The sequence below is a fragment of the Staurois parvus genome, unplaced genomic scaffold, assembly GCF_062004578.1.
Source record: "Staurois parvus isolate SC_StPar_1 unplaced genomic scaffold, SC_StPar_1.0 ptg001417l, whole genome shotgun sequence".
NCBI lineage: Eukaryota > Metazoa > Chordata > Amphibia > Anura > Ranidae > Staurois > Staurois parvus.
In genome coordinates, this window is record NW_028319213.1 from 152,826 (window position 1) to 224,914 (window position 72,089).

General features: G+C 45.3%; 3 protein-coding genes across 3 annotated transcripts; all 3 read left to right on the forward strand.

Annotated features, from left to right (window-relative positions):
* The first annotated feature begins 998 nt into the window (after positions 1 to 998).
* On the forward strand, positions 999 to 3,661 carry LOC149436150 (E3 ubiquitin-protein ligase TRIM39-like). Its single transcript, XM_089661959.1, has one exon. It carries the CDS (start codon positions 1,004 to 1,006, stop codon positions 2,429 to 2,431), a length of 1,428 nt encoding a protein of 475 aa, XP_089518085.1. The 5' UTR covers positions 999 to 1,003; the 3' UTR covers positions 2,432 to 3,661.
* Positions 3,662 to 19,999: 16,338 nt separating this feature from the next.
* LOC149436151 (E3 ubiquitin/ISG15 ligase TRIM25-like) lies at positions 20,000 to 22,956 on the forward strand. The gene has a single exon (XM_089661958.1). It carries the CDS (start codon positions 20,080 to 20,082, stop codon positions 21,658 to 21,660), a length of 1,581 nt encoding a protein of 526 aa, XP_089518084.1. The 5' UTR covers positions 20,000 to 20,079; the 3' UTR covers positions 21,661 to 22,956.
* On the forward strand, positions 22,236 to 46,767 carry LOC149436152 (uncharacterized). The gene is made up of 3 exons (XM_089661961.1): positions 22,236 to 22,303; positions 45,459 to 45,564; positions 46,029 to 46,767. Exons 1-3 carry the CDS (start codon positions 22,283 to 22,285, stop codon positions 46,496 to 46,498), a joined length of 597 nt encoding a protein of 198 aa, XP_089518087.1. The 5' UTR covers positions 22,236 to 22,282; the 3' UTR covers positions 46,499 to 46,767.
* Positions 46,768 to 72,089: the final 25,322 nt, after the last annotated feature.

Genomic DNA, 72,089 nt, shown 5'->3' on the forward strand with positions numbered 1-72,089 from the left:
TCATTAAAGGGGGTACATTTTCCGGAGGGCAAGTGGGTAATTTTAGTTCATACAAACGCAATATATTAGCCAGTTTTTTAGTAGCATATAAGTTGTGTTGAGTACATAGATACCAAACATACCAAGCCTTAAAACTGTGTGTGCTTGTGAAACAGGACAAACTTCGGTACCCAAAATTGTCCATAGGCAATGCTTTAAAGCCCTTAAATGTCATCACTTTCGAGTTAACCATGAATGATGGCCATGGAATTATTGTTCTCACTCCAGTGTGCACAGCGATACCTAATATGTGTAACTCCATTGTAGTTTTCATACATAGATGTATCCTACACTTGCGTTTATGTTTAGATGTACTGTAAGTGTACGTAGGAGGTATCACATATGTGACACAGATTCCTGGTGGCATGTCCTCTTTAATGAGACATTGGGGACTATTAGCCCCTTAATTTGTCCCCTGCTCTCCACTACAGTGATTAAATCACAGATTATGAATGTTGGCTGGTCTCTCCCTCTCTACCTCTGACAAACATCATGCCTGTCCTGGGCCTGCAGTTGTTACATCAGAGCCTGGAATAAATGTCAGAGGGGAAATCACATGGAGGAGGGGAGTGGCTGCGCTTTCTTATGCCTGAGGAAATGATTAGGTGGCTTTGCAGCAGCTCAAATTAATTCCATCAAAATGCTGATAGTCGACTTGAGAGGTGTACACACGCTCCTAGCTGCAACAGCTGATTGGTGTGTGTAAATACCCCTGCTGCAGCCCATGTATTCCTGTCAGTGAAAAGGTTAAACATGCTTGGGACCAACAGATCTATTTTTGATGGACCACTTGGTCTTTTTCTGCCGTTACTCTTCTGTGTTCTGTTTCTATGTAACAAATATCATGAGTCACACAGCCTAAGCCTCTCCCTCAGGAGGAATTTGTAAACTAAACCATGGTCTATGAACTATGATCTACGTCATCATGGACTTTCCCTCTTCTTCCTTTCTTCCTAAGTTAGTGATGGCGTCTTCTGATCTGAGAGAGGAGCTGAAATGTCCCATTTGTTGGGAAATTTATATAGACCCTGTAAGCCTGAAATGCGGACACAGCTTCTGCCAGGATTGTATCATTCGTCAGCTGATCACACAGAAGGGATTGGGGTTTTATTCCTGTCCTCAATGCAAAGACGAGTCTCAGGAGTGGCCAACACTACACAGGAATATTGCTCTACGGAACATATCGGAACACTTCTTATCTAAACCCTTCTTGGAGAGACAACAATGCTCTGTCCACAAACTAGACCTGAAGTATTACTGTGCTCAAGATGCTGCCTGTATTTGTGAAAAGTGCTCAGAAGATGAACATCAGGAGCACCAAGTGGAGTCACTGGATGAAGCCTCCGAGAAGAAGAAAGTAAGACTAAAAAATGCTCACCAGAATATGATGACAGACAGAGAGGAGATGGAGAATAGAATTCAAAGTCTGCAGGAACGCAGGAAGAAAGTAGATGAAAAAGCAGCTGGTGAAACAGACAAAGTCACTACCTTGTTCAGAGATCTCAGGACACAGCTGGAGGACCTGGAAAAGAGGGTCCTGAAAGAGATCTCCATAAATCAAGAGCAAGTCTCAGTTTTGGTCTCCGATATGATCGATCAGCTGATGATAAAAAAGGGGGAGCTGTCCAGGAAGATGCGTGATATTGACTGGGAGCTGTGTAACATGACTGATCCAGTGACTGTCCTACAGGAATCAAACATGGGTGACTTGTGTGACACCAATCATAGAGGTAACGAGGACAACGGGAGACAAGCGGAACTCTCCAATGATGCAGTGGATCTGGATACTACTTGGATCGCACATGTGATACAAACAGGTGTATCCCATCTAACAGAAATAACAGTATGTTTCCATCTACAGGAACCTGCAGACATATTACTGGATGTCAACACGGCTCATAACGATCTACATATATCAGATGACATGAAAGCTGCATCCTATTCACCAAACCAGAATCGCCCCAAAACACTGCAGAGGTTTCAAGATTATACTCAGGTGTTAAGCAGTCGGAGTTTCTCCTCAGGGCGCCATTACTGGGAAGTGGATGTCGGAGGGTCGGAATATTGGAGTATCGGGATGTGCTACCCCAGTATAGACCGAGGAGGATACCAAGCACAGACTGAATGTAATAACAAGTCCTGGTGTTTGCGTAGAAGTGGCGATTGGTATTCAGTTATACACAACAGCAAATGGATCGAATTACCTGGCAGTATCTCCAGTGATAAACTGAGGATATATTTGGATTACGAGTCTGGTCAGATCTCCTTTTATGAATTTTGTAACCCAATTAAACACATTTACACCTTCACTTCCACCTTCACAGAGTCCCTCCACGCTGCGTTACGTATTTGGAATGGTTGCATCAAGATATCTGGAGGGAATCGGGGTTAGTGAGAAGTTATTGGGTTGTAATGAACCTAGAAATCTTTCTTTTTTTGACTTTCATGAAAACAATATTAACTATAAAATGTATTTTAAAGGGTATCTAAGCCCAAGAACAGAATTGTAATATATTGTGAGTTACCAGTTGTTAGATGTGGTGGCTGCATTAGTTTTCTTTGTTTTTCAGGCTTTCTTCCTGTATGTTCACCAGATGATCCGGTCAGTAACACTTCCTATCCGGGGGAGACAACTCTTACGCAATGTACTATATCCATGAAGGAGCAGCTTTGACACCCTTGGACAGGACCACAGTACACTTCCCCCTCTCCACTTCTTCTAACTTGAGAGGGAAAGGTTCTGTAATCCAGAGGAGAGCTGAGATTTCAGTTCAGTGCAAAGGAAATGACAACACTGAATTTCTGGCAGGAACAACAGGAATATTTCTTTACTTTCAGAAAATGCACTGAGCCTTAAAACAGAAAACAAATGCAGCCATCGCATACAAGGAGTGCTGAGCTGCAATATCAGTATGTACTATGTCATGTTTACCATTATATAGAAGTACCAAATAGAAGTAGCTGACATCAAAGTAGGTATTAGTACAGACATAAGTCTTCATGCAAACGGGGTGTTTTGATAACGTTGGTAACGTTAGCTGTGTAAAGTCATGTAAAAAATTTGAGTTTTTCAGATTTTTTTAGCATTTCTACATTAGCCTTTAGTGATGTTTTGCCGCGTTTAGCGGCATTTTCTCGTGGTATTTAAATTTTTTTAGTCAGAAAAAACCTCCAAAAATGCCAGTTTGCGGCGGTTTACCGCGTTTTTCCAGCGTTAGAGCGTTTTTACAGCTAAAAAACTCCTCTAGAAACCCACTAGTCCTGGGTTTTTTTTCCAGCCAAAAAAATGCTAAAAAACGTTGATTACAGTCCGTGTGCATGGACTCATAGGATAACATGCTGGGGGGTTCATTAGCTGTAGAAAAAAAGTCAAAAGCCAAAAACAGCAGCTGTAAAAATGTCCAGTGTGCATGAGGACTTAAAATCACTGAGCAGCTGTGTAAAAACCTATGAGATTTGCTTGAAAGGAAAAATGTAAGGTAATATAATATTGTTATTATGCAATCGCAATGTTTCTCCTATATACTATATTGTATCTTCAATATCTTATCTCTTGATTTATCATTGTAATGCAACAAATTGCTGTGCCATAACCAATAAAAATGACCACATCATTCACCCACCACCTACACTTCAATTAGCATAACCTCCTAAAAACTGTACATTTGAAAGCTAAATGCCAGGTATACAGGTAAATATAAAACATACATACACAGGAGCAATTCTGCCTAACAAGAGATTTGCATTTCCTGTCTATCCAGTCCTGAGATTTACACAGCTCTGTAATACAGCAAAGCCTTGTCTGGCAGGGAAGGAGACCTGATTTTTTCCTGCCACAGTTATTAACACAGGTTTTGTCCTTCCCCCAGCCTTGGACTGGACAGTGAAAGGAGAAGCAGCAAACTGACGAGCTTATCCATCTGTCACTCTGCTCCCTCCTCTTATCAGCATGTTCCTTCTTAGCACAAAACACATAAAGCACATCTGTTTGGCCCCTTGTGCTGCTTCTCTCTCTCATAGTTTGAGCTCTGGTGTACAGGGATTGCAAGAGGTTGATACCAGTCAAATGCAGGTACTTACACTGCGTGTAGTTGATGAAATACATTTAAAGAATATGTAAACCCAACATTTCATATTCCTGATATGCACCTGCTGTACCATGTACTTATATGAAAAAGTATCCTGTTGTATTGCTTCATTTGTGTTAAATCCCTGGTGTTCCTGCCAGTCCCTCTGCTTTCCTAATTAAAAATGACCACACTAAGCATAAGAGCAGTGTGGTTAGTGCTGGTAACTCAGCCTGTTCTCCTCTGATGTTAAACCTTGTGCTAACACACCAAGCCTGCACATTCTTTCACTGGAAAGCTCAGTGTACTGCTGTTTTTCCTCCCATAGCTCTTCTGCTGCTAGGAACAGAGGGTATGTGATCACTTTTAAGGCTGCTTTCACACTTGAGCGATTTGTAGCTTGAAGCTCCAAAAATGCTGAAACTTAAAAAATCAATTGTTCTCTATGGTGTCTGATCGTGCAATCAGGTGTGAACAGGCACCATAGAAAACAATTAATGTTTTTACATTTGAGTGTGAATGCAACCTTAAAAAGGGGGGAAAAGTGTTTATAATGTTTTTTTCATATCTATACACAAATGTTTTGCCTTTCATTTCTGTTTGAAACTGGATGGTTTGTTTTACAAGTTGAGGGATTACATATACTTTAATGAATACAGAGGGCCCATTCATACCATTGTGATGTGCATGCTGTTCTTCAATGTACTTTGATGTCAGGCAGCCCATTCAAGCTTAATATGCTGTTAACACACAATAACACGTGGAAAATAGTGCATGCACCATTTCCAGGAGCACACTGCAATGCATGTCCATCATCAGGGTGCATTGGGGTACCAATCAAGATGAACTGCCCCGCATCACACCAATGCATGTAATGTGTGTGGGCCTATTTTTGCTTTTTTCAGTGCCCTGATGATCAGTGCAGCCCCATCAGTACTCATCAGTGCAGCATATCAGTGCCCATCAGTGCCTCTTCATCAGTGCCTATCAATGCAGCTTATGAGTGTCCATCAGTGCTGCCTCAACAGTGGCCATCAGTGCTGCCTCAACAGTGGCCATCAGTGCTGCCTCAACAGTGGCCATCAGTGCTGCCTCATCAGTAAAGAAGAAAAATTACTTTATTTGCTAAATTTTATAACAGAAACAAAGAAATCGTTTATTTTCCCCCCAAAAAATATTTGTTTAGCAAAAAATAAAAAACCCAGTGGTTATTAAATACCACCAAAAAGAAAGCTATACCTGTCTCAAAAAATTATTAAAATCTAATTTGGGAAAAAGTGTTGTATGACTGTGATATTATCATTCAAAGTGCGACAATGCTGAAAGCTGAAAATTGTCTTGTGCAGGAAGCGGGTAAAAGTGCTCGGTAGGCAAGTGGTTAAAATAAAAAGGAGTTATTGGCAGCATAAAGCACCTACGCACAGCAACACATAAGGAACCTAAGAGGAAATACCTTACTGCTGAGATGCCTTATTCAAAGATTAAAGTTGACTTCTGTCACTCTCTCAAAAAGTGCTAACCTGCTAGTGATACATACCACACATTACAGAAGGAACCAGCGTTACTATAACTGAGCAACCAGCCTGCAAACAAACCAAATTAACCTGTCTAACAGTATGCGTTAAAAACAGGGGTTTAGTTAGCACACATTTGCAAATACATGCGTAAGCTACAGAGCCTCATCACGGCACCCCGATATTCTGTAGTTCCTAATTCTACAAATTTTGAGAGCCCCCATAGTAGAGGCACATGTATTTAATGGATAGACCAAGGGCAGGCGGACCTGAGGGAGCCGACCCCTCCTTAACAGGTACAGGAGTGCAATGGACACCCAGCATGTAGCACAATGGCAGCTAAGGTGTCCAGTGCGCCCCCTCACCAACAATTCAACAGTACAAGAAATGGCCGCTGAGCCAGTCTATAACTGGCCTTTACAGCAAGGAGCACATGGAAGGGCGACGCATGTCAAACAACTGTCTAGCATACTGTTAGACAGGTTAATTTGGTTTGTTTGCAGGCTGGTTGGCTAGTTGAGCTGGAAATTTTTCTCTTTTCTTGTTTGATATGCATCCCTTATATGTGCTCCTTGCTGTGAAGGCCAGTTATAGACTGCAGCAGCGGCCATTTTTTGTATTACTATAACTGACAACAGAAGAAATACCTGCCCGCCTAGCTGTGTTTCCTTTTGTCACTTGCCCTCCACCCTATAGCAGAAGTACTGCTAAAGGGCGGCGGGGCTGCACAAAATCACGCATATATGCGTGGTTTGCATTTCCGGGTGCAAGTGTCGCGTGCTGCCCTACCTGCGCCCTTATTGGCAGATAGAGATGTCAAACCTGGGGTCCCAGCTGGCGATTCCCGTCCGGCACTTGGCGACTGTCGGGCAAAGCTGACAGGGGAGAGACCTGTGTGCAAACAACACAGGTCTCTCTCCTGTCAGCATGGACATGCTGCTGTGTATTTCTCTGCACAGCAAAGAGATATAAAACAGCATGTCTCCCTAGTAAACCACAACACAGTGCACACCGTAAAACACATACAGCACACTGTTAACAGTGGTGTATTTAGGTTTTGTGCTGCCCTAGGAAACACAAAAATCGGACACCCCCTCCTCGGCAGAGAGAGAGCCTCACACTGACCAACACCAAACCCACCCCCGCCCCTGCGGAGAGAGCCTGACAGTGACCAACACCCCTGCCCCATTCCCCCTCCACCCGAGAGAGCCTTCCGCTAACACCCGCCCCACTCCCCCCACGGTGACAGAGAGAAAGACAGCCCACAGCCTCTCTGAGATCTCACCTGGTTCCCATGCCACATATGTCCCTTCTTCCAGGGGGCAGTGTTGCCCCCCTAAAAAGTGCCACCCTAGGTAAATGCCTTGTTTGCCTTGTGGTAAATACGCCCCTGACTGTTAACCCTTTGATCACCCCAGATGTTAACTCCTTCCTGCTCAGTGTCATTAGTACAGTGTCTGTGCTTTTTATTAGCACTGATCACTGTATTAGTGTCACTGGAGATGTCAGTGGCAGTTAGTCAGTTCCCACCCAGTGTCAGAATGCCCACCGCTGTCCCATTATAGGATGCTGATCACCGCCATTACTAGTATAAAAAAAATTTAAATAAAAATTACAGAATATATATCGCCATTTGTAGATGCTATAACTTTCACGTAAACCAATTAATTTACACGAATTGGGATTTTTTTTTTAGCAAAGACATGTAGCAGAATAGATTTTGGCCTAAATTTATAAAGAAATTTTATTTTTAAAATTTTTTTATTGGATACGTTTTACAGCAAAAAGTCAAAAATATTGTTTTTTTTCCAAAATTGTCAGTCTCTTTTTGTTTATAGTGCAAAAAATAAAAACCGCAGAGGTGATCAAATACCACCAAAAGAAAGCTCCATTTGTGGGGGAAAAAATGACATAAATTTAATTTGTACAGCGTTGCATGACCACGCAATTTTCAGTTAAAGTAATGTAGTGCCGTATCGCAAAAAACGGCCTGGTCAGGAAGGGAGGTAAATCCTCTGGAGGGTAAATGGTTAGTAAGTTGGCAAAAGCCCCCATGACCATGACTGCTGTAACAATTTATTTGTCAAAACTTTGTACATGCTCATCTTTGCATCTTTCATGGAGAAAGTTCTTATATCTTGTAACCAAATAAATGTTGTTTCAATTTTAAAGATACGTTTATAGAAATCTTCTATGATTTTAATATTTTTCTAAGGATGTGTAGCACCCTCAAAATCCCTTAACCGCTCTACATGTTTAGCCAGTGATGTATTTAGGTTTTGTGCTGCCCTAGGCAACACAAAAATTGGTTCGCCCCCCCCCCCCCCCCCACGGAGAGACCCTGACACCAACCAACACCCCACAGAGAGAGTCTGACATTGACCAACAACACCCCAGCACCCATCCTCACCCGAGAGAGCCTTCCACTACCACTGCCCCCCATACACTGTCAACCGCCCCACCTTGGCAAGAGATAAGACACTCACCTTCACAGCTCCGGACTTCCCTGGGAACAAGAGTTGGGCATACACCATCAAGCAGCCCGCAGCCTCTCTCAGATCCCACCTGGTCCCAACGCTGCCTGTGTCCCTTATTCCTTTCCTTCTTTTGGAGGACAGCACTGCCCCCCTGAAAAATGCTGCTGCCCCCCTGAAAAATGCCGCCCTAGGCAAATGCCTTGTTTGCCTTGTGGTAAATACACCCCTGTGTTTAGCCCCATGACCATATGCAACAGAGATACTTTCAGCTTAGAGGGTTGTGCTTCTGATTTATTACAAGTCATCTTCAGAATGATAATGTGGGTGACATTGTAAAGCAAAGCCAAAGGTCATTGCTAGGAGTAACTAGAGCTGAGTATCAAAGCCAGTAAAAAGTCAGTAAAACAAGCAAAGTCAGGACAGACATAGTTTAAGCAGGTTAGGTTTAACAAGGTTAGCAACAAAAGTCAGCCTTGCAAAACATCAATCAGCTGGACAAACCATTGACCTGTTGAGTGCCACACTGTGCTGCTGGGCAGTGAACTGCTAATGGTCCTTCGGATCACTGCCAGAACATTATTATATATGGCAAAGCAGGTTTTCCTTTATTTACTATGAATTCTCTGCATTCTTTGACTACAAACAATAAACATATTCTCCCTGGAGAAGAGATGCCTAAGAGGGGATATGATTGCAATATATAAATCTTTAAATGATGACTCTAGTATTGGGAGTAAACAATTTGAAGTACAGCCCTGGACAAACGTTTTGAGAATGACACAAATATTAATTTTCACAAAGTCTGCTGCTTCAGTGTTTTTAGTTCTTCTGGTCAGATGTTACTAAGGTATACTGAAGTATAATTACAAGCATTTCATAAGTGTCAAAGGCTTCTACTTTTATGCAGAGTCAACAATTTAAGTGTTGACCCTTCTTTTTCAAGACCTCTGCAATTCGCCTTGGCGTGCTGTCAATCAACTTCTGGGCCACATCCTGACTGATGGCAGCCCATTCTTCCATAATCAATGCTTGGAGTTTGTCAGAATTTTTGGGGGGTTTTTTGTTTACCTGCCTCTTGAGGATTGACCACATGTTCTCAATGAGATTAAGGTATGGGGAGTTTCCTGGCCATGGGCCCAAAATTTCAAGGTTTTGTTCCCCAAGCCACTTAGTTATTACTAATCACAAACAGGAAGTGAGAGAAAATCCCTGCAAATGAAAGGAATTCCTTAGGGACCCCCATGTCACCATAACTATTATCACCATTGGAATATTTCCCCACTATTACTTTTCTGGGGACAACCCAAAATATGGGAGTTTTATTTACTTTCATTTTTAATAATGGTAAACAATATAAAATAGAGGGGGTGAATCTCCATAACAGGGGGACAGACAGCAATAAAAACTGACAAGAGTTCTAATACCCCTGCACTCTATCCAAAACTAAAAGAAAGTTTTGCCTTTAGTTATACTTTACCCCAAGATCTCTATAGAAGATATGCAGCCACATAATGAAGTTGGACAAGAGGCGGTTCCATCCTTAACTGCATAGGGAGTCTTTACTGTTAGAGTGGAAAAGATGTGGGACTCCCTTCCATAGTTGGTGGTTTCAGCGGGAAGTTTGGATAAATTAAAAACATTTTAGATGTTTTTTAGTGAACACAAGGTGCAGGAATATGGAAAATGGTATTGACATAAACACGCAGGTTGAACTTGACGGACCAGTGTCTTTATTGAACCTTGTCAACTATAAAACTATGTAACTAAACTTGAGAATGGATGCTGCACTGAAAAATAAGCTTGGCCAATCAGGGTCAAGACTAAAGTCTGCTGGCAAGAGGGCATGCTCAGCCACAAACTCCAAGTGGACAGAACACCTTAGTGCTAGGGCCATCTTAATAGCATCATAGGCCTCTGGGCAAATTAATGCACTGGGGTCCCTACCAGCCTGCATTAGGTTCCCCTGTCACAGTGCCCATATACATTAGCTTCCCCTTCACAGTGCCCATACACTGTACATCAAGTGTCCCCTCTCCCCATCACCATGCCCCCTTACATCATGCTCCTTTATCACAGTACCCGTATACATCAGGTGTTTTATACCAGGTTCCCCCATCACAGTGCCTCTTATAATTGGTGTCAGCATCCCAGTGCTCACGTACTGTACATCAGGTTTCCCTGTCACAGTGTCCCCTTACATCACGTGCCCCCATATATCAGATTTCCCCATCTCAATGTCCCCTTATATCAGGAGTCCCCATCACAGTGCCCATATACTGTATATCAAGTTCCCCCATCACAGTGCACCCATATATCAAATGTCTTCATCACAATGCCCATATACCAGCAATGGGCAAACTACGGCCCGCGGGCCGTATAGGGCCCGGCGGACCTTTTAATCAGGCCCGCGGAGCGTGATACTGTCAGGATGGCTGTCAGGATGTGTGTAGGCGGGGCAGCGTGACGATTGCGAGGGGAGCTAGGCTCCTCTCACAGTCCGCCCTGAAGACCGGTGTAGCATGAAAATCTGTCTCCTATGAGGATCTGTCCCCCTAGACGTGTCTGCGCATGTGCCGGAGATCGCCGATCGGCTGCTAATGCCTGAAACTGGCACATGCGCAGATACGTCGAGGGGGACAGATCCTCATAGGAGACAGATTTTCATGCTACACCGGAACGGTGCGGGAACATGGCGAGAGGAACGCACGGAGCAAAGGTAAGTGAATTGACACAGGGGGGACTTAATATGGGGGATGAATTAATATGGGGAATTAATTACTATAGGGGGGATGAATTACTATGGGGGATGAATTACTATATGGGGGATGAATTACTATATGGGGGATGAATTACTATGGGGGATGAATTACTATATGGGGGATGAATTACTATAGGGGGGATGAATTACTATAGGGGGGATGAATTACTATGGGGGATGAATTACTATGGGGGATGAATTACTATGGGGGATGAATTACTATGGGGGATGAATTACTATGGGGGATGAATTACTATGGGGGATGAATTACTATGGGGGATGAATTACTATGGGGGATGAATTACTATATGGGGGATGAATTACTATATGGGGGATGAATTACTATATGGGGGATGAATTACTATATAGGGGATGAATTACTATATGGGGGATGAATTACTATATGGGGGATGAATTACTATAGGGGATGAATTACTATATGGGGGATTAATTACTATGCTTACTATGGGGGAATATTACTATACTTACTATGGATGACACATACACATCATTCATCTACTCTTGGTCTGGCCCCCGGGTCCAATATATGAACCCATTGTGGCCCTCAAGTCAAAAAGTTTGCCCACCCCTGCCATATACTGTACATCAGGTTCCCCCATCACAGTGTCCCCATACATCAGGTTCCCCCATCACAGTGTCCCCATATACCAGGTTCCCCTGTCACAGTGTCCCCTTATATCCGGTGTCCCCATCACAGTGCCTATATACCGTACATCAGGTTCCCCCATAACAGTGTCCCCATACCAGTGCTAATTTCATTGATGAAAATTTTTTCATCATAGTTTTCAACAGCAGGATGTTTCCAGTAATGAAAACTAAAGCAAACTTGCTCCAAATGTTTGTCAATTGACAAAAATCAATTCTAATTTTCATCAGCGAATGAAAACGAAATGAAAACATGAGAGAGGGACAGTTTGCTTATAAAGATGTTATATAATGGCTAAATCTGTGTCTGTGTAGTTTGTTCAAACCTTAATAACATAAATAATTACGTTATTAGATTTTTTTTTTACACTAGGAGTATAAAATTAGTTTGAAAATTCTATTGAAATGCTTAACCAGTTCCCGCCTATAGCAAAATGACTACCAGGCGGGACTTTCATCGATCCCGGTGGACATCATATGACTTCGACCCTGCGGGACTGCGCGATCTGTCACTGGCTGTGTCCATCGGACACAGCGGATGACTGATCAGTGTACTGGTCCGCTGCTGGTACCATGTGACCACTGTGACCAATCACAGCAGGTCACATGACAATCACACCCCATCTGTGCCATGTGATTAGCTGTGGCCAATCACAGCAAAAAAAAACGGAATGAAGCAATTTCATTCAGTAAAATGCTTGCTTATAGTAATGAAATTCATTGCTATAAGCAATCATAATGTGTAAAAACAAATACTGATCACTTCCCCAGAGTAGTACAATATTACTATGGTAACACTATATTGCTCTGGCCACAGTGTGTAAAAAAATAAAAGAAAAAAAATGTAATAAATAATTTTAAAAAATTATAATTCTTTTTTTTCGTACTGTCTCCAGACAATGACTCTGATCACCGCCACACCAGTTATATCATGATGCTATACTGTACTGGTGACAGAATGTAAAAAAGAAATTGTAAAAATATTTTTTTTTAATTTCTTCATATTCCAAAAACATTATGACAAAAAAATTACAACTTCAAAATACTTGCCATGCCTCTTAATAACACCTTGGACTGTCTACTTTCCAAAAAGGAGTAATTTGGGGGATATCTGTATTGTCCTGACATTGTTGGGCCTCAAGAAATGAGGCTGTCACAGCAGGATTGGTTGATATATACCATGGTTTGTTGACTCTATAACTTTCCTACAGATTAAATAATATGATTTGGGTTAGAAGAAATATAGCAGAACACATTTGGCCTAAATTTATGAAGAGCAATTATTTATTTATTTGTAATATTTTATAACAGAAACAAAGAAAAAATAAAAAATTCCTATAAAATACTTACCGTAATTTTCCTTTACTGATGGACTCCATGGCAGCGCATACATACAGGTTTAGCCCCGCCTCCTCTCCTACCCTATGACATGGACACACTCCTGGTTGAGTGTCAGTAGTATCACTACGATTGGTGTCACCTTATGCGATAAAACATGATGTCACCCCCACCACCTTAGTACAGACTCAACTTCCTTCCAGACCCCCTTACCCAGCATAAACCAGTACAGATCTCCAGAATGAGGCCCTGAGGGCCAGAGGCAGAGCTGCAGTGGACATCAAATCACACAAAATACATTGTAGGGCAGTCGCTGAATAATCACCATTCATTTCCTCTTCAGTCTTAAGGCAGCTCACCTTTTGCAGACTCTCAGCTCCACTGAACGCTATAGAAGTCTCCCTCTCTACTGCCCACACCTCTGCCCACTTCCTGAACTCCGGATGTTGCTCTCCACTCAACCTGGCCTGTCACACTGTGTCACTGAGAAAAAGGAAACTCAAAGGGCCTGGACCAGTTGGGCCCCTTGCACTGCATCACATGGCTTTACAGCGATACACAGTTTCATGTGAATTGTAGTCCATCCCTCGCCTCAGCTCCTGTCTTGTCCCCCAGCCCTCCCCTCTTAACCCAAGTTACATCACCCACCTGGGTCCTGGCACAAATTTCCACCCCCCAATCCCCCTCTAAGCCCAAATTCCCACCCCCAATCCTGCCTTCTAGCACATATCCCCTCAATCTATACTCTTAGCACTCACCCCCCCCCAATCTATAATCTTAGCACTCACGCCCCCCAATCCCCCCTCCTTAGCACATATCCCTCCCAATCCCAGCTTCCAGCGCATATTCCCCCCCAATCTATATTCTTGGCACTCCCCCCAATTCCCCGTCCTAGCACATATCCCCCCAATCTATACTCTTAGCACTCACCCCCCCCCAATCCCCCCTTTTAGCACATATCCCCCCCAATCTATACTCTTATCACTCACCCCCCCCCCTCCAATCCCCCCTCTGAAGCACATATTCCCCCCAATCCCAGCTTCTAGCACATATTCCCTCCCAATCTATACTCTTAGCACTCTCCCCCCAATTCCCCCTCCTAGCACATATCCCCCCAATCTATACTCTTAGCACTCACCCCCCCCAATCCCCACTCCTAGCACATATCCCCCCAATCTATACTCTTAGCACTCATCTCTCCAATCCCAGCTTCTAGCACATATCCCCCCCCCAATCCTTGCTACTAGCACATATCAGCCCTTCCAATCCCTGCTCCTGGCACATATCCCATCTCCACTCTCTGCTCCTGGCACATATCCCCCTACACCCTCTGCTCCTGACACATATTCCTCCCCCCAATCCCCGCTCCTAGCACATATCCCCCCACCAATCCCTCCTCCTAGCACATATCCCCCCACCAATCCCTCCTCCTAGCACATATCCCCCCACCAATCCCTCCTCCTAGAACATATCCCCCCACCAATTCCTCCTCCTAGCACATATCCCCCACAATCCCGGATCCTAAAACATATCCCCCTTAATACCCCCTCCTAGCACATATCCAACCCAATCTCCGCTCCTAGAACATATCCACCCCACCAATCCCCCCACCTAGCACATGTAGCCCCCCCCCCCCCAGTTGGGTGCTAGGATGTGTATAGTTAGGATAAGCATAGCTGTGTTTCTCTGCTTACCAGAGAGGCTGTCAGGTAAATTCAGTGTGGTATTCTGCTTAACAAAGTGCTGTGATTGATTAGACAGGTCTGCGCATGCTGCTCTGATGCTGTTGGAGTTCTGCCCGTCTTCAGGAAGCTATAAGAGCTCCATGGGTATGGGCTAGGCCAGTGGTGGGCAACCTTTTTTTTCAACTGAGCCAAATCTCGCCAAAACTACGATTGAAATTTATTTTGAGAGCCACATTTTTAAAACTGAAAATACATCCCCCATATAGTAATTCATCCCCCATAGTAATTCATCCAGCATATAGTAATTCATCCCCCATATAGTAATTCATCCCCCATATAGTAATTCATCCCCCATATAGTGTCAAGGTCCTACCTTTTCCCTGAGGTTATGTTACTCCATGTGCTGGCGTCCATCTTGGATTCTGCTGTGCATGATGGGAATCCTTTTATGCCTTCAGGTTTCTGTGGTCCATCCCCCAGAGGGGTGTGGCTGATGACATATAAGCCTGTGGCCCGCACATGCTCTTTGCACTTGTGTCTTGTGTCTTGGTGTTGCTATTACTCTGTTCTGACTCTCGTGACTCTCCTGGTATCTGATTCGGCTTGTGACTAGACTATTCTTTGTATTCTCCTTTGATCTGACCCTCTGTTGCTGAACCCGGCTCGTGACCTGTGATTCTCGTCTGCTGTCCTGTACTGTTTTGTCCTGTTGTTGTTGACCCCGGCTTGTCTGACTACTCTTTTGTCTCTTGCACCAGCTACACGCCATTGGCGGCGGCCATTACCGCAGCTGAGGTGTCTCGGGGGCCGCGACCTGGTTCCTGGCTGCGTCAAGTCCATCCCCACCATCAGGGGCCCTGGTGAAGGGCAGCCTGGGACTTAGACTCCGCGTCCTGAGGGACTTCGGTCTGAGGGTGGTGGTTGTCGTCAGCCAGTGCGTTACATTGTTAGGCCTGCCTGTCCGTTCCTCAGCTCCTGCCCTGACATATAGTAATTCATCCCCCATATAGTAATTCATCCCCCATAGTAATTAATCCCCCATATAGTAATTAATCCCCCATATAGTAATTCATCCCCCATATAGTAATTCATCCCCCCTATAGTAATTCATCCCCCATATAGTAATTCATCCCCCATAATAATTCATCCCCCATAGTAATTCATCCCCCATAGTAATTCATCCCCCATAGTAATTCATCCCCCATATAGTAATTCATCCCCCATAGTAATTCATCCCCCATATAGTAATTCATCCCCCATAGTAATTAATCCCCCATATAGTAATTCATCCCCCATAGTAATTCATCCCCCATAGTAATTCATCCCCCATAGTAATTCATCCCCCATATAGTAATTCATCCCCCCATAGTAATTCATCCCCCATATAGTAATTCATCCCCCCTATAGTAATTCATCCCCCATAGTAATTCATCCCCCATATAGTAATTCATCCCCCATAGTAATTCATCCCCCATAGTAATTCATCCCCCATATAGTAATTCATCCCCCATATAGTAATTCATCCCCCATATAGTAATTCATCCCCCATATAGTAATTCATCCCCCATAGTAATTCATCCCGCATATAGTAATTCATCCCCCATAGTAATTCATTCCCCATATAGTAATTCATCCCCCATATAGTAATTCATCCCCCATATAGTAATTCATCCCCCCTATAGTAATTCATCCCCCATATAGTAATTCATCCCCCATAGTAATTCATCCCCCATATAGTAATTCATTCCCCATATTAATTCATCCCCCATATTAAGTCCCCAAGTCCCCCCTGTGTCAATTCACTTACCTTTGCTCCGCGCGTTCCTCTCGCCGTGTTCCCGCGCCATTCTGGTCTTCAGGGCGGACTGTGAGAGGAGAGGAGTTCGTCACGCTGCCCCGCCTACATCCTGGCTGCCCCGCCTACATCCTGACAGCTGCAGAGTCCTGACTTTTGGGGCGGCCGCCCGAGAGGAGGGAGGGGAGCGGGCGCCCGGCACACAGAAGAGCCGCATTTAAGTTTGTAAAGAGCCGCATGTGGCTCTCGAGCCGCGGCTTGCCGACCACTGGGCTAGGCAAATGCACAGCATGAATATGGATACAGCCCTGGCCAATTTCAGAGGGCCCACTGAATGCTGTGAGTGGCATTTATATTCTGTGAGTTCAGTGTCTTTCCTGGGAGTGGATTACACCAGCCAGGCTGGAGGCAGGCTGCCTCACCTGGCAACGGGCTGTCATATGACCTCAGGTGGGTCAACCTGAGGGCCTGAAGTTAGAGAGAGAGACCCTGGTTCTTCAGTGAGCTGGCTGAGGGGAGCTGTCTGCCAAAGCTATGTGTGGTATCACTGGAGGGTTTTGCTTGGAAGATTGGAAGGAGGCAACCATTCTGTCCTTGGGCCTTGTGAGTACTGACACTGAGAAATTTGGGGACACCCTGTGCTTGCTACCTTCCCTGGTGTTTGATAGTCAGTGTGGGTCTGGAAAAAGGAAACACTGGCTAGTGTTCTAAAGAGCTTGTCCAAGTGTTGCTACTGCAAAGGACTTTGCTTAGCTACGTTACCTTTGGGCTGTTGCGGTCTGTTGTAACTGGCTTATTAAAAATTTTTTGCAAGGAACTACTGTTTTTTGTGCACAATTGCAGCATATTTGTCGTGTGAAAAATCGCATGGCAATCACGCCAAAAATGCCCCGCAATTTCATGTGGCATTGCCTTAAATTTCACCTGAAAACAATTATGTGCAATTTCACATTTTAACAGTGCATTTTGAAATTGCGGGCAGAATCGCAGCTTTTCCACCTGCGATTTAAAACACCTATATGTGAACAGAGACTAAATGGCAATGCATAAATAATAATGAACAGGTAAAAGAATCTCCTTGCATGCAGTAAATTAACTGACATAGTTACTAGGTTATAGGTTAGCAGATCGTTTAAATCAGTGCGGCACTAAGCAAGATTAACCTAGTAACAGCAACACCAGTAATGAGCTGTATAAGCAGTGAACAGTATAAGCAATGCTCAGCATAAACAATTAACAGGATCAACAGTAATTAAAAGTTTTACAGTAAGTCCTCTGCAACAGATGATCATGATCAACAGGTGTCTGTGAGTGCACCATCTGTATATCCCCCTAAGTGTAGGTATGAATATATGTATGAGAGTATGAGAGGGGTACCCCTGGAAGGCCGTTGTTCAGTATCTGGTGCCTGAACTGCAAATTGCAGCTGGATAAATGGTGGGGCCCAGTCTGTATAGTGGTGCACTCATTTACCGTACCTTTAAGCCTGTATGCAGTGAATTGTTCTTAGAACTACTAGGAAAATAAGCAGTTTCCTCTTTTCTTGATCTGCTAAACAGTGATAAAGTCAGCACATCTGCAGCAGCTCACCAGTCCTGGCACCCAGTGAATATTGTCCTGGACACTTGTCTGTCTCTGATCTTCAGGATCCCAGTCCACAGTAATAAAGAAATTAATCAGATTATCAAACAAAAATAAATACATAACTACAATGTAACTGCTGCTTTAAACATTATGGTTAAAACCTGAGTCGCGAACTACTCAGAACCTTTTTAAGTAGCTAAAACAAGCAAGGAAAGAATGTTATATGACATGACAATTTGGGAACATATGTCAAAGGTTGCCCTGCACTTTGTAGTCTAGTTATAATGTGAAATTCCACACTTGGTCATTTATTCCAAATTAGATATGGTGACAAGCTGCTAGCATCTAACAATGTTGATCAACCACATTTGTGCCTCTTACACAATATAAATAACCGTTGTAAAAGAGCAACTGTTGACCAGTACTACAGGTGTATGATGTGAATAAACATTTCCTTTGTTCACCTTAAGAGTGGGTCTGACTGAATTCCACAACAACAGTGGCTCAATTCCCAGCACTCTGGCCCTCAGTATCTCTCTCTATCTATCTCTCTCTATCTCTGGTCTCTGCACACCAAGCACACAGGTATGTACAGCTCTGGTTCTCACACAGAAAGGGGAAGCCTTTTTCTGTATCACTCAGGAAAACTGCTCACTCTCTCCTCCTCTTAAGGGGCTCTGTCTGGGAATTGTAGTCCATTGCCCCATTCACACTCATGACAAGGTCCTTTCCTAGCCTACATCTCCCACAGTTCAGTGTGGCCTGCATAAGTCTTTTCAGTTTCTCAAGTCCCAATGGCTCTCCCTAGTGAGAGGAGGCTGAACAGCGCTGAATCCAGGAAAAGAATCCTGTTTGGGTGGCTGAAGCACTGTGCCCTTATAGCTTCTCTCTCTCACCCCCCTCTCTCTCTTTCTCTCTCCCCTTTCCCCCTCTGTCTCTCTCCCCCCTCTCCCTCTATCTCTCTCCCCCTCTCTTCCCCTCTCTCTCTCTCCCCCCTCTCTCCCCTCCCCACCTCTCCCTCTCTCCCCCCTCTCTCCTCCCCTCTCTCCCCCCTCTCTCTCTCTCTCTCTCTTTCTCTCTTCCCTCTCCCCCTCTGTCTCTCTCCCCTCTCTCCCCCCCTCCCTCTATCTCTCCCCCTCTGTCCCCCCCTCTCTCTCCCTCTCTCTCCCCCTCTCTCTCTCCCTTTTTTTCTTAACTGAGTCATATTTTTCTTATTACTTGCTTATTTTTAAGCTGTATGCATCCAAAAGCAATGGATGTTAATCATTCCACAGACTAAATTCCATTCATGTAGAACTATCATACGCATGGCAAATTTCTGGCAATTCAACCACTTTCTCAAGAATGGCCAACAGATCAAGGCCAGGGCTGGGATGCGGAGGAAGGAGAGGCTCAATAACTTTGAGACACTCTCACTGGCCCCCACTCCCAGCTGCAGAAGACCATTGGACATATTACCTTATGCTACAGACTGAAATTAACTCTTTATATCTAAACCAGTCAACACGCTCTGCTAAAACCTTATAGGACAGCAGAGTACAGAATCACACAACTTCTCGCACTGTACAAAAACGTGCTGCCTTGTGCACCCCCATGCATCTAGCAAATGTGCGTGTTCACACCTACCAAAACGTAGGGTACCACAGTACCATGCTTTTTGGTATGGCACAATTTTATAAATCATGCCTGCACCTTTTTTGCACATTTCACAGGCATTACACATCCTATTGAAATAAATAGTCTGCCATAAAACGCAATGCATGGGAACATAATTGTAATTGTGTGTAACAGCATTAATCATTTTGTAATAATATACATTATCCTTATGATTGTTGTTATTATTATTATTATTATTATTGTTGTTGTTTCTACTATATGGTTGTAGTAGCAATATTAATATGAACAACAATAATTTTTATCCAAAGCATTGCTCCTTAGCAGTGCACTGACTATGCTTACAACTCTCCTGCTGCCTCTTCTTCATTTAGGCATGTTAAGATCAAACTTTTTCCCATGATTCGTAGTTACGCCCCAGTACACATATAAAACACGCCCATGTGTGTTTACACCAGCTGACTCAACAGACGTTTGTTGTAGGACTGCGACAGATGACTGTACTTTGCTTTTTGCTGAACTCATAAGCTTGGGAAAAGACGATGGCTTCTGCTAAAATAAGAAGGGAGCTGGAGTGCTCCATCTGTATGGAGATTTACACCGATCCCGTAAACCTGGCATGTGGACACAATTTCTGCAGGGACTGTATTGATCGTGTGCTGGAAACACAGACAAGGTCTGGACTTCATTCCTGCCCTGAATGCCGAACACAATACACAACACGTCCCACACTGCAGAGGAACATTACGCTGTGTAACATAGTGGAGAATTTCCTGCCTACACAGCCAGATCAAGAGAAGACAGGGGTCTTCTGTACATTCTGTGTGGATTTTCCTGAACCTGCTGTTAAATTCTGTTTGCATTGTGAAGCTTATTTGTGTGATAAACACTTGATAGTCCACAAAACCTCAGCAGAACACGTCTTAACCAATCCTACAACTTCCCTTGAAGAGAGAAAATGCTCTATTCATAAGGAACTTTTGAGGTATTTCTGCATTGAGGACTCAGTCTGCATATGTGTGTCCTGTTGTCTGATTGGGGAACACAAAGGTCACCATATGGAGTCACTGTTTAAGGCCTCTGAAATGAAAAAGAAAAAACTTAGAAATTCTCTTCAAAAACTGATGATAAAGAAAGAGGAGATAGAGCAAAGCATTCAGAGTCTTCATGAAAGCAGTGGTAAACTAGTACAAAATGCAACTAGTAACACAGAGAGAGTCTCTTCCCTGTTTAGAGACCTCAAGAGACAACTGGAGGACCTAGAGAAGAGAGTCCCGAATATGATGTCCAGGGTTGCAGAGCAGCTTTCCCTCGTAGCTCTTGATCTGATCCAACAACTAGAAATAAAGAAGGATGAGTTGTCCAGGAAAATGCATCACATTGAGGATTTGTGTGGCATGACGGATCCTTTGACTGTTTTACAGGAGTTTAACGAAGGTGACTTGTGTGATACTGAGGATGGAGATAATAAAGACACAGAAGATCAACTCCTTCATGATGGAACTGACCTTGAGATGGCTGGCATCTCACACACATTATACACAGATTTATTTGATATTGGGGTAAATGAAGAGATTTGTATAGATGAACCTGAAGATATTTTACTGGATGTAAACACAGCTGGTAATAATCTACATATTTCAGATGACAGAAAAACAGCATCCTGGTCTTCAAATCAGAATTGCCCAGAAACACCAGAGAGATTTCAGTATGATCCTCAGGTGTTAAGCTGCCAGAGTTTTTTGTCAGGGCAACATTACTGGGAAGTGGATGTTGGGGGATCGCAATGGTGGAGTATCGGGATGTGTTACCCCAGTATAGACAGGAGAGGAGACCAGTCATGGATTGGCTATAATAAGAAGTCCTGGGTTTTGGAAAGCCAGAGAAATCAGTGTTCTGTGATACATGACAGTACCAAGATCCCATTACCTACTAATATCTCCAGTGACAGGGTCAGGATATATCTGGATTATGAGGCTGGGCAGATTTCCTTTTATAACCTGTGTGACCCAATCCAACACCTTCACACTTTCACAACCACATTCACTGAGCCCCTCCATGCTGTGTTGAGTGTAGGACTATATGGTTGTCTAAAGATAATTGGAGGGAATTGGCAAAGATAAAATACTGTAAACTCAGAGACTGGTAACATCACAAAACAAAATTATGTTCATTTACTGACATACACCATCTCTAGCATGGGGCAATGAGAGTGGCTCCAGTCAGTGGGTTGCAGGATTTACGCATGCTCCTTAGGCACAGGACAGAGTAGGCATTGTACAGAAACAGGAGAACCACCGATGTGTGAAAGCTGACCTTTTCTGAGTGTAAAAAAATAAAAATATTGGTACATGTTAAAAAAAATATTCTGGTAAGAAAAAAAGGAAAGGGAGTAAGTTAAATTTGTTTCATTTGTGCGTTATTGAAAGGGTGCATTTTGTTGGTGTGCATAGTGTGAATCATTGTTTGAGTATTTATTATATTAGTATATTAGGGTAGGGCCATCTGCCTGTAAAGTGGCTTGAGGGACTTGGTCATCAGTTGCAGAGAAGTGCAATGTTCTTATAAATACAGTATCTGTTTATGTGATCAGGTGGAGGGGGTGGACCTTTCAGTTATTTGCTCATCCTCCATTCATAGATCACATTTCATTCATATAAGCTATATGACTTCTATGTATATAGCAGCTGGATGGAGAGGGGGACATAGTTGGACACTCTTGATGAGAATTTGTGGCATCAGCACATGGGAAACATCCTACTGACTGTAAGTTACAGTATGTCCCTTGTGCTGATTTGTGTGGTTTTTTAAAATTTTGGCTGCATCTAGGTTTTACATTTAAATGGGGGAAAAAGATGGGGAATTTACTTTCACTGCCACGGACCACCAATGCAGGGGAACAGGATGGTTACATTTCACTGCCACTGACCACCAATGTTGGAGGGATTACATTTTACTGTCAGTGACACCAATGTGTATGTTGGGAGGGTTAATAGTACTGACATACGTGCTTGGGGCTATTATTACGGCCACTGACACCAATGTTGGGAGTTATTATTGCATGCACTGACATCAACATTGGGAGTTATTATTGAACTCACTAACCCCAAGGTTGGAGGTTACTTTTGCATCCACTGATGTCAATGTTGGGGGTTATTTTTGCTTCAAGTGACTTCATTGTTAAGGGTTATTAATGCACTCACTGACACTAATGCAGGGGTAATATTGCACTTACTGATACTAATACTGAGGGTTATTAATACACTCGAATATTTGAAAAGTCTTGCGAGCCAGAAGGCAGACAAAAATTCCTTATTTTATACTCTCTAATGTTGGATCGCAAACCTCTAGCACATAACTACCAATGTGATAAAATGCAAAATAAAAATATATTGAGTGTTGCGCTCTCAAACCTTCAATCAATACATGATTATTTAAATCATTATATTATAAAAATTACAATAATTAAGAATGATGTGTGTGAACAAACACAAATTGTAACAATCTTATACTCTGAATCTTCTGAATCAACTCAGATAAACCATGTGCATGGAACAGTGATGAACAAACAAATATAAAATAAAATAAAAATAAAAAAATGTCCCAAAAAGTGACTTTGTGCTGAAAAATCTTCAATAATTATAAATCGGTGACTGCTTGTGAATCCTCCCTCAAGTGAAGATATGCGCTCACCTCATAGGAAGCCTGCAATTAGGCTATATAAGCTTGCGGTTCACCTCCTTTGGAACCTGCTTGTTTGGAACTCCTGTTATAAGATATCCATGGTATACGGCATATGCTATGGAATGAATCTCCTCTCCAGAGGGTGCTATTCCTCTATGTTTTCATCTCCATGCGGTTCAGAAAATTACGCCCCAGGCCATAGGAGGTCTGTACAGACATGAAGCTGTGTGTGATCCAACTTGGATTTTCCACTCCTAAGGTGTTCCTATGTTCTGATATCCTTCGTCTTTAAAAGTGAAGCACTGGCTCCGGTCCCACGACGATCATCGTGGGACCGGAGCCAGTGCTTCACTTTTAAAGACGAAGGATATCAGAACATAGGAACACCTTAGGAGTGGAAAATCCAAGTTGGATCACACACAGCTTCATGTCTGTACAGACCTCCTATGGCCTGGGGCGTAATTTTCTGAACCGCATGGAGATGAAAACATAGAGGAATAGCACCCTCTGGAGAGGAGATTCATTCCATAGCATATGCCGTATACCATGGATATCTTATAACAGGAGTTCCAAACAAGCAGGTTCCAAAGGAGGTGAACCGCAAGCTTATATAGCCTAATTGCAGGCTTCCTATGAGGTGAGCGCATATCTTCACTTGAGGGAGGATTCACAAGCAGTCACCGATTTATAATTATTGAAGATTTTTCAGCACAAAGTCACTTTTTGGGACATTTTTTTATTTTTATTTTATTTTATATTTGTTTGTTCATCACTGTTCCATGCACATGGTTTATCTGAGTTGATTCAGAAGATTCAGAGTATAAGATTGTTACAATTTGTGTTTGTTCACACACATCATTATTAATACACTCACTGACAAGGTGCTAAGAGTTGTTGTTATTATGGTCATTGACACCTATGCCGAGGGCTTACTACTATCACTGACACCCAGATGCTGGGGGTTAATTTTTACACTTAAAGACACAAATGTTGGGGGTTATTATTACAGCTACTGGCACCAATGTTGGGGGTTAATATTACAGCTACTGACACCAATGCTGGATATTATTACTACCACTGACACCAATGGTGGGGGTTATTGTACTTCAACTTCTTCAGTGTGCATTGAGATACGCTGATATAAAAATGCATCAAGACCAACATTTTTGGGTGTTGATTTTCATTATAGCCTGTTCATCTTGAAAGGTTGCCTAATTTAACACAATGTGCCTATTTTTCAGCCCTCTGGAAGTGTTGGGCGCCACATTTGAGGCCCTCTATCATTTTCAAGTTGACCACCACTGATCTAAACAGAAGCAAACTCTCAGCTATGAGCAACATATACATTTTCAATAGAACAAGGAGGAGATCCAGGCAAAAAGTATAACAATTACTAGGCATCGGTACATATGGATGGATGTGTCTTTTCCCCCAAAAAGTTGTGATTCCCACCTCCACCTGATCCTGAGTGTCCACATGCCAGCTGAAGGTTCCTATGCCTATGTATTGAGTGCATTTTGGTGTGAAGAATCAGCATCTTCATCACTATAAACCTGCAGTTGATCCAAAGAAAAGTGAACAAACCCTTAGCCCTGGTTTACACTACCACGATTTATTTACAACTGGGTGACATAGAAAGTCACAAGACAAGTGAAAATACATTGATTTTAATATGTGCCATCTTAATGGCAGTGGTTGATGCGACCAAAAAAATAGATCCTGCACTACTTTTGAGTGACTTCAGTGCAACTTGGCCCAATAGACTTCTACGTATATTATCTTACATATCTCATCAGCATTAGATAAGAATGAGACTTTTATGGATCAGTGTTGCTTTTTTAACTCTCACCTCTCCACCCTGGTCATCTTTGCTGCCTAAAAACTGCCTCCCTAGCACATCCCATTCACACCTGAGAGTAGCGTTCCCGCTCATGTTTTTTGTGCATTTTTCACATGTAAAAATTCACTTGAATGGGCTGCCCTATACACGACAAATGCAAGCAAAGTAGCTCAAAAAACTTTTCTTCATGCACATTTTGGTGTGTTTGTAGCACATTTTATTGCGCAGCAAAGCACGTGTCTGCTAACTGTGATTAGCGTGTCATAACAATTAGCCTGCATTCGCATCTGTGCATTTCCAAACATGCGGCAAATCGCACAGAAAATGCACAACGCATATTCAGAAATGCACAGATGCAAACACAGCCTAAATGGCAACCCACATTTTCTGTGCGGGTTGCCGTGCATTCGGAAACATGCAGATGTCTAAATGGTAACGCAAATACAACAAACATTGCCACGCATTTTCAAATCGCATGGCAAAGCATGTAATTTCTGTGCGAGTTGCCACACGTTTGGAAATGTGCAGATGTGAATGCAGCCTAAATGGCAATGCAAGCACAACATATTTGCTGGGCATTTCCAAAACACATAATAAAGCATGTTTTCTGTTCAAGTAGCCACACATTTGGAAGGTTCAAACGCAGCCTAAATGGCAATGCAAGAGTGACGCGAGTTTGCTGCACATTCTAAAATGCGCAGATGCAAATGCAGCCTAATGGCAATGCAAGCACAATGGGCATTTCCGAGCATTTTCAAAACACACAGCAAACACATACATCTGCGCATTTTTGAACATGCTGCAACTTGCACAGAAAACACATGAATTGCCATGCATGTCAAGAAGGCTTGGCCCGCTTGTGTTGACATTTAGGCTACGTTCACATCTGTGTTTCTGAACGTGTGGCAACCTGCTCAGAAAATGCATGCTTTGAAGCATGTTTCATAAACTTTCATCGAGCTTACATTACTACTATGGTGACGCAAGTGTGATGCATGTTTGCAGCGCATTTCTAAAATGCATGGCAAAGTATGCATTTTCTGTGCGGGTTGCTGCGCATTCAGAAACACGCAGATGTGAACGCAGACTAATTGTTAATGACACCTCAATCATGGTTAGCAGACACAGTTAGCAAAAACGCCCTACAAACGCATCTAAATACACACTTAAAAAACATGTGACGACTGATAATGTTCTTGAGTTAATTTGGGGCATATTGCATGCATAGGGCTGCCCTATGTGCTACACGCGTTTACGCTTAAAAAAAAAAAATGCAAAAACACAAGCAGGAATACACATTTCTGTCAGGCTGAGGTGTGAATGGAATGTGCTTGGGAGGAAGTTTTTAGACAACAAGGATGACCAGGTGAGGGTTAAAGAAAACAACACTGATACATCAAAATCACATGAAAGTTGCACTGAAGTTGCACCAAGTCACAAAACAAATTTGTATTACTATACAAAATTAATTTTTTATTATTATTAGTAGAACATAGGCAGCTTCTACAGCCTAGCGTCCTAGGTTGCTAGAAAGTAAGCAACTCATACCACAAAGCCTCTTAGGTTGCTAGAACACTGGCTGCATCTGCTGCCTTGCATCCTAGGTTGTCTTCTCTTGCAGCCAGTGTCCTGGATTGGTAGGATGAAGCGGGCCTTTACCATCTAGTGTCCTAGATTGCAGACAGAACACAGGCAGCTCCAGCTGCCTAGCCCCCTTGCTATTTGGAGTTAGTAGCATACATTCACACCAATAGCATAATGTGTAGCTACATTCAGATCAGTAAAAAAAAGTACACATTACAGACGGGGGCGGACTGACCATTTGGAAACTCGGGCACTACTCGAGGGCCCAGAGTCAGTAGGGGGCCCCATGAGATGCCCCTGTTACCTTTTTCATAGGCTTTTTTGAGTTTGGGCAAGGACACAGGGGCCCCATGACCTCCTGTTGCCCGGGGGCCCCATGAGTTGTCAGTCCGCCCCTGATTACAGATCAGAAAGCAGCGGCCTAGGCCTGCAGTGCTTTTGTACACACTCCATGTACAGTGGGGGCACACCACCATGTACTGTGTCGGTGGTGTCACTGGAGTGGCCTAGCCAGTCTCCAGACCTTAATCCAACTGAAAATCTGTGGAGGGAGCTGAAAGTTCGACTTGCCAAAAGTCAGCCACCAAACCTTAATGACTTGGAGAGGGTCTGCCAAGAGGAGTGGGCCTAAATCCCTCCTGAGATGTGTGCAAACCTGGTGGTCAACTACAGGAAACGTCTGACCTCTGTGATTGCCAACAAGGGATTTACCACTAAGTACTAAGACATGTTTTGTGAAGGGGATCAAATACTTATTTCCCTCATGAACATGCAAATCAGTGCATCATTTGTTAGACATGCATTTCTTTTGAATTTTTGTTGCTATTCTGTCTCTCTGTGTTACAATACCCCTACCATTCGATTTTTAGACTGATCATTTTTTTGTGAGTGGGCAAACATTCAAAATCAGCAGGTGATCAAATACTTATTTCCTTCACTGTAAAAGTAGGCCAATCACATCCACACTTCAAGTAAAAGAAAATAGAATCACCTTACATAAAGTGTCTCCATCAGAGTACCTCTTAAATCAGTTGCCCCCATCAGAGAACCCCCTTACATCAGGTATCCCCACCAAAGTACCCCCTTACATCAGGTGTCCCCATCAGAGTGTCCCTTACTTTAGATGTCTACATTACAGTACCCCCTTATATAGAGTGTTCCCATCAGAGTACTCCCATACATCAATTCCCCATAAGGGTGTCCCCATAAATCAGGTGTCCCCATCAAGGTGCACCCTCACATAATGTGTCCCATTAGACTTCCCCCATACATCCGATTCCAACATCAAAGTGCCCCCATACATCAAGTTCACCTATCAGAGTGCTCCCATTCATCAGGTGTCACCATCAGAGAGCACCCTTATGTCATGGTCCCCATCCGAGTGCCTCTTACATCAGGGTCCCCATCAAAGTGCTCCCATACATTAAGTGTCCCTATCAGAGTGCCCCCATACATCAGGTTCCCCCATCAGCATGCCCCCATACATCAGGTTCCCCAATCAGAGTGCCCCCCTGTATCAGGGCCCCCATCAGGGTGTCTCTTTACATAATGTATCCCTATTAGAGTACCCCCAAACATCAGGTTCTCCCATCAGAGTGTCCTCATACATTAGGTTCCCACATCAGAAACCCCCAAACTTCAGGTGTCCCCATCAGAGTGCCCTTTACATCAGGTATATTATTCAAAGTGCCCCCTTATATGAGGCATCTCCATCAGAGTGTCTCCATATATAAGGTGTCCTTATATATGTCCTCTATATTCTGCCGCCCCTTCTACCCAGCTTCCCTCTGCTGCCCCCGGTTCCCTCGCTTCCAGCTCCAGATTGAGCAAACTTCTGCTCGGGAACTAGCCTTAACGTCACGCCTAGCAACCCTCTGCCCTGTCTGCACATCCTAGTGATCCAAGATCAGAGTGAGACATCCCTAAGCTGCCCGGATCTGGGTCACTGAGCAGATGAGAGCTGTGAAGGGGGGGGGCAACCAGCAGTGTATTTACCACAAGGCAAACAAGGTGTTTGCCTGGGGCAGAAATTTTCAAGGGGGCAGCACCGCCCCCTGCTCACAGTGGCTTCGAAATGTGAGTATTCCATCCAAATACCAGTCTCCGCTCCAGGGTACTCCTCAGCCCGGCACCCCCCATCCCTCCTCCACCCCTGCTGGCCAATGGAGCCCCACACAGCCCACTCCATTCTCACACGGCGCACGGTCACTAGCTCACGTGTTGCGCAGTGCGCAGTGTGAGGCCTCAGTGGTGGCAGAGTGGTGCCTTTTGTTTGGAACAGTGCTGTGCCATAGATGTCAAAAGGGGGAGTGGTGTTTATGGGGGGACCATGGGCACTGCTAGATCCTTCATAATGTACTGTCCTCTACCCACATATAACCCTGGCATCAATATCCCCATCATCTACCCATATATAATCCTGGCATCAATACCCCCATCATCTACCCACATATAACCCTGGCATCAATATCCCCATCATCTACCCATATATAACCCTGGCATCAATACCCCCATCATCTACCCATATATAACCCTGGCATCAATACCCCCATCATCTACCAACATATAACCCTGGCATCAATACCCCCATCATCTACCAACATATAACCCTGGCATCAATACCCCCATCATCTACCAACATATAACCCTGGCATCAATACCCCGATCATCTACCAACATATAACCCTGGCATCAATACCCCCATCATCTACCCATATATAACCCTGGCATCAATACCCCCATCATCTACCAACATATAACCCTGGCATCAATACCCCCATCATCTACCCATATATAACCCTGGCATCAAAACCCCCATCATCTACCAACATATAACCCTGACATCAATACCCCCATCATCTACCAACATATAACCCTGGCATCAATACCCCCATCTTCTGCCCAGTGGCATATTTACCAGAGGCAAACAAGGCATTTGCCTTGGGTGGCAATTTTCAAGGGGGGGCGGCGCAGCCCCTCCTGCTGAACCCAACTTCCCCAACAAGCTCATTCAAGCTTCCTTCTTCCTCACCAGCTCTCCTGTAGATTCCCCGGTCCTGTCCATGCACTCTGGGCCACTCCACCTGTTCCCAGCAGGAGCAAGCCATTCCCTCAGTTGGAGTTGAGGAGGACCCGGTTGCCCCAGCTGTCACATCCTTCATGCCATAGTAGCTGTTTCTGCCTCGTCCTCTCCCTTCGGCGTCGCTCTTCACCCAGAGCCACCCTCATCGCCAGGGCACAGCATCCCCGGCATAGCGGGCACAGGCAGGAACATGCACAGGGCAGTTCCTGGAGAGGAAGCTCACAGGCTGGTGAGGCTGCTGTCAGGTCAGATCGGGGGAAGAGGGCACACAGCACATGTCACAGATCCTTCAAAACACAGCAGCTGTATCTATGGAAAGAACTAAAGATCAGAGTTCATAGAAGAGGCCCATGGAACCTTTATGATTTGAAGACTGTTTGTGTGGAAGAATGAGCCAAAATCACACCTGAGCAATGCATGCAACTAGTTTCTCCATACAGGAGGCGTTTTGAAACTGTCATTACCAACAATTAATTTTGTACGAAGTATTAAATACATTTCAGTTAGCGTTTTCAATACTTTTTCCCTGTGTCATTCCATTTTATTACACATAACTTAATTTCTGAGTTTATTCGTTTTGGTTTCTTTGTATGTGATGTATGGATTGCATGGGATGTTACTGACATGTGTTGAACATTTCATATCAATAGCACCTTTAGAAATATATTTACTGAGAAAAATGGTGACGTGTTCAATACTTATTTTCCCCGCTGTATATATATATATATATACAGTATATGTATAATATTATTATTATTATTTGTTTTAATATTGTTATAACTTTTTTTAAATTATTGTTTGACAATATATACTACTACTGTTTTTATTATTTTTAATACCTATATTATCTCATTATTATTATTAATAATAACAATAATAAAATTTGTATTGTTTGGCGATTATTAATATTGTTATTATCCTTATCATTTCTATAATAATACTAATATTTGATTGTATTTTATTATTATTATTAATATTATAATTATTAATAGTAGTATTCAAAGGCACAGCTACAGGGGTCGCAATCGCGACCCAGCCCCATTGTCCAGGGGGCCTGTGTGGTCCCCCTGTACAGCTGAATGGGAGGGGCAGAATAGGCATACAGAGGAACCAATCCCTTACTCCTGCAGCCGTTGAATACCCACTTTCCCTCCTGCAGGCAATCCAGGAGAAGGGGATCGGTTCCTCTATATGCTGCCACCCGCCACTTTCTCCCGGCCTCCCTGCTCTCTTAGTTGGGCCCCCTGTGCTCTCTCATTCTCTGCAGCTCTGCCAGATTCCCCCATTCCCTCTCCGGCCGACTGTTGCAGGAGATGCTGTCAGGATGGAGAGTGGGTAAGGGGCCAGTAAATGTGTAATTTACCTGCCCCTTCTTTGTCTGAATAAATAGAGTCAGTGGTTCGTACCGATCACTGACTCTGTCCATTCATTCAACTGTGTTTAATATGCTTCAGTTTGTGAATGAACGAGAAGCTCTGTACAGAGCTATTCCTGTCCATTTATTCTGTGCTGCTGAGGCTACAGAGATGGAGAATGAGGGCTGTTTCATTAATCTCCTTACTCTGTCTCAAAGGCGAAACATCAGAGGTCTGTTTAGACCCCTGATATTTCACCAAAGATCCCCCCCCCCATCAGGGATCCTAGAAAAATTGTAGAAAATAATAAAAATACCATAATAATACTGGAAATAAAAAATAAAATCGTAAAATATCATTTAAAAAATAGAAAAATAAAAACTACTGACACCAGTGGCAGAACTACCAGAGTCACAAAGGTCGCACTTGCGACCAGGCTCTGGCATTCCACCACTGGCCTCAGAGGGAAGGGTCCCGGCTGGGGGTAAAGGGGCCCTTCATGGTTTCTTGCAGGTCTCTGAAGGTTTTAGTTATGCCTCTGCTTACCAGAGTACTCCCTTAGATCAGCTGCCCCCATTAGAGTACCCCTTTACAATAGGTGTCCCCATCAGAGTGCTCCCATACATCAGATGTCCCCATCAGAGTGACCCCTTACATCAGTTGTCCCCATCACAGTGTCTCCTTACATAAGGTGCTCCCCTCAGAGTGCCCTCATACATCAGTGCCCTTATCAGAGTAACTGATATCAGAATAACCTTATATATCAGTTGCCCCCATCAGAGTGCCCCCAAACAAAGCTGAACCCTCTCTCCAGCAGAAGCCGGCCACTGCTCCTTCTGACAGGAGTAACCAAATCATCAGTGCACCCCCCCCTCATCACAGCACAACCCCCACTCCCAGCTCTGTATGCCAGTCAGTGATAAGTTCCTAAAAATTGGAAACTTATGAATATCGTGCAGGTGCTTTATTCACCTTTATTCTGTCTAAATGTTTCTGGACCATATCAATTTTGAGCCATAGTGGTTAATTTGGGGCTATGTGAATACTGTCTCCATTGTGGACTTGAACACCTCCATGTTCCTTTGTATGCAGAATGCTTTTACCCAGCTTTCTTTAAGAGATATCCAGAAGCCTTGTCAATTGTATTTAGCAGGAATTACGCAAATGTACTTTTTACATATTCTTCCTATGCTTTTCTTTACAAATTTGTAAATTAAATAGCAAAAGGTGTCTCTGACATAACCTTATCGCAGTCACACCTTTAGGCTCCATGCACATGGGGCGTTTTAATAACGGCAGTAACGTTAGCTGTGCAAAGTCACGTTAAAAAAGTTTTTTAGAGGTTTTTTTGACCAAAAAAATCAAAAAATTCCAAAAATGCTGATTTACCGCAATTTACCGCGTTTTTCAGCATTAGAGCGTTTTTACAGCTAAAAAAACTGCTCTAGAAACCCACTAGCTCTGGTTTATTTTTCCAGCCAAAAAACATTGATTACAGTATGTGTGCATGAATACATAGGATAACATGCTGGGGAGTTTACTAGCTGTAGAAAAAAACGTCAAAAGCCAAAAACAGCCTCTGTAAAAACATCCATTGTGCAGGAGGACTGAGTCCTCATGCACACGGGGTGTTCTGATAATGCTGGTAACATTAGCTGTGTAAAGTCACGTTAAAAACGCAAGTTTTTCAGGTTTTTTTAGCGTTTTTGCATTAGCGTTTAGCAGCGTTTTTCTGCGTTTAGCGGCATTTTTCCACGTTTGCCTTTTTTTGATCAAAAAAATTATTTTTTTTTTGTCAAAGAAAGTAAAAAAAAAGCCGGTTTGCGGCGTTTTACTGCATTGTACCGCGTTTTGCTGCGTTTCTCAGCATTAGAGCGCTTTTACAGCTAAAAAACTCCTCTAGAAACCCACTAGTCCTGGGTTTTTTTTTCCAGCCAAAAAATGTCCCTGCCAAAAAACATTGACTACAGTCTATGTGTGCATGGATACATAGGATAACATGCTGGGGGGTTACTGACTGTAGAAAAAAATGTCAAAAGCCAAAAACAGCAGCTGTAAAAACGTCCCGTGTGCACGAGGACATAACCAACACCCTCTGTGGTCTGACTGTGGGAGACTTTCACTTTCATTTCTCTCTCCTGCTGGCTGCAATGGCGTTCTCAAGTGTGAGAGCAGAGCTGGAATGTTCCATCTGTCTGAATACTTTCACCGATCCTGTAAACCTGACTTGTGGACACAACTATTGCCGTGTGTGTATCAATCATGTGCTGGATGTACAGGAGGGACCTGGGGGTTATTCCTGTCCTGAATGCAGAGAACAGTTTGTGAAGCGGCCTGCACTGTACAGGAACATTGCTTTGCGGAACATACTGGACAATATCCTGTCTACTGATCAGGAGGAGACCAGAATCCCCTGCACCTACTGTATGGAATTTCCTGTACCTGCTGTTAAGTCATGTCTGTTGTGTGAAGCTTCTCTTTGTGAAAAGCATCTGGGAGTCCACAGCAAGTCATCAGAACACATCTTATGTGATCCCACCACTACCATGCACAACTGGAAATGTTCCATCCATAAGAAGATCCTAGATTTTTACTGCACTGAGGATTCTACCTGTATCTGTTTGTTGTGCAGGATTGATGGAGCACACCAGGGACACCAAGTAGAGATGCTTAATGAGGCCGCTCAAGAAAGGAAGAAGAAACTGAAAAATTCCCTAGAGAAAATGTTGATCATGAGAGAGGAGACAGAGCAAAGAGTCCAGAGACTGCAGGACCATTGGAAGAAATCAGAAGAAAAAGCGCATGTTGAAAAAAAGAACATCACCGCCCTGTTTAAAAAACTTAAGAGACACCTGGAAGACCTGAAACAAAAAGTACTTGCTCAGATTTCCGGCCAGACAAAAGGGGTCTTGCTTTCAGTCAACGATCTGATACAGGATCTGGAAAAAAAGAAGGATGAACTGTCGAGGAAGATGCATGGCATTGAGGAGCTGTGCAACATGACAGATCCATTGATTGTCCTTCAGGAACCATACACTGATGACTTGTGTGATATACAGGAGGGAAATTGTCACCTTCAAGGTGATGTGGACTTTACTCTGGTCTCACACACATTACACAAAGGTTTATCAAGTATAATATCAGAGGTAAATTTATGCTTCTATACATTAGAATATTATATTAACAAAGCTAATGTGACACTAAACAATACCCTTACTCTCCAAAAAGCTCTTTTGTCTCTACCTCTCCTGTGGATCACAGGAGTACAGATCAATCTGCACTCCTTTGACCCATGTTCAGCTGACAGCAGGCTGAAGCCCACTGTCTGCTGACGTCACTCAGCCAGTCCAGGCTGGGGAAAGATCCCAACTTTAATTTCGAGATCCACCCAAGACTGTGGAGCAGCACTCGGTTTAGCCTCTCAGTGATCCACTGAGAGCCTGAGCCACCCGCTCCCCCCCCCTCCACAGCCCAGCGCTCCAGTGAGCAGGGGGGGTAGACCAGAAAGTGGTCACCACTCTCTACTCACAGTGGCAGTGAGAACTCAGTGGTCATGTGATCACTGAGTTCTCACACTTAGAGCCAGTGGGGGCCAGATGCAGCATACATTCATACACACCCACTTCTTAAATGCCTTGTATTCTATTTTTCATGAAATTGTTTCATATTGTGTTTTTCTGCATCCTTGTAACATCCTCAGTGAGTTTCTGAACCTTTCCTTTTTCCTCTCATTTCTGTTTGAAATATGCAGTGTATGTGTAGCGTTACCGCCTTGAGGACCACTGGCTTTTGCTGGATCCCCCTAAGCTCTACACAGCCAGGCAACATGTATTTTCCACACTTTCTCTCCGAATCAGTAAAACGGTCCTTGAGCTTGTTTTTGTTGTTTGTATTAGGGGTTAACAATTTGGATGGGCTCTAGGGGTATATGGGATGCCCAAGGAACTGTAAAATTTGAGGACAACTTCTTAGCAAACTGTACACAATGTGGACCAATTATCAGCCCCAGCTTTTAGCAAGGAGCACTGAGTCCTCTTTTTGATGTACCTTCTCAGACCCCAGATGAAACTCTCCTCATCCACCTGGCTGTCCAGAGGGTATCATTGGGCAAGGATTTACAGAATCTACTGCAGGGTAGTCCCAGATGAGAACTAGTTGGGTATTGCACCTGACCAACCTCTTCTGTGGCCCAAGGGGTGTAGAAGTACTCACAGTGTCCTGTCGATTAGTGGTTGCATCTGCTTTCAGGTCGAAGCTGGGCTGTCTCCTTCCCTGCTGACAGGCTGTCTTACCTAGAAGGTTGTAGGGCAATGGAGACCCTTCTGTCTGCTCTGGCTTGTAGGTAGGTCCCCTTCTCTGGGGCCCCCTCCCAGGCTCCAATCTCCAGCACCTTCCTTCAGTCCATCTTCAAACCGACTCCAACAGACACTACCCTGCTGTGCAGGCTTCCTCACATTTAAGGGCTGTCCTAGTCACCATGCCAGGCCTCTTGCCTGGGGATTAGCTAGGTTCCCCTAAACATGTAAATCCAGGCCTCCTCCCCTCCTCCATCCCTCTTCTAGAAAGTTCCCATAGTATCTAGGTGGGTGGACTCCAGAAGCCCCGACCTGTACAGCCTCCCAGCGTGATCTGAGGTAACCTCACTGCTTCACTCTGAGGCTGACTCATCCCAGGCTTCTAACAAGCCTCTGACTAAGCACAAAATCTTATCTACCTAGAGGGCGCTACATATGTTAGTTGCAGTCATGTGCAATGCTGCACACTTCACATCCCATAGTCCTTAATCCATCTAAGTGAGAAAGAGAGGGTGGCTACATTTCTACATACAGTAGGACCATGGAGAATGAACGTAGCCACTCTCTAGCAGACATCAAGGAGTAATTCATCCACAACTTTCACAGCATTTTCTTTTATTTTAATTTTTTCTTCAGTAGATCATTTTGCTCCCCTGTTCCAACAGTAAAATAGAAGCCTCTATTCATTGCTGTAAACCCATATTGGGTGGTGTACAGCAAGAAGGGACAGCAGAGTGCTGAGACCAAGGAAAAGGATACAAAGATACTGGTGGTAGTGGACTCCATAGTCAGAAGGGCAGATAGGGTAATCTGTCTCAAAGATCATGATTGATGAACAGTATGGTTACAGGGCACTCAAGTTCGACACATTGCGGATCAAATGTACAGATTGTTAGGTAGGGCTGGGGAGGACCCAGCTGCCATGGTACACATTGGTACAAATGCCAAAGTTAGAGGAATATGGAGTATCCTTAAAAATTATTTCAGGGGCTTGGTGCCAAGTTAAAGAAAATGACCTCCAAAGTAGTATTTTTAGAAATACTTCCTGTACCAAAATCCATACCTGAAAGGGGACTGGGCTGTTTTGATTTGGCTACTGTCGCTGCAGTAGGGTTGGATTGCACCAAAATGGGGAGGGTGCGGCTCGGTTGGGGGAGAAAATGGTTAAAAGGTTGGATGAGCTTTGAAAGGCTAAGTTCAGCTTTGTTTAAAAATAATAAATGCACGTTTTTACAAGTAAAAAATATGCATTTACTGTATTCTTTTTTTCTCAGGAGCCTGCAGAGCACTGCACCCATGACCAGTATCAGGTGATCAATGTCATGCTCCTGCAGAGACTTTGTACCTCCATACAGCCATCAGTTTAAGAGTACGCTAATCATTGCTCTCATAGGCCATTGAGAACTACAAGTTCAGCTGCAGCAGTGGCAGGCAGGACATGTTAAAAGATTGGTGTGAATGAATGACATGGCTGTAACCATTGTAATTTTAAATGTGACAATAGCTGTGGGGAGAAGGTCCCCTGCCCTCTGTCACGGGTTGGGGGGGGGGGGGATTTCTTAGCAACATGTCACATGTTACAGCCTAAATACAGGTGTAATGTGTAAAATGTTGCTAAAGGTGAACTAACTGTAGTCTTTAAACTAGGATCTGGAGGGAGGGATCAGTGAAGAATATACCATGCAGTGCACAAGGGTCTAAGTGAGCATTGAATTTGGAGGTGGGCAAAACTGAAGGGAAGGGGGGCTCAAATTAGATAACAGAGAAACTATAGTGTAGTCTAATGCTGGTAGGGTTGCTGAATATAAATGTAATCCAAGACTGAAAACGTGGAAAATACTAAAAGCTAGTACAAAATTTAAAGGTAAATATACAGAAGAGCTAGAACCTCTGTTACCTGAGGCGTATGGTAAACCTGGTTAGACTGCTCAAATGACTAAGTTGCAAAAATTCAAGGGTATGCTCTGTTTTGCACAGACATGATAGATAGAAGAGGGGAAGGGGCATGTCTATATGTCAAGAACAATCTGAAAGTGAATGTGAGAAATTACATTACCAATGAGACTTATGATGGTGTGGATGGAGCTTTAAAGGAACAAATCAAAAAGTAAATTAATTGCGGGCGTATGCTATAGGTCCCCTATCCTCAGAAATAAGGAGAAGACACATCACTTTTCATAGTTAAAAAAGGTGGGGAAGCAGGTCAATGTTTTTATTATGGGGTCAATTGTTATTAATATTTATTACCGGTATCAACTACCCTGATAGTGATTCGGCAGACGAAAATGTGGAAGATGTGGAAATTGGAGAAAATCTGTGTGTTAGTAATTACAGAATAATTATGTTTGGTGTAAATTAGAAGACAGAGAGACATGCAGATATGACAAGAACATCAACTTTCAAAAGAGCCAACTTTAATTAGCTGTGTTTCTTACAGTATAATAATAAATTGCACCATTTTTTAGCACAGAACTACAAGTAATGCAATAAGAAATGCAAGAGTACAATCAGGACATCTAAGGTTGAGTACGAAAAACTCATTGCTGCAGAAAGTAAAAAAACAAAACAAAAACAGAGAGTAGTGATAAAGGGCCCTTTTTCTACATGGTCTTGAGTTGTGAGCAGTGTGTCTCAGGGCTCTGTCTTGGGGCCAATTCTGGGTAAATTGTTTACTAATAAAATAGAGGATGGAATAAAATATTCAATCTCAGTTTTTGCTGATGATACCAAACTACGCAGGGTAATAACTTTGCCGCATGATAAAGCTAATTTAACTTGATGAAATAGAGGGCTGTTCAAGATAGAGTAGATGTGAGGCACTGGACCCTGATCTTATATCTATCACTTAGAACAGTTGGCCTTGAGGACTTAACCTCAGTGGCTCTGTCGTAAAATGGGACCCCCCCCCAAATGGACGGTAGACTCTCAAATTGAGTAAACCAAATGCAATCAAAGATAAGAGTGCTAAAGGGTTGTCCTAAAAGCCCATAATCTTTTATATATGGTAACCATATGAAAACAGAAAGATAAAAGGCAACCAACACATTTCGGGGGCAGACAAACTCTCTTCATCAGTGCTCTGAAGAAAATAACAAGACTTGTTATTGGACTCTGCACATATTCATTGTGATTATTATTGTCCTTTTCCTGAATAACAGGCTTGTTCACACTTGACTAAATTTCTAACTCTTCCCAAACACTCCTATAGCTTTAGTATAGGCGTTAGACAGGTGTTAATGGGTTTTAGTATGGAAGTTAGACTGGCTTTTTACAAGCGTTAAAAAACGCTCCACAAACGCCCTCTGTGCAGTTTTGAAGCGTTTTATAAGCATTTGACAAGCGTTAAAGCCACACCACAAACTAAATAAACTGTAATGTTATTAACACTCCCCAACCGCACCGCAAATGCCGCGCAAACATCTGCCAGTGCTTTTGAGGAGCGTTACCATAGACTTGAATGGGAGGTGTTAAAAGGCTTCAAACTCCTCCTGACTCAACATGAGGCTTCAATTTTGAAGCCATGTGACACTAACACTTCATGTTTTGATAATGTGAATAGCACTGTGTGCTAGTCATTGTATCATATGCATATGCCTCTTTCAATGCCAGTGTGAACTAGGCCTAAGAGCTTCCAAACAGAGTCCACTAACAAGCCTTGTTATTTTTTATCGGAGCCCTGATGAAGGGGTATTGTCTGTCCTTTAAACATTTTTTGATACAATAACCATCAATAAATGATTATGGACTCTTTAGATGACCCTCTGATGCTCTTATTTTTAATTACAAAATAGAGGGGTTGGCAGCTACTTGTCAGTTGTTTACTATTGAAAAATGTACAATTTTGTCCTTGGAGGCTAAATGATATTCAACAGGAACAAATTCTTTGGGGGAATTGAGGTAGAAAATGATCTGGGGGGCTCTGTAAACCACAGACTTAAAAAGTATTTTATCATGCAGCAAAATGGGTATTTATTCAAGAGATAAAGCTATAATTTTACTATTTTACAAAACTCTGGTCTGGTCACAACTTGAGTTTGCAGTTCAATTTTGGTTGCCAATTCTCAGTAAGGATGTCCTTGAACCAGGAAGAGTTAAGAGAAGGGTAACAAAAATAGTGAGAGAGCTGGAGGACCTCAGTTATAAAGAATGACTGCAAACATTAAACCTATTCTCCCTGGAGAAGAGGCACTTAAGAGGTGATATGATCGCAATATACAAATCCATCAATGGTGACTGCAATATTGATATAAAACTGTTAATTTAAGGTCTCTGAAGAAGACACGTGACCACACAATGAAGGTGGACAAGAAGCCTAAGGGGTTATTTAATGTTATAGCAGCAAAGATGTAGAACTCACTTCCACAGTTAGTATTAGCAGCAAAGAGTGTAGATAACTTTAAAAAAGGTGTTAAATATGTTTCTTAATGAACACAATATACAGGGATATGAAAATTTGCAGCCTGCTCACACACGCCGAGCTGGATGGTTCTATGTCTTCATTCAACCTTAGTAACTTGATAACTCGGGGGACTTTACTCTCCCTTCTAATTCTGAGGATGAAATGCTCCAGAGTACCTGCAGTTACAGAGGTCATTATATATTTTTTAAATGTACATAACTTGACCTTTTTAAGAAATACCATCTATTAAAATAACATTAATAATTAAATAATTTATATGGATAATTGTTTCTGCAAAGCAAGAGTTGTAATGAATATGGGAATGTGCAATCAACTATAGTGAATACATGTGTGTATATTTTCATTCTGGCCATGTGCACTGCCTAAAATTTTCGGGCTCTTCAGACTTGTTTGGGCTCTTCAGACATGTTTTCACGCTTTAAAGACAACACTCTAATGCATGAAAAAATGGACCCGAAGTATATTCAGCAATGCAGTGCAGAGCCATGTGCATTTTGTTGGGATGTAGCACAGGTGCATTGACAGATGATTTATGTTTCCAGTGGGGTACTCTCCTAAACAACTTGTACCACAATGCACATAGTACCGTGCATTTGCACTAAAGTGCAATAAAATGCATATTTTACTATGTACTACCACAATTCATAAATGGTAAGTCACCATGAAGGTAACAGACTGTGAATAGACCTCTTACATAGTTCTGTAGTTGGTAAGGTTGAATAAAGACACCAGTCCATCTAGTTAAGAGTGTGTGTGTGTGTGCGTGTGTGTGTGTTTATGTCACTACCATTTTCCATATCTCTTTACATTGTATTTGCTAAGAAACACATCTAAAAGATTTTGAATTTATCTGCAATCTCACCAGCTACTATGGAAAGGGGTTTCACATCCTTACTGCTCTAACTGTAAAGAATCCCTTACACAGTTTATGATGGGACCTCTTCTCATCCATCTTCATTGTGAGACTCTGAGTTTATTTACTAAAGCTGGAGAGTCCAAAATCAGACTCCCTTCTGCATAGAAACCAATCAGCTTCCAGGTTTCATTGCCAAAGCTTCATTGAACAAGCTGAGGTTAGAAGCTGATTGGTTTCTATGCAGAAGGGAGTCTGATTTTGGACTCTCCAGCTTTAGTAAATAAACCCCTCTGTGTCTACTTTAGAGTCATTAGATTAACTAGTTTCTTCTCAATGCTCCTTAAGTGTGTGTTCTACAGGGAGACAACATTTTTGTAATTGTTCATTGTAACTAAAGTCCTCCAACATCCTTATTAGCTTTGTTGCCCATCTTTGGACTCTCCAGTTTAGGGACATTCTTCCTGAAGATTGGTGACCAAAACTAGACTGCATACTCAAGTTGTGGCCGAGTTTTGTAAAGTGGTGGAATTATAGCTGAGTCTGTAGTCTACTAAGAATCCCAGGTCTTTTTCCATCCTTGATTCCCCAGACGTTCTCCCCCTAGTGAGTAACACATTCATATTTTTAGCTCCCTAGTACACCCAAACTTTACATTTTTCTACAGTAAACCTCCTCTGCTATATAGCTGCCCATTCCTCTATTTTAACTAGGTCTTTTTGTAAAGTTACTATAACCTATTGTGAAGTTATTGCCCTGCTTAGCTTTGTATATTCAGAATATACGTTATTAATAACCACCCTCTGAACTCACTCCTGCAACCAGTTTTCTGTCTGGGTACATATAATATCATCAGTGCTAAATGATCTCAATTTGTAAAGTTCAGCAATTATGGGTTACTGTATCAAATGCCTTAATGAAATCTAGATACACTACGTCCTTCCTTTATCCAAATTAAAGCTCACTTCCTCATGGAATTTTATAGAGTTGGTCTGGCAAGAACAGTCCTTCATAAATCTATGTTGGTTACCACTAAATATACTGTTCTCATCAGCAAATTCTTGGATATGGTCCTTTATCATGCCTTCTAACAGTTTACATACTATTAATGTTAGGCTGACTAGTCTGTAGTTTCCAGGTATATATCCCAGTCCTTTTTTGAATATTGGTATCTCGTTTACTTTTTGCTAATCTGCCACTACCATTCTGATCAGTAAGCTGTTTGTTAAAATTAGGAACAATTGTCTGGCTATAACATGGCTAAAAGCTTTGAGAACTATTAGGTGTAAGCCATCTGGTCCTAGTGATTTATTCACATTAAGATTTTCTAGTCTTTTTTTGAGCACAGGTTTCATTCTGTATAATGTTATTAACATGACTGTCTTGTTTGTTATACCCCTTTTTGTTTCTGTAAACTGTGGAGAACAATGTATTTAATACAGTTGCTTTCTCCCTATCACTAGTGACCAACTTCCCTTGATCATCTTTTATGGGGCCAATATATATGACACAGCCTTCTTACTGTTAATATACACTGCTCAAAAAAAATAAAGGAACACTTTTTAACAGAGTATAGCATCAAGTCACTTAAACTCCTGGGATATTGATCTGGTCAGTAAAGTAGCAGTAGCTTAATCAGCTTCAGCTGCTTTGGTGTTAATGAAATTAACAACAGGTGCTTTAGATGGACAACAATGAGACAATCGCCAAAACAGGAACGGTTTTACAGGTGGAGGCCACTGACATTTTTTTCCCTACTCCTATTTTCTGACTGGTTTTCACTAGTTTTGCATTAGGCTATGGTCAGTGTCACTACTGGTAGCATGAGGTGATACCTGGACCCTACAGAGGCTGCACAACCAGTCCAACTCCTCCAGGATGGCACATCAATACATGTCATTGCCAGAAGGTTTGCTGTGTCTCCCAGCACAGTCGCAAGAACATGGAGGAGATTCCAGGAGACAGGCAGTTACTCTAGGAGAGCTGGACAGGGCCATAGAATGTCCTTAACCCATCAGCACGACCGGTATCTTCTCCTTTGTACAAGGATGAACAGGATGAGCACTGCCAGAGCCCTACAAAATTACCTCTAGCAGGCCCCTGGCATGAATGTCTCTGGCCAAACAATCAGAAACAGACTTCATGAAGGTAGTCTGAGGGCCTGATGTCCTCTAGTGGGCCCTGTGCTTGCTGCCAGGCACAATAGAGCTCGATTGGTATTTACCATTTAACACCAGAATTGGCAGGTCCACCACTGGCGCCCTGTGCTTTTCACAGATGAGAGCAGGTTCACTCTGAGCACATATGACAGACGTGAAAGGGTGTGGAGAAGCCATGGAGAATGCTATGCTGCCTGTAACACCATTCAGCATGATCCTTTTGGTGCTGGGTCAGGGATGGTCTGGGGACCTCTACAGACAATGGGACCCTGACTGCCATTAGGTATCAGGATGAAATCCTTGGACCCATTGTCAGACCCTACGCCTGTGCAGTGGGTCCTGGGTTCCTCCTGGTGCATGACAAGGCCTCATGTGACGAGAGTATGCAGGCAATTCCTAGAGAATGAAGGAATTGATACCATTGAATGGCCCCCACGCTCATCTGACCTAAATCCAATAGAACACCTCTGAGATATCATGTTTTGGTCCATCTGATGCCGCCAGGTTGCACCTCAGACTGTCCAGGAGCTCAGTGATGCCCTGGTCCAGATCTGGGAGGAAATACCCCAGGACACCATCCGTCATTTCATCAGTAACTTGCTCCGACATTGTCAGGCATGCATACAAGCACGCAGGAGCCATACAAACTACTGAATACCATTTTGAGTTGCTGCAATGAAAATTTAGCAAAATGAACTAGTCTGCTGCATCATTTTTTCATTTTGATTTTCAGGGGGTTTCTTTGAATTCAGTCCTCTGTAGGTTGATAATTTTCATTTCCATCAAACGATGGGGCATCCTTATGTTCCTAACACATTACCCAGTCCATATCAGTATAGATATCCAACAGGAGATTGTTCCCCATTGAGATCTGATGTCCTCCTTTAATTTTTTTGAGCAGTGTATTTGAAAATATATTGGGGGATTTTTTTCTCTCATGTCCCTCATAATTTTTTACCTGCCCCGATTGTGTTCTTGCATTTCCTGCAATGCAGTTTTGGAATTCCAATGGTGATCATTCAGTCTTATTCCATTCAGTCTTATATTTTTTAAAGGACAGGTTTTTTTCTCATTAATGTGCCTTTTTATGTTAGTATTTAGCCACCCAGGTTTAACTTTTGTTCTTTTATAATTGTTGCCCATTGACTGACAAATGCCATTGTTTAACTGCTTGAGCTCTGGAGGGTTTTAGCCCCTTCTTGGCCAGAGCATTTTTTGCTATTCAGATCTGTGCTACTTTAACTGGCAGTTTGCTTGGTTTTGAAACACTGCACCCAAACGTAATTTATATAATTTTGTTCACTCAAATATAGCTTTCTTTTGATGGTATTTGATCACCACTGTTTTTTTATTTAATATAAATGAAAAAAGACCAAACAGTTTGAAAAAAACAATATTTTCTACTTTCTGTTATAAAACATATCCAGTATACAAATTAAAAAATCTAATTTCTCTTTATAAATTTATGCCAAAATGTATTCTGCTGCATGTTTTTGGTAAAAAGAAAGTCCAAATAGGTGTATATTAATTAGTTTCTGCGAAAGGTATAGCATCTACAAACTATGGTATATATACTGGAATTTACTATACTGCTATGGCGGTGATCAGTGACTTATAGTGGGACCATGATAGTGTGGCGGGCAATCTAGGGCTAGCTGATGCTGGGAGGTACACTAACTGACTAATCGACACTGACATCTATAGTGAAACTAATACAGTGATCAGTGCTAATACTGTACACTGTCACTGTATTAATGACACTGGCTGGTAAGGGGTTGACATCTAAGGGCAATCAAACGGTTAGAAAGTCTACGTGTAAAAATTGAACTAATCTAGCCATCACCACCAAAAGAGGTAGCCAAACTCCTGGGCAAAACAGCTCTTGTTCTGATACAAGCACTTCACGATCCTTCCTGATCCAGACCCACCCAGATGGCTCTCAGGGCTCTTGGACAGCACATAGGACTCACATGAATGGCTACCAGGGAATATCCAAATGACATACAGAAATCCCATCGATGACTCCTAGAAACCACAAAGACACACTCTGGGCCAGCCTTTCCAGCTGCCACACCACATCAAGTACGGACCATATAATAAAAGCATGTTGAAAATATCATAATACCATTTAAAATGTTCCTATTTATTACAAATATGGGCACCCTCATAAAACAAGTGCATGTGCAAAGTCTGCAATCAACAGGTATACTTGCAGTAAACAAAAATGGCGTTATCGGGATCAATGACTAGCCCACATGCACAAAAATGTTATGATGTCAGACGACATGCTTCGCCAGATGCGTTTCGTTACAAATAATGTCTTCAGGAAAAATAGAAGCACAGAGAGAGAATTTGAACTTTTCTTTCCAATTTTTGCACTATTTTAATTAAAGATTATATTTGTTTGGAATTGACACGTGGCGTGTTTTATTTAAAGGGACAGTAATCTTGTTCACAGTTTATGAAGATTAAGGATAAGTGCATTACATGTGGTATTTTGGGTTACTTTGATGTATCTGTATGTGGGTATTTATGTGAGCAGCTTTCCTCATACAAAAATTGGTTTTGTGTTTTATAGCACTGATATATTTGTATTTCACTGAGGTTTTTTTTTTTTTATCTATATGTATATTTTTGTATATACCGTAGGCAGCAAAAATGATGCCAGTCTCCACTCCACTTGCCATGTCTTCAGCCTTGCCATGGGAGAAGGTGACAGAAACCTGGGATGGCCTCACAAGTAACATTTATGAAGGTAAATTGCACAGTACAGTCTCATTTTACTTTTCTTCTGTGTATTAGCTTATTTATTTGTTTTATTATTTTATCTGATGGGGGCTGAAAATTTCTATTCTCCCCCAACAAATTTTTGCAGAACATTGTCAAAATACAACACTAAGGCCTTGTTCACATCATACATGCAGAAAAACTGATGGAAACTGACACGCAGATTTCACAGAAACATCAGTTTACAAATGCGCTTCAATGAGTTTGATAAACATTACAGATTCCTGGGCAGAAAAAAATCTCCACGGGACACTAGTGTTGTGGTGTGAACAGGGCACAGAGAGAACAATTGATTTTGTTGTACCCTTGCAGAATGCGTGCAGAAAAACTGATGTCTCTGTACCATGGTGTGATCGAGCCCTAAAAGAAGCCTTATTTAATTATTTGTATTATTTATATTTATATCATTTATTTTTATTCATGTCTGCCCAGAAAGAGCAGGTGCCCTCTCATGGGAACAGCTAGCCCGGTCTCAACCTCAGTTTTACCCTCACAGCATAGTGGAGGAGAAGAGCACCTCTGAGCAGCCTATGCAGAAGGTAGAAGAGAAGGAGTATTCTTTTGAGGAGCACCAGGGAGCTGAGATATTTAGAAATGTGTGTTTCCAGAGGGAGGAGGAGTCTGAGGAAGAAGATCCTGAGGAGGAGGAGTCTGAGGAAGAGGATGCTGAGGAGGAGGTGTCCGAGGAAGAGGAGGAGGAGTCTGAGGAAGAGAATAATGAGGAGGAGGAGTCTGAGGGAAAAAATGCTGAGGAGGAGGAGTCTGAGGAACAGGATGAGGAGGATGTAGAGGAGGAAGAGTCTGAAGAAGAGGATGCCGAGGAGGAGGGATCTGAAGATGCAGAGGAGGAAGAGTCTGAGGAAGAGGATACAGAGGAGGACTCTTCTTCTGAGGACTCCTAGGATGAAATGACAAGAGGAGTATGGAGGAGTAGGCAATTTCCATAATAAAATCACAGAAGGAAATAAAAAGAGAAAAGGCATAACATCCAATTAGAAACAATGCTCTGTTGGACCTACTTATTTCAAATAACATGGAGATGACATCAGATGCTGAAATTAATGGACAACCTGGCTTATAGTAGTCATACATTTAAGTTTGCTGTGAATTACAGGAAAGAGAAAATGTTGGTATGACAAACAATAAATTTCAGAAAGGCCAACTTTAATAAGCTGTATTCCTTACTGTGTGATACTAAATGGGACCAAATGTTCTCCTCAAAGGAGACAGAAGAATAGCAATGAGCTGAAAATCCCTGGGTTTGATTCGGCAGGGGTTCGCTGAATTTTCAGATGCTGAACCTGAACCCCATTTTTGTAAAAAAATTACAATTTTGTTGGGTAATATGCAAGGGGTTGTCCAAGAAATAGCATGGGAGGTGGGCACTGCCCTGGGGAACATGTGCCAATGCATAACAAAAAAATGTTTAAATTCCATAGAGCCAAGAGCAGTGTTTTTTTTTTAGAACTGACATTTAAAAATAATAAGTTTTAAAACTGCAGACAAAAGACTTTGAAAGCTGTCATTGCCAGCAATTAATGTCATTTGCCAGCAATTTAAACTGCTTTTTTTTTTTTTCTTTGTAAATGTCATTTTTGCTGTAGCACATTCAACAGCAACAGTGAAAAAAATACAGATCCTTTGATTCTGGTATGGATTTTTACAGGGTACCTAACACAGAAAAATTACCGGTACCCTTAATGCGAGCATGCAGCCTGGCTGGCCAGGAAAGTGGGAGGATGAGTGTGCAACCCCCCCACCCCCCTGAACCATACCAGGCCACATGCCTTCAACATGGGGGGGTGCTTTGCCAGGGGGGAAACCTCCTAAAAAAGCACCTTGTCCCCATGTTGATGAGGACAAGGTCCTCTTCCCCACAACCCTTGCCAGGTGGATGTGTGGGTCTGCCAACAGGGGGCCTATCAGATTCTGGAGTCCCCTTTAATAATAAGGGGCCCTCAGAAACTACACCACCACCCCCATGTGGATACTCATTCACAAAAAAAAACAGTTGAAGCCTAGAAATAAAGACATCCAAACATAAACAGTCCTTCATTAAAAAAATAAAAATCCCAAAAAAGTTTCTCATTCTAAATCCATCATCAATCGTAATGCCCACAGTCACAAAAAACATGACAGCCTGTGACACACGACCAATCCTCAATGGTGACATTAGCTGAATGACAGCTTCCCCTACTGTTATCAGCTATATAAAGGCAGGGGTGGAGATAGTGGTAACATCAGTGCCCAAATATGGCCATGGCATGGATTTATGAAGGACCATTCTTGATAAACATACCCATTGACATTCAATGAGGAAAAGAGGCTGTAATTTAGATATAGGAATGCAAATAGACATTGTTTATCTGTATTTTGCTTAAGTATTTGATACAGTACCCCACAAAAACCCTAATTTGCAAATTAGCCTCCCTGGCGGTATTCCCGAGTGTAGCTCGGGGTAAAGTTTCAATACCACAAACGGTAACCCTGAGCTACACTCGGGCTTACCATGTGGCGCTGCTCCGGGATCTGTTCTTCTCTTACCTTGTCCTGCGCTCCCGCGATGTCCCTCCTGCAGTGTCCCCTGTAATGTCCTCCGGCGGATGTCGGCATCTGTCTTCTGGGTACGGGACGTACGGGGGACAGAACGGCGGGAAATTTGAAAATGACAAAAAGTGACATTCACTAAAATAACATAGTATAACATTACTGTATCGAACCATTTCACATACATTTTGTCCCGAGTGCTTTGTCCTGTGCCCTGCCTACATTTTTACTGTTCTTTCTGCCTGGAAACTGAGAAACGTCCGTGGTGTCCAAAAAGCATCCCTTTAGGTCAAAATTGGTTTTAGACCGGCTAGAGAACAGCGATAGTAAATTAGAACCACTTGCAGAATTGAGTGATAATGATTCGTGGGGAAATTCGTCATCAGACACTGAAAATGATTTTGCGACTTTGCTCAGTGATGTGCAAACTTGGCACTATAGTTCAAATTTCAGTGTTTTTGGTTTGATTATAGTATTGAATAAATTTTTTTATTATTATATTTAGAGATGAGCGAATCGAACCAGGCGAACCGGAATTCGAGTCGAATTTCAGGAAATATTCGATTCGCGTCGAATCCGAAATTTTGCCTACTTCGGGTGCGCGAATCAAATATTTCCCGATCAGCCGGCAAAAGTGTCCCTGCAGTGAGCTCCGCTATTTCTGACAGTTCTCTGACAGAAGGAACACATGTTTAGCGGTTGAAACATTGTATCTATTAGTTTCCATTTAGGATACAGATGTTTCAACCGCTGTACATGTGAAGAAGCTGTCAGAGAACTGTCAGAAATAGAGGAACTCTGCACATACACTTTTTGCCGGCTTGGAATTATTCTTATTTTCATCCTACTTCTTCTTCTTCTTCTTCTTCATCCTCATCCTCATCCTCTTCTTCTGAGGATGAGGATGAAGAAGAAGAAGAAGAAGTAGGATGAAAATAAGAATAATTCCAAGCCGGCAAAAAGTGTATGTGCAGAGCTCCTCTATTCTGCAGATACACTTAGAGGAGCTCTGCAGATACACTTAGAGGAGCTCTGCACATACACTTTTTGCCGGCTTGGAATTAATCTTATTTTCATCCTACTTCTTCTTCATCCTCATCCTCAGAAGAAGAAGAAGAGGATGAGGATGAAGAAGAAGAAGAAGAAGAAGAAGTAGGATGAAAATAAGAATAATTCCAAGCCGGCCAAAAGTGTATGTGCAGAGTTCCTCTATTCTGCAGATACACTTAGAGGAGCTCTGCACATATACTTAGAGGAGCTCTGCACATACACTTTTTGCCGGCTTGGAATTAATCTTATTTTCATCCTACTTCTTCTTCTTCTTCATCCTCATCCTCAGAAGAAGAAGAAGAGGATGAGGATGAAGAAGAAGAAGAAGAAGTAGGATGAAAATAAGAATAATTCCAAGCCGGCAAAAAGTGTATGTGCAGAGTTCCTCTATTCTGCAGATACACTTAGAGGAGCTCTGCAGATACACTTAGAGGAGCTCTGCACATACACTTTTTGCCGGCTTGGAATTAATATTATTTTCATCCTACTTCTTCTTCTTCTTCTTCATCCTCATCCTCATCCTCAGAAGAAGAAGAAGAGGATGAGGATGAAGAAGAAGAAGAAGTAGGATGAAAATAAGAATAATTCCAAGCCGGCAAAAAGTGTATGTGCAGAGTTCCTCTATTCTGCAGATACACTTAGAGGAGCTCTGCAGATACACTTAGAGGAGCTCTGCACATACACTTAGAGGAGCTCTGCACATACACTTTTTGCCGGCTTGGAATTAATCTTATTTTCATCCTACTTCTTCTTCTTCTTCTTCTTCTTCATCCTCATCCTCATCCTCAGAAGAAGAAGAAGAGGATGAGGATGAGGATGAAGAAGAAGAAGAAGAAGTAGGATGAAAATAAGAATAATTCCAAGCCGGCAAAAAGTGTATGTGCAGAGCTCCTCTAAGTGTATCTGCAGAGCTCCTCTAAGTGTATCTGCAGAATAGAGGAACTCTGCACATACACTTTTTGCCGGAAACCGCTGTATGGAGGGAATGTCCCAGAACTGTCAGAAATAGACTATTTATGACAGTTCTGGGACATTCCCTCCATACAGCGGTTGAAACCGCTGTATGGAGTGAATGTCCCAGAACTGTCAGAAATAGACTATTTCTGACAGTTCTGGGACATTCCTTCCATACAGCGGTTGAAACATTGTATCTATTTGTTTCCATAAGAAGAAGAAGAGGATGAGGATGAAGAAGAAGAAGAAGTAGGATGAAAATAAGAATAAAAAATAAGAATAATTCCAAGCCGGCAAAAAGTGTATCTGCAGCGCTCCTCTAAGTGTATCTGCAGAATGTCATTTATGGAAAAAAATAGATACAATGTTTCAACCGCTGTATGGAGTTAATGTCCCATAACTGTCAGAAATAGACTATTTATGACAGTTCTGGGACATTCACTCCATACAGCGGTTGAAACCGCTGTATGGAAGGAATGTCATAGAACTGTCAGAAATAGACTATTTATGACAGTTCTGGGACACTCACTCCATACAGCGGTTGAAACATTGTATCTATTTGTTTCCATAAATGACATTCTGCAGATACACTTAGAGGAGCGCTGCAGATACACTTTTTGCCAGCTTGGAATTAATCTTATTTTCATCCTACTTCTTCTTCTTCTTCTTCATCCTCATCCTCATAAGAAGAAGAAGAGGATGAGGATGAAGAAGAAGAAGAAGTAGGATGAAAATAAGAATAATTCCAAGCCGGCAAAAAGTGTATCTGCAGCGCTCCTCTAAGTGTATCTGCAGAATGTCATTTATGGAAAAAAATAGATACAATGTTTCAACCGCTGTATGGAGTGAATGTCCCATAACTGTCAGAAATAGACTATTTATGACAGTTCTGGGACATTCACTCCATACAGCGGTTGAAACCGCTGTATGGAGTGAATGTCCCAGAACTGTCAGAAATAGACTATTTCTGACAGTTCTGGGACATTCCTTCCATACAGCGGTTGAAACATTGTATCTATTTGTTTCCATAAATGGATCCATTTATGGAAACAAATAGATACAATGTTTCAACCGCTGTATGGAAGGAATGTCCCAGAACTGTTAGAAATAGTCTATTTCTGACAGTTCTATGACATTCCCTCCATACAGCGGTTGAAACCGCTGTATGGAGTGAATGTCCCAGAACTGTCAGAAATAGTCTATTTCTGACAGTTATGGGACATTCACTCCATACAGCGGTTTCAACCGCTGTATGGAGGGAATGTCATAGAACTGTCAGAAATAGACTATTTATGACAGTTCTGGGACATTCCTTCCATACAGCGGTTGAAACATTGTATCTATTTGTTTCCATAAATGGATCCATTTATGGAAACAAATAGATACAATGTATCTATTTGGGACATTCACTTTGGGACATTCACTCCATACAGGAATTGGGACATTCACTCCATACAGCGGTTGAAACCGCTGTATGGAGGGAATGTCATAGAACTGTCAGAAATAGACTATTTATGACAGTTCTGGGACACTCACTCCATACAGCGGTTGAAACATTGTATCTATTTGTTTCCATTTGTTTTCATCTCCAAGGGCATTTAAATTAAAGGTACAGTGTTCTGCACTAATTTAAAGGCTCTCTGAAGCCTAGAAACCCTTTTAATAAGTTAAATTCGTAGCGAATTAATTCGCATTGAATCGAATTTCATACTGGAATTCGCTGAATCAGCCGAATCGAATTTTTGAGAAATTCGCTCATCTCTAATTATATTATTATTTGTTATGATTATTTATTAAATTATAATTTATGATTTCGTGTTTCACATTTTAACATACCCAGGATGTTTACTAGACTCTTGTTCGGACAGATTTCAGTGAGTAATTCCTAAAAATTACAGGCCTACAATAAAAAAAATACATATATTTCCATGCAAAAAAATTTACCGCTTTGAGCACAGAAATATGGACATAATCAGACTGCTAGGGAGGTTAAGGTCTATTGACAATAAAGAAATTGCATATGCATAGAAAACTGGTTACAGGAGCTCGTCCAGAGCATAGAAATAAATTGCTCATTTTCTAAATGGTCTAAGGTTGTGAGTGGAGTGCCCCAGGGTTCTAGGACCAATTCCGTTTACCTTGTTTACAAATGATGTAGAAGTTGGAATAAATAGCTTAATTTCAGAGTTTGATTATGATCTCTATGTAGGGCAATACTTCACAACAGGATATAGAATCTCTACAAGAAGACCTGGATAAAACTGAGTAGTGGGCAGCTACATGGCAGATGAGAGTCAATAATGTAAAGTTATGCACTTGGGAGATAAAACTATGTATGCAAGATACTCATTAAAGCGGTAGTAAACTGCAGGTTAAAAATAAATAAATCCCCTGAAAGGAAATGTCATAATGTGCTAGTATGCATTGCATACCAGCACATTATGAAGGACTTCCCCTAAAACAAAGCCCTGCTGTCACCGCTGCAGAGGATTCCATCCTCCCCAGTTTTCCTTCTGGGTTCGGGAGCTCCGGCTCCCTGACTGACCGAACCGTGATGACATCACTCCTGTGCATGCATGCGGGAGTCCCAGGCCACAGCACCATACACTAAAAAGGAGCAGCACGGGTATGCCATTCCTTTAGAGCACATGCACCAGCTCTAAAAAAGAGCTAATATCTCCTAAATAGAGATGAGCGAAGAAATGAAAAATTCGATTCGACTGATGCGGCGAATTCGTGGACAATATTCGATTCGAGTCGAATAAATTCGCTGTGAATTTAACTTAAAAAAGGGTGTTTCTAGGCTTCAGAGAGACTTAATATTAGTGCAGAACACTGTACCTTTAATTTAAATGCCCTTGGAGTCTGCTGGGGAAGAGAAATAATACTGTCACTCAGTATGACATGCAGATGAGTGCCGTCGATCTTAGAATCACCGCACACTTCACTCATTTGGCCAGTCACGGGGCCAAAACCAGTGTTTGGAGCCACAGTGTGGCGGTGGAGGCAGCAGCAATGGGAGGCCATACAGCAACCTATGACAAAATGGAAACCAGCAGGAGTGTGAGGAGACCTGAAAGTGGCACATGCAGTGGGAGCAATGGGAGGCGGTACAAGGACCCATGTCACACTGTGGACCCAGCAGCAGCGTGACCAGGCGGTACGGGGGCCCATGGCAGATTACAGGCCTGGCAGCAGCAATGGGAGGCCCGTAATCTGCCAGCACCCTATGACAAAAAATGGAACACACCAGCAGTGTGTGAGGAGACCTGAAAGTGGCACATGGCAGAGTGTGGCGATGGAGACAGCAGCAATGGGAGGCCGTACAGGGACCCATGAGAGACTGTGGACCTGGCAGCAGCATGAGGAGGCGGTATAGGGGCCCATGGCAGATTAGGGGCCTGGCAGCAGCTATAGGAGGCCCGTAATCTGCCAGCACCCTATGACAAAAAATTGAACACACCAGCAGTGTGTAAGGAGACCTGAAAGTGGCACATGGCATGAGACACTCTGGACCTGGCAGCAGCATGAGGAGGCGGTATATAGGGGCCCATGGCAGATTAGGGGCCTGGCAGCAGCTATGGGAGGCCCGTAATCTGCCAGCACCCTATGTCAAAAAATTGAAAACACAAGCAGTGTGTGAGGAGACCTGAAAGTGGCACATGTTTGGGGCATGATTCATGGCGGATTTAGTCAGTTGTGTCAGGAACTAGTGGTTTGAAATCCAGACTAATCCACGCCTGATTAATTTTCACAAACGTGAGTCTCTCCACACTTTGGGTGGACAGTCGTGTCCTCCGCGGAGTTGCAATACCTCCTGCCGCACTAAACACGCGCTCCGATGCCACGCTACTGGCCGGGCATGACAGCCTTTCAAGGGCAAATTCAGCTAGTTGGGGTCAAAGGTCAAGTTTCGTTGCCCAGTAGTCAAGGGGATTGTCTACCTCGGTTGGCAGGGTGCTGTCCAAGTAGGCCTAAGCCTGTTGTTTGAGGTCCTGCTCCAGGTCCACCTGATGCTGCTGCTGCTGCGGCTGGTTAGTAGTTTCCTCACTGCGCTGGTGAAGAAAGCTACTCATCATCGACTGCAGACTGAGGCAGCCGCTGCTGGTGGAGCTGCCACTGCTCCTACCACCCCACCCCTCCCCTGCTGCCATGGCAGCGTAACGCGAGCGCACAGGGCCCACAGTGTCTGAGGATGGACGTTGGCGCAGAAAGGCAGAGACCAGCTGACTACATAGGTGGTTTTTATAGTACGTTATTTTGGCCTCCCTCTCAGCAGGTGTGAAAAAGGCCACCATTTTTGAACGGTAGCGAGGGTCCAACAAGGTGGACAGCCAAAAGTCATCCCTCTGTCTGATGGTTATTATTCGGCTGTCGCTACGCAAGCAAGCGAGCATGCTATGGGCCATTTGTGCCAAGGAATGCGAGGGACTCCCTACCTCCATCTCCACAGCATACTGCCACGGTGCGTCTGGGTCCTCTGTCTCCTCCTCCTCCTCTACCAGATGCTCCTGCTCCTCCACTCCTGTCAGCTGAGTGGAAAAACCACCCATTTCACTCAATAATTCCTGAGCACCAATGTCCTCCTCTACCTCCTCCTCTTCTTCCTGTCCTGCCCCCACAGGGGTCATGTGGCGTTGAGATCTGTGCGCCACGTCTACCGCACCCTGACCAGCCATTGTTAACAGCATTTGTTCCAGGACGTGCAACAGAGAAATGACGTCGTTCATCCCATAGTCCTGCCGACTCACGAATAGCGTGGCCTCCTCAAAGGGCCTGAGCAAGCGCAGGTGTCACGCATGAGCTGCCAATGGCTGACATCTAAGTTACACAGGGAGTACCTTTATCCGCTTTTAACATCAGGAAATCTGTGATGGCCTTTCGCTGTTCGTAAAGGCGGTCTAACATATGTAGGGTTGAATTCCACCTTGTTGCAACGTCACAGCATGAGGAGTCGGTACGGGGGCCCATGGCAGATTACGTGCCTGGCAGCAGCAATGGGAGGCCCGTAATCTGCCAGCACCCTATGTCAAAAAATTCAACACACCAGCAGTGTGAGGAGACCTGAAAGTGGCACATGGCAGAGTGTGGCGATGGAGACAGCAGCAATGGGAGGCCGTACAGGGACCCATGAGAGACTCTGGACCTGGCAGCAGCATGAGGAGGCGGTAAATAGGGGCCTATGGCAGATTAGGGGCCTGGCAGCAGCTATGGGAGGCCCGTAATCTGCCAGCACCCTATGTCAAAAAATTCTACACACCAGCAGTGTGAGGAGACCTGAAAGTGGCACATGGCAGAGTGTGGCGATGGAGACAGCAGCAATGGGAGGCCGTACAGGGACCCATGAGAGACTCTGGACCTGGCAGCAGCATGAGGAGGCGGTATATAGGGGCCTATGGCAGATTAGGGGCCTGGCAGCAGCTATGGGAGGCCCGTAATCTGCCAGCACCCTATGTCAAAAAATTCTACACACCAGCAGTGTGAGGAGACCTGAAAGTGGCACATGGCAGAGTGTGGCGATGGAGACAGCAGCAATGGGAGGCCGTACAGGGACCCATGAGAGACTCTGGACCTGGCAGCAGCATGAGGAGGCGGTATATAGGGGCCTATGGCAGATTAGGGGCCTGGCAGCAGCTATAGGAGGCCCGTAATCTGCCAGCACCCTATGTCAAAAAATTCTACACACCAGCAGTGTGTGAGGAGACCTTAAAGTGGCACATGGCAGAGTGTGGCGATGGAGACAGCAGCAATGGGAGGCCGTACAGGGACCCATGAGAGACTCTGGACTTGGCAGCAGCATGAGGAGGCGGTATAGGGGCCCATGGCAGATTAGGGGCCTGGCAGCAGCAATGGGAGGCCCGTAATCTGCCAGCACCCTATGTCAAAAAATTCTACACACCAGCAGTGTGTGAGGAGACCTGAAAGTGGCACATGGCAGAGTGTGGCGATGGAGACAGCAGCAATGGGAGGCCGTACAGGGACCCATGAGAGACTCTGGACTTGGCAGCAGCATGAGGAGGCGGTATAGGGGCCCATGGCAGATTAGGGGCCTGGCAGCAGCAATGGGAGGCCCGTAATCTGCCAGCACCCTATGTCAAAAAATTCTACACACCAGCAGTGTGTGAGGAGACCTGAAAGTGGCACATGGCAGAGTGTGGCGATGGAGACAGCAGCAATGGGAGGCCGTACAGGGACCCATGAGAGACTCTGGACCTGGCAGCAGCATGAGGAGGCGGTATATAGGGGCCTATGGCAGATTAGGGGCCTGGCAGCAGCAATGGGAGGCCCGTAATCTGCCAGCACCCTATGTCAAAAAATTCTACACACCAGCAGTGTGAGGAGACCTGAAAGTGGCACATGGCAGAGTGTGGCGATGGAGACAGCAGCAATGGGAGGCCGTACAGGGACCCATGAGAGACTCTGGACCTGGCAGCAGCATGAGGAGGCGGTATATAGGGGCCTATGGCAGATTAGGGGCCTGGCAGCAGCTATGGGAGGCCCGTAATCTGCCAGCACCCTATGTCAAAAAATTCTACACACCAGCAGTGTGAGGAGACCTTAAAGTGGCACATGGCAGAGTGTGGCGATGGAGACAGCAGCAATGGGAGGCCGTACAGGGACCCATGAGAGACTCTGGACTTGGCAGCAGCATGAGGAGGCGGTATAGGGGCCCATGGCAGATTAGGGGCCTGGCAGCAGCAATGGGAGGCCCGTAATCTGCCAGCACCCTATGTCAAAAAATTCTACACACCAGCAGTGTGTGAGGAGACCTGAAAGTGGCACATGGCAGAGTGTGGCGATGGAGACAGCAGCAATGGGAGGCCGTACAGGGACCCATGAGAGACTCTGGACTTGGCAGCAGCATGAGGAGGCGGTATAGGGGCCCATGGCAGATTAGGGGCCTGGCAGCAGCAATGGGAGGCCCGTAATCTGCCAGCACCCTATGTCAAAAAATTCTACACACCAGCAGTGTGTGAGGAGACCTGAAAGTGGCACATGGCAGAGTGTGGCGATGGAGACAGCAGCAATGGGAGGCCGTACAGGGACCCATGAGAGACTCTGGACTTGGCAGCAGCATGAGGAGGCGGTATAGGGGCCCATGGCAGATTAGGGGCCTGGCAGCAGCAATGGGAGGCCCGTAATCTGCCAGCACCCTATGTCAAAAAATTCTACACACCAGCAGTGTGTGAGGAGACCTGAAAGTGGCACATGGCAGAGTGTGGCGATGGAGACAGCAGCAATGGGAGGCCGTACAGGGACCCATGAGAGGCTCTGGACCTGGCAGCAGCATGAGGAGGCGGTATATAGGGGCCTATGGCAGATTAGGGGCCTGGCAGCAGCAATGGGAGGCCCGTAATCTGCCAGCACCCTATGTCAAAAAATTCTACACACCAGCAGTGTGAGGAGACCTGAAAGTGGCACATGGCAGAGTGTGGCGATGGAGACAGCAGCAATGGGAGGCCGTACAGGGACCCATGAGAGACTCTGGACCTGGCAGCAGCATGAGGAGGCGGTATATAGGGGCCTATGGCAGATTAGGGGCCTGGCAGCAGCTATGGGAGGCCCGTAATCTGCCAGCACCCTATGTCAAAAAATTCTACACACCAGCAGTGTGAGGAGACCTGAAAGTGGCACATGGCAGAGTGTGGCGATGGAGACAGCAGCAATGGGAGGCCGTACAGGGACCCATGAGAAACTCTGGACCTGGCAGCAGCATGAGGAGGCGGTATATAGGGGCCTATGGCAGATTAGGGGCCTGGCAGCAGCTATGGGAGGCCCGTAATCTGCCAGCACCCTATGTCAAAAAATTCTACACACCAGCAGTGTGAGGAGACCTGAAAGTGGCACATGGCAGAGTGTGGCGATGGAGACAGCAGCAATGGGAGGCCGTACAGGGACCCATGAGAGACTCTGGACTTGGCAGCAGCATGAGGAGGCGGTATAGGGGCCCATGGCAGATTAGGGGCCTGGCAGCAGCAATGGGAGGCCCGTAATCTGCCAGCACCCTATGTCAAAAAATTCTACACACCAGCAGTGTGTGAGGAGACCTGAAAGTGGCACATGGCAGAGTGTGGCGATGGAGACAGCAGCAATGGGAGGCCGTACAGGGACCCATGAGAGACTCTGGACCTGGCAGCAGCATGAGGAGGCGGTATATAGGGGCCTATGGCAGATTAGGGGCCTGGCAGCAGCTATGGGAGGCCCGTAATCTGCCAGCACCCTATGTCAAAAAATTCTACACACCAGCAGTGTGTGAGGAGACCTGAAAGTGGCACATGGCAGAGTGTGGCGATGGAGACAGCAGCAATGGGAGGCCGTACAGGGACCCATGAGAGACTCTGGACCTGGCAGCAGCATGAGGAGGCGGTATATAGGGGCCTATGGCAGATTAGGGGCCTGGCAGCAGCTATAGGAGGCCCGTAATCTGCCAGCACCCTATGTCAAAAAATTCTACACACCAGCAGTGTGTGAGGAGACCTGAAAGTGGCACATGGCAGAGTGTGGCGATGGAGACAGCAGCAATGGGAGGCCGTACAGGGACCCATGAGAGACTCTGGACCTGGCAGCAGCATGAGGAGGCGGTATATAGGGGCCTATGGCAGATTAGGGGCCTGGCAGCAGCTATAGGAGGCCCGTAATCTGCCAGCACCCTATGTCAAAAAATTCTACACACCAGCAGTGTGTGAGGAGACCTTAAAGTGGCACATGGCAGAGTGTGGCGATGGAGACAGCAGCAATGGGAGGCCGTACAGGGACCCATGAGAGACTCTGGACTTGGCAGCAGCATGAGGAGGCGGTATAGGGGCCCATGGCAGATTAGGGGCCTGGCAGCAGCAATGGGAGGCCCGTAATCTGCCAGCACCCTATGTCAAAAAATTCTACACACCAGCAGTGTGTGAGGAGACCTGAAAGTGGCACATGGCAGAGTGTGGCGATGGAGACAGCAGCAATGGGAGGCCGTACAGGGACCCATGAGAGACTCTGGACTTGGCAGCAGCATGAGGAGGCGGTATAGGGGCCCATGGCAGATTAGGGGCCTGGCAGCAGCAATGGGAGGCCCGTAATCTGCCAGCACCCTATGTCAAAAAATTCTACACACCAGCAGTGTGTGAGGAGACCTGAAAGTGGCACATGGCAGAGTGTGGCGATGGAGACAGCAGCAATGGGAGGCCGTACAGGGACCCATGAGAGACTCTGGACCTGGCAGCAGCATGAGGAGGCGGTATATAGGGGCCTATGGCAGATTAGGGGCCTGGCAGCAGCAATGGGAGGCCCGTAATCTGCCAGCACCCTATGTCAAAAAATTCTACACACCAGCAGTGTGAGGAGACCTGAAAGTGGCACATGGCAGAGTGTGGCGATGGAGACAGCAGCAATGGGAGGCCGTACAGGGACCCATGAGAGACTCTGGACTTGGCAGCAGCATGAGGAGGCGGTATAGGGGCCCATGGCAGATTAGGGGCCTGGCAGCAGCAATGGGAGGCCCGTAATCTGCCAGCACCCTATGTCAAAAAATTCTACACACCAGCAGTGTGTGAGGAGACCTGAAAGTGGCACATGGCAGAGTGTGGCGATGGAGACAGCAGCAATGGGAGGCCGTACAGGGACCCATGAGAGACTCTGGACCTGGCAGCAGCATGAGGAGGCGGTATATAGGGGCCTATGGCAGATTAGGGGCCTGGCAGCAGCTATGGGAGGCCCGTAATCTGCCAGCACCCTATGTCAAAAAATTCTACACACCAGCAGTGTGTGAGGAGACCTGAAAGTGGCACATGGCAGAGTGTGGCGATGGAGACAGCAGCAATGGGAGGCCGTACAGGGACCCATGAGAGACTCTGGACCTGGCAGCAGCATGAGGAGGCGGTATATAGGGGCCTATGGCAGATTAGGGGCCTGGCAGCAGCTATAGGAGGCCCGTAATCTGCCAGCACCCTATGTCAAAAAATTCTACACACCAGCAGTGTGTGAGGAGACCTGAAAGTGGCACATGGCAGAGTGTGGCGATGGAGACAGCAGCAATGGGAGGCCGTACAGGGACCCATGAGAGACTCTGGACCTGGCAGCAGCATGAGGAGGCGGTATATAGGGGCCTATGGCAGATTAGGGGCCTGGCAGCAGCTATAGGAGGCCCGTAATCTGCCAGCACCCTATGTCAAAAAATTCTACACACCAGCAGTGTGTGAGGAGACCTTAAAGTGGCACATGGCAGAGTGTGGCGATGGAGACAGCAGCAATGGGAGGCCGTACAGGGACCCATGAGAGACTCTGGACTTGGCAGCAGCATGAGGAGGCGGTATAGGGGCCCATGGCAGATTAGGGGCCTGGCAGCAGCAATGGGAGGCCCGTAATCTGCCAGCACCCTATGTCAAAAAATTCTACACACCAGCAGTGTGTGAGGAGACCTGAAAGTGGCACATGGCAGAGTGTGGCGATGGAGACAGCAGCAATGGGAGGCCGTACAGGGACCCATGAGAGACTCTGGACTTGGCAGCAGCATGAGGAGGCGGTATAGGGGCCCATGGCAGATTAGGGGCCTGGCAGCAGCAATGGGAGGCCCGTAATCTGCCAGCACCCTATGTCAAAAAATTCTACACACCAGCAGTGTGTGAGGAGACCTGAAAGTGGCACATGGCAGAGTGTGGCGATGGAGACAGCAGCAATGGGAGGCCGTACAGGGACCCATGAGAGACTCTGGACCTGGCAGCAGCATGAGGAGGCGGTATATAGGGGCCTATGGCAGATTAGGGGCCTGGCAGCAGCAATGGGAGGCCCGTAATCTGCCAGCACCCTATGTCAAAAAATTCTACACACCAGCAGTGTGAGGAGACCTGAAAGTGGCACATGGCAGAGTGTGGCGATGGAGACAGCAGCAATGGGAGGCCGTACAGGGACCCATGAGAGACTCTGGACCTGGCAGCAGCATGAGGAGGCGGTATATAGGGGCCTATGGCAGATTAGGGGCCTGGCAGCAGCTATGGGAGGCCCGTAATCTGCCAGCACCCTATGTCAAAAAATTCTACACACCAGCAGTGTGAGGAGACCTTAAAGTGGCACATGGCAGAGTGTGGCGATGGAGACAGCAGCAATGGGAGGCCGTACAGGGACCCATGAGAGACTCTGGACTTGGCAGCAGCATGAGGAGGCGGTATAGGGGCCCATGGCAGATTAGGGGCCTGGCAGCAGCAATGGGAGGCCCGTAATCTGCCAGCACCCTATGTCAAAAAATTCTACACACCAGCAGTGTGTGAGGAGACCTGAAAGTGGCACATGGCAGAGTGTGGCGATGGAGACAGCAGCAATGGGAGGCCGTACAGGGACCCATGAGAGACTCTGGACTTGGCAGCAGCATGAGGAGGCGGTATAGGGGCCCATGGCAGATTAGGGGCCTGGCAGCAGCAATGGGAGGCCCGTAATCTGCCAGCACCCTATGTCAAAAAATTCTACACACCAGCAGTGTGTGAGGAGACCTGAAAGTGGCACATGGCAGAGTGTGGCGATGGAGACAGCAGCAATGGGAGGCCGTACAGGGACCCATGAGAGACTCTGGACTTGGCAGCAGCATGAGGAGGCGGTATAGGGGCCCATGGCAGATTAGGGGCCTGGCAGCAGCAATGGGAGGCCCGTAATCTGCCAGCACCCTATGTCAAAAAATTCTACACACCAGCAGTGTGTGAGGAGACCTGAAAGTGGCACATGGCAGAGTGTGGCGATGGAGACAGCAGCAATGGGAGGCCGTACAGGGACCCATGAGAGGCTCTGGACCTGGCAGCAGCATGAGGAGGCGGTATATAGGGGCCTATGGCAGATTAGGGGCCTGGCAGCAGCAATGGGAGGCCCGTAATCTGCCAGCACCCTATGTCAAAAAATTCTACACACCAGCAGTGTGAGGAGACCTGAAAGTGGCACATGGCAGAGTGTGGCGATGGAGACAGCAGCAATGGGAGGCCGTACAGGGACCCATGAGAGACTCTGGACCTGGCAGCAGCATGAGGAGGCGGTATATAGGGGCCTATGGCAGATTAGGGGCCTGGCAGCAGCTATGGGAGGCCCGTAATCTGCCAGCACCCTATGTCAAAAAATTCTACACACCAGCAGTGTGAGGAGACCTGAAAGTGGCACATGGCAGAGTGTGGCGATGGAGACAGCAGCAATGGGAGGCCGTACAGGGACCCATGAGAAACTCTGGACCTGGCAGCAGCATGAGGAGGCGGTATATAGGGGCCTATGGCAGATTAGGGGCCTGGCAGCAGCTATGGGAGGCCCGTAATCTGCCAGCACCCTATGTCAAAAAATTCTACACACCAGCAGTGTGAGGAGACCTGAAAGTGGCACATGGCAGAGTGTGGCGATGGAGACAGCAGCAATGGGAGGCCGTACAGGGACCCATGAGAGACTCTGGACTTGGCAGCAGCATGAGGAGGCGGTATAGGGGCCCATGGCAGATTAGGGGCCTGGCAGCAGCAATGGGAGGCCCGTAATCTGCCAGCACCCTATGTCAAAAAATTCTACACACCAGCAGTGTGTGAGGAGACCTGAAAGTGGCACATGGCAGAGTGTGGCGATGGAGACAGCAGCAATGGGAGGCCGTACAGGGACCCATGAGAGACTCTGGACCTGGCAGCAGCATGAGGAGGCGGTATATAGGGGCCTATGGCAGATTAGGGGCCTGGCAGCAGCTATGGGAGGCCCGTAATCTGCCAGCACCCTATGTCAAAAAATTCTACACACCAGCAGTGTGTGAGGAGACCTGAAAGTGGCACATGGCAGAGTGTGGCGATGGAGACAGCAGCAATGGGAGGCCGTACAGGGACCCATGAGAGACTCTGGACCTGGCAGCAGCATGAGGAGGCGGTATATAGGGGCCTATGGCAGATTAGGGGCCTGGCAGCAGCTATAGGAGGCCCGTAATCTGCCAGCACCCTATGTCAAAAAATTCTACACACCAGCAGTGTGTGAGGAGACCTGAAAGTGGCACATGGCAGAGTGTGGCGATGGAGACAGCAGCAATGGGAGGCCGTACAGGGACCCATGAGAGACTCTGGACCTGGCAGCAGCATGAGGAGGCGGTATATAGGGGCCTATGGCAGATTAGGGGCCTGGCAGCAGCTATAGGAGGCCCGTAATCTGCCAGCACCCTATGTCAAAAAATTCTACACACCAGCAGTGTGTGAGGAGACCTGAAAGTGGCACATGGCAGAGTGTGGCGATGGAGACAGCAGCAATGGGAGGCCGTACAGGGACCCATGAGAGACTCTGGACTTGGCAGCAGCATGAGGAGGCGGTATATAGGGGCCCATGGCAGATTAGGGGCCTGGCAGCAGCTATGGGAGGTCCGTAATCTGCCAGCACCCTATGTCACTCTCCTCGCCAGTACTTCTTCGCCTGGCTGCTAAAAAGGCCGATGTCTCCCCCCGTTCCTGACCGCCCTCTGTTAGCTCTTCCTCACTGTACAGTGGGGCTGAGCCCACAGCATGCGATACTTCGCTTGGTGAGGGAACAGCAAAGGACAGGGGCAGGTAGAGGACATGTGATTTCAGTGGGCTGGCTCCCGGGCCATGCCAACTAACGGTTGTGTCTGACGTACCCACCGACCGTTGGCTGTAGGTGTCAGAGGTGACCTGGGAAGAGGAAGACGACCGAGCCAACCAATCAATGACGGCAGGGTTGTCGGTGGAGACACGACCGCTGGATGACACCGGGAGCACTGGCCTCTGGCTGCGAATAGTGCTGCCTCGACCCCTTCCTCTGCTGCCACGTCTGCTCGCTCCTAAAAAATTGCCTCCTCTGCCACTCCTCTGCATGTTGTCTGACATACTCTTTAATTCAACGATTATGTGTCCCTGAGTAACAATTCTCTGGCACTCAGTAACAATTCTGTCTGTCCCTGAGTAAAAATTCTGTGGCCCTAATTAAAGTTTCTGTGGCCCTGAGTAACAATTCTCTGGCACTCCGTAACAATTCTGTCTGTCCCTGAGTATGAATTCTGTGGCCCTAACTAGCGTTTCTTTGTCCCTAAGTAACAGTTCTGTGGCCCTGAGTAACAATTCTGTGTCTGTGCGAGTAACAATTCTGTGGCCCTAAGTAACAGTTCTGTGGCCCTCAGTAACAGTTCTGTGTCTGTGCGAGTAACAATTCTGTGTCTGTGCGAGTAACAATTCTGTGGCCCTAAGTAACAGTTCTGTGGCCTTCAGTAACAATTCTGTGTCTGTGCGAGTAACAATTCTGTGTCTGTGCGAGTAACAATTCTGTGGCCCTAAGTAAAGTTTCTGTGGCCCTAAGTAACAATTCTCTGGCACTCAGTAACAATTCTGTCTGTCCCTGAGTAACAATTCTCTGGCACTCAGTAACAATTCTGTCTGTCCCTGAGTAAAAATTCTGTGGCCCTAAGTAAAGTTTCTGTGGCCCTGAGTAACAATTCTCTGGCACTCCGTAACAATTCTGTCTGTCCCTGAGTAACAATTCTCTGGCACTCAGTAACAATTCTGTCTGTCCCTGAGTAAAAATTCTGTGGCCCTAATTAAAGTTTCTGTGGCCCTAAGTAACAATTCTCTGGCACTCAGTAACAATTCTGTCTGTCCCTGAGTAACAATTCTCAGGCACTCCGTAACAATTCTGTATGTCCCTGAGTAACAATTCTCTGGCACTCAGTAACAATTCTGTCTGTCCCTGAGTAACAATTCTCTGGCACTCAGTAACAATTCTGTCTGTCCCTGAGTAAAAATTCTGTGGCCCTAAGTAAAGTTTCTGTGGCCCTGAGTAACAATTCTCTGGCACTCAGTAACAATTCTGTCTGTCCCTGAGTAACAATTCTCTGGCACTCAGTAACAATTCTGTCTGTCCCTGAGTAAAAATTCTGTGGCCCTAAGTAAAGTTTCTGTGGCCCTGAGTAACAATTCTCTGGCACTCCGTAACAATTCTGTCTGTCCCTGAGTATGAATTCTGTGGCCCTAACTAGCGTTTCTTTGTCCCTAAGTAACAGTTCTGTGGCCCTGAGTAACAATTCTGTGTCTGTGCGAGTAACAATTCTGTGGCCCTAAGTAACAGTTCTGTGGCCCTCAGTAACAGTTCTGTGTCTGTGCGAGTAACAATTCTGTGTCTGTGCGAGTAACAATTCTGTGGCCCTAAGTAAAGTTTCTGTGGCCCTCAGTAACAGTTCTGTGTCTGTGCGAGTAACAATTCTGTGTCTGTGCGAGTAACAATTCTGTGGCCCTAAGTAAAGTTTCTGTGGCCCTAAGTAACAATTCTCTGGCACTCAGTAACAATTCTGTCTGTCCCTGAGTAACAATTCTCTGGCACTCAGTAACAATTCTGTCTGTCCCTGAGTAAAAATTCTGTGGCCCTAAGTAAAGTTTCTGGGGCCCTGAGTAACAATTCTCTGGCACTCCGTAACAATTTTGTCTGTCCCTGAGTAACAATTCTCTGGCACTCAGTAACAATTCTGTCTGTCCCTGAGTAAAAATTCTGTGGCCCTAAGTAAAGTTTCTGTGGCCCTGAGTAACAATTCTCTGGCACTCCGTAACAATTCTGTCTGTCCCTGAGTATGAATTCTGTGGCCCTAACTAGCGTTTCTTTGTCCCTAAGTAACAGTTCTGTGGCCCTGAGTAACAATTCTGTGTCTGTGCGAGTAACAATTCTGTGGCCCTAAGTAACAGTTCTGTGGCCCTCAGTAACAGTTCTGTGTCTGTGCGAGTAACAATTCTGTGTCTGTGCGAGTAACAATTCTGTGGCTCTAAGTAACAGTTCTGTGGCCTTCAGTAACAATTCTGTGTCTGTGCGAGTAACAATTCTGTGTCTGTGCGAGTAACAATTCTGTGGCCCTAAGTAAAGTTTCTGTGGCCCTAAGTAACAATTCTCTGGCACTCAGTAACAATTCTGTCTGTCCCTGAGTAACAATTCTCTGGCACTCAGTAACAATTCTGTCTGTCCCTGAGTAAAAATTCTGTGGCCCTAAGTAAAGTTTCTGTGGCCCTAAGTAACAATTCTCTGGCACTCAGTAACAATTCTGTCTGTCCCTGAGTAACAATTCTCTGGCACTCAGTAACAATTCTGTCTGTCCCTGAGTAAAAATTCTGTGGCCCTAATAACGTTTCTGTGGCCCTAAGTAACAATTCTCTGGCACTGAGTAACAATTCTGTCTGTCCCTGAGTATGAATTCTGTGGCCCTAACTAGCGTTTCTTTGTCCCTAAATAACGATTCTGTGGCCCTCATTAACAAGTCTGTGTCCCTGAGTAATGGTTCTCTGTCCCTAAGTAACTTTTCTCTGTCCCCAATTATCGTTTCTGTGGCCCTAACTCTGTCCCTGTCCCTAGTACAGAGCGGTCTGCCTCTGTTCAATGACTGCAGGCAAATGAAGAATTCCAAAATGGCCGCTATTTATAGCTCGACCATTACACAGTGCTGGCTGGCTGGCTGCTGATTGGCTGATGCGATCACATGTAGTTGAGGAATGCATTATGGGTCAGCGCGCCTTGTCTGCGCGCCTTCCCAGACATCCCCGCTCCGTCGCCGCACATGTTTTCTGAAAAATTTCGATTCGCGCGTCCGAATTAGGCTATTTTTCGGATTCGGCGCGAATCGAAATTTTTCCGATATTCGACTCGAATTCCACTTCGGATACTTCGATTCGCTCATCTCTACTCCTAAACATTGCACGTTTAGGAGATTTTCATTTTACCTACAGGTAAGCTTTATTATAAGCTTACTTGTAGGTAAAATTAAAAAAAGGAGTTTACTACCACTTTAAGAGGTTCTACTAAATAAGAAAAATAAGATCTGGGGTCCTTGTGCACCACAAACTCAGCAATAGCATGCAATTTCAAGCTGCAACTAGTAAAGCCAGCAGACTATGTTCTTGCGTCATAGGAGAATTTTGGAGTTGTTAAAAAAAACACATACTCATCAACATACCCTGCCAGCTCTAAGCCCGAGAACTGAGAGATCACATGACCACTGATCTCTCAGGACTCTGTCAGCTTTGAGCAGAGAGAGGTGACTGTCAGTCACCACTCCCCACTCTGCCCCTCCAGGACTCACTAGAGTGCCTGACTGGAGAGGGGCTGGAAACAGCTGGCTATGGCTCTCAGCTGAGCATTGAGAGACTAACAGGCATCTGGAAGAATCCCAACAATATGAGGCATTTGGCATCTTCGCTAGAGATGAGCGAATTATTCAAAAATTCGATTTGGCTGATTCGGCGAATTCGCGGAATAAATTCGATTCGAGTCGAATATATTCGCTGCGAATTTAACATATAAAAAGGGTGTTTCTAGGCTTCAGAGAGCCTTTATATTAGTGCAGAACACTGTACCTTTAATTTAAATGCCCTTGGAGTCTGCTGGGGAAGAGAAATAATACTGTCAGTCAGTATGACATGCAGATGAGTGCCGTCGATCTTAGAATCACCGCACACTTCACTCATTTGGGCAGTCACGGGGCCAAAACCAGAGTGTGTGTCAGGGATCCCGGGTCCTCGGCGGTGCGCGCATGCGCAGACGCCGATCTGTCCCGGCCGACGATCGCGGCGGCGGCCGCGCATGCGCAGTAGCGATCGCGGCCGCACCAATGGGAGAGCAGGGCACTCTATTTAAAGCTGCCCTGTGCATCTCCAGGTTGCCGCAAGGTCTTGTTCCTGATTCTGTAAGTACGCTTCCTAGTTGCCAAACTCTGCCTGTTCTGACTTATGCTGACCCTCTCCTGCTCTGACCCCGGCTCGTCCCTGACCATCCTCCTGCCTGACCCCCTGTACCGCGCTGCCCGCTACCTGCTGATCCTGGCTTGTGACCCCGACCATTCTCCGCTTACTCCCCCTGTACCACGCTGCCCGCACGATACCGACCCGGCTAGTCTGACCTTGCTCGCTCCTAGCTGTCACCCATCCATCCCGCTCGGATCGGGATCTGGCATCCCCTTCGCAGCAGGCTCATCCCGGGCACATACCCCCAGCGGGACCCCTCTACCACCGCCGGGGGTGCCCAGGGGCGCGACCTGGTCTCAGTCTTGCACCAAGTCCATCCCCACCATCAGGGGCCCTGGTGAAGAGGCAGACTGGGACATAGACTCCGCGTCCTGGGAAACCCCGTGCTGTGGACCACTAGAGATCCCGTTGGGCGGAGCCTGACAGTACCTTGCGGCCATGACTGAGCCTGGAAGGGGAACGTCCCCTCTGGATGACATCTGCCGACAGATGGAGACCCTTACATTGGGAATTAGGGGTCTACAGGAGGGTTATACTAGATTGGACAATCGCATGCAGACCATAGCTACATCTACCGGGGGGTCTGGGGAACCCACTAGGGAGACACCAGGGTTGTTACCCGCACCTGAACCCTGTGTCCCCACACCAGAACGTTTTTCTGGAGACCGAAGTAGATTCAGGGCCTTTCGTAGCTCCAGTCAGCTATACTTTGACCTCCAGCCTCAGACCTTTTCCTCCGAATCAGTGAAGGTAGGGTTCATCATTGCCCTACTACGGGGTGGACCCCAAGACTGGGCCCACCGGCTCCTAGAGAATCAAGACCCGCTGTTGAGGTCAATGACAGTATTTTTTGAGGCTATGGCCCTCTTGTATGACGACCCGCTGCGCACCGCAACGGCCGAGAGGGCCCTATATACACTCAGGCAGGGTCACCAGACAGTGGAGGACTATGCCGCCGAATTCAGGCGTTGGCATAGTGACAGCCAATGGAACGAGGCGGCTTTGCACCACCAGTTCCGCATTGGGTTAGCTGAATCACTGAAGGACGAATTGGCCCGAATAGACATACCTAGTACTTTGGAGGCCCTAATAGCATTGACTATTCGAATTGACCGCCGGTTGCGGGAGCGCAGGCAGGAAAAGTGCAACCAAGGACGAGGACGCTGTTTTTTCTACGATCAATTCTACCAGTGTGGGCAACACTAGTTATCTAGCGGTACCTGTGTCACTTCAGCTGCCAGGGAGAACGGTGGTGACCACAGCAATTGTGGATTCTGGGGCGTGTAGTTGCTTCATAGATTTGGACTTTGCAGTTCAGCAACGAATCCCCCTACAAGCAAAGGAGGTGGGATTGAATATTTTCCTGGCAGATGGATCCCGTATTAAGTCAGGGGTGGTGGACCAAGAAACCCCACCTATCCGTACCACTATATCGACCCATCATGAAGAAATCCTTCGGTTAGACGCCATAGCGTCCCCATTATTTCCAATTATTTTGGGGCTCCCGTGGTTACGAGCTCATAATCCCCAGGTGGACTGGAAGACGGGTTCTATCCAGTTCCTCTCCACATACTGCCAGCAGCATTGCCTCCCTAAGACCTCCCCGATTCCGGAGACCTTGTTGTGTCTAGAGACAGATGTGGAACTGGCGCAAGTCATTCCTTCGGCCTACCATAATTTTTTGGATGTGTTTAGCAAGCGGGGGGCGGACACTCTCCCCCCGCACCGAGGTTATGACTGCCCAATTGATCTCCTCCCAGGGTCGGAGATTCCATTTGGGCGGATATTCCCCTTATCCGAGCGAGAGTTAGGGGTACTGAGAGAATATATCGATGAAAACCTCCATAAGGGGTTTATTAGACCCTCCACGTCGCCAGCTGGGGCGGGCATTTTCTTTGTGGAAAAAAAGGACAAGTCCCTCCGGCCCTGCGTAGATTACCGGGACTTGAATAAAGTCACGGTGAAGAACCGTTACCCGCTACCACTAGTCCCCGAACTTTTTCAGAGGTTGAAGTCAGCATCTGTCTTCACTAAATTAGACTTGAGAGGTGCCTATAATTTAGTCCGTATCAGAGAGGGGGACGAGTGGAAGACAGCATTCCGTACCAGATTCGGACACTATGAATATTTGGTTATGCCCTTCGGCCTATGCAACGCTCCAGCCACCTTCCAGCATTTCATAAACGATGTGTTCAGGGACTATCTGGATGTCTTCGTCATTGTATACCTAGACGATATCCTTATCTTTTCCCCAACCTTGGAGGACCATAGGGGTCATGTGAAGCGCGTGTTAGAACGGCTCCGCCAACACAGCTTGTATGCCAAGGCAGACAAGTGCTGTTTTGAACAGAGGAGTATTTCATTTCTGGGCCTAACCATCTCGCCCACGGGAATAGCCATGGATCCCCAAAAGGTTTCGGCCATCTTAGACTGGCCAGCCCCCACCGATAAGAAAGCGGTCCAACGCTTTATTGGCTTCGCGAACTTTTATAGAAAGTTCATTAAGAACTTTTCGGGCCTAGTATCCCCTATCACCCAGCTGACCAGGCAGGGGGTCCGCTTCCAGTGGACGCCTGAGGCACAGAGGGCTTTCGAAGCTTTAAAAGAGTTGTTTACGGCAGCTCCTATTTTGAGCCACCCTGATTCGTCCTTGCCATATATCTTGGAGGTAGACGCATCCGAGAATGCGGTCGGGGCAATCCTGTCCCAGAGGAAGGGCATCAAAGAGCTTGTGCACCCGGTGGCTTTCTTCTCCAGGAAACTAACTCCTGCTGAAAGGAATTACGATATCGGGGATCGGGAACTCTTGGCGATCAAGGTGGCACTAGAGGAATGGAGATAGCTGTTAGAGGGGGCGGTACACCCGATATTGATTTTCACGGATCACAAGAACCTAGAGTATTTGAGAACAGCTAAACGTCTGAGGCCACGTCAGGCCAGGTGGGCACTGTTCTTTTCACGGTTCTTTTTCCATATAACTTATAGGCCAGGGTCTAAGAATACGAAACCTGATGCGCTCTCCCGCATGTTTGGGGACCCCGAAGAGAGTCCCAAGCCGGACACCATCCTGACCCCAGGGAATTTCCTAGCTCTCCAATCAGAGCTTCATTCTCAATTGCAGACCGCATCCGTAGGTATGCAAGGCCCACCCGGTGTCCCCTTACTAAATAGAGAGGGACTCCTCTGGAAGGAGGATCAGATTGTGGTCCCTGAGGAAGCCCGTACATTGGTATTGGGATACTGCCATGATCACCCACTGGCCGGGCACTTTGGGGTACGTAAGACCTTGGAGCTGTTACAGCGTACCTTCTGGTGGCCTAATATGGCCAGAGAGTGCGAAACTTACGTAAAAACCTGTCCTGTTTGTCAGAGGAACAAGCCTACTAGGAATAAGGCTTGGGGTCTCTTGCGTCCAATTACCAATACCTGACAGACCATGGACAATGATTTCCATTGACTTTATTGTGGAAATTCCACCCTCTCAGGACCACACAGCAATCTTCGTGATTGTAGACCGCCTGTCCAAGATGGCCCATTTTGTACCTCTAAAGGACACACCTACGGCCCTTGAGACAGCACGTGTGTTTATTAAAGAAGTGGTAAGACTCCACGGAATTCCCAGGGATATTGTATCTGACAGAGGGGTTCAGTTTACATCCAGGTTCTGGAAAGCTTTATGTGATACCCTGGGAATTAAGCTGTCATTCTCCTCTGCTTACCACCCACAGACCAATGGCCAGACGGAGCGTACAAACCAGACCCTAGAACAGTACCTCAGGTGCTATAGCACCTTCCTCCAAGATGACTGGTTTACTCTCCTGCCACTTGCGGAATTCGCATATAACAATGCGAGTCACTCGGCTACTGGACAGTCCCCGTTTTTCGCAAACTACGGGTTCCACCCTGTATTCCTGCCAGATCTGATCCCGGAGGTCGCAGTCCCGGCCACGCAGGATATGTTGAACTTTTTGTCAACCAATAGTAAGGTATTGCAGGAAGCAATGGCAAAGGCCCAGGGTGACAATAAGAGGGCATAAGAAGAGAAGGGGGGAATTGAGTTTGCAGCCAGAGGACCAGGTTTGGTTGTCCACCGCAAATTTGAAAATGCCCTGCCCTTCGAAGAAACTGGCTCCCAAATTCTTGGGGCCCTTTCGTGTGAAACGTAAGATCAACGAGGTGGCATACGAGCTTGCACTGCCCGAGTCTATGAAGGTTCATCCGGTCTTCCACGTGTCCCTGTTGAAAC

What these genes read in the sequence shown, in the direction of transcription:
- LOC149436150 (XM_089661959.1), top strand. Translation starts at nt 1,004, where the DNA reads ATGGCGTCTTCTGATCTGAGAGAGGAGCTGAAATGTCCCATTTGTTGG.
- LOC149436151 (XM_089661958.1), top strand. Translation starts at nt 20,080, where the DNA reads ATGGCTTCTGCTAAAATAAGAAGGGAGCTGGAGTGCTCCATCTGTATG.
- LOC149436152 (XM_089661961.1), top strand. Translation starts at nt 22,283, where the DNA reads ATGGGAAACATCCTACTGACT. An exon ending in TGGGAAACATCCTACTGACT is followed by an intron (nt 22,304 to 45,458) that starts GTAAGTTACAGT and finishes TATATACCGTAG; the next exon opens with GCAGCAAAAATGATGCCAGT. An exon ending in CACAAGTAACATTTATGAAG is followed by an intron (nt 45,565 to 46,028) that starts GTAAATTGCACA and finishes ATGTCTGCCCAG; the next exon opens with AAAGAGCAGGTGCCCTCTCA.